Consider the following 72089-nt stretch of genomic DNA (forward strand, 5'->3'; position numbering starts at 1 on the left):
CGCTACAGTCTGGAACCGCGCGACCGCTACGGTCGCAGGTTCGAATCCTGCCTCGGGCATGGATGTGTGTGATGTAGTTAGGTTTAAGTAGTTCTAAGTTCTAGGGGACTGATGACCTCAGCAGTTAAGCCCCATAGTGCTCAGAGCCATTTGAACCATTCAACTGTGCATGTCAGTATGATAGCAGGTGAGGATCGAAGGCATTTTTCCTACACGTAAAATGATAAATGCCATGATTAAGGGATAAATGGGTTTTATTCCCAAAAACTACCACTAAGGGGTACAATGATCGTGGAACCTGGCTACAGCCGCGGAGTGAACCGCACATGATATACGGAGAGTGCATTACGCCCGCAATAGGAAGGACTGGCGGACGCGTCCAGAGTGTAAGGAAGCTGGCAGGCAAGAGAGCGACCCGCTGTCGCGGCCACTACCGCGACGACCCTCTGGCGTACCTTACCTGACGGAAAAGTTGGCACCTCTCACTCAGTAATACCGTGGTGGCGTCCCTATCTCAGCGTAATAGTGTGGGAGCCAGCTGCAAGTACTGTGTGATAGTTTTGGAAACTGCTTACACCCCTACCTGAGGGTAAGTTAAAATGACGGAAGTAGAATACAACAACAAAAATTTACCATTGTTACCCGTTACTATGTACACATCAACATCTGTGTAATGTGTGTCACGAGCTGCTGCGCACAGCTTCATTGACTTGCTGATATTTTCACCGTGGTGCCCAACATTTGGCAGCACTTGCGCATTATGAAAAGACTGAACATTCACAAACATGTACCTCAGGTTTCCACTGAAAAAAAAAATACTTCTGTTGCACTGAAGAGCCGCGCGGGATTAGCCGAGCGGTCTCAGACGCTGCAGTCATGAACCGTGCGGGTGGTCCCGGCGGAGGTTCGAGTTCTCCCTCGGGCATGGGTGTGTGTGTTTGTCCTTATGATAATTTAGGTTAAGTAGTGTGTAATCTTAGGGACTGATGACCTTATCAGTTAAGTCCCATAAGATTTCACACACATTTGAACATTTTTTGCACTGAAGATAGAGTGAAAGTTGATATACAAAACTGTAGCCAGAGTGTCTGAAATGGTTAATTAGGTCCTGTTGGACTATGCTTGGCGAAACATTGTCACATTGAAACCAAGGTCCGTGAGCGCACTCTTCACTTTTACTACCCTCGTTCTTGAACACGTCACCACAGTGCTAACTTTTCTCGTATCTCACTCTGTTATCAAACGAGGTCACGAAAACTGACACCGTTTCTGGGACACTTAATCTCCTTGGAAAGACGACGACCGTGACACCTAGCTGATTTCTATAATCTAGCGCACAACTAACCTGTAGTTACGAGTTCCACTCAGCACTTTTCTGTAAAATTTTCGGGGTGAGGACATCGCAAAACGGCTGCCGGTCGCGTGTAATCTCCAGACGCCCTTCACCGTTTCCACCGATAAAAATCCTAATAAAAGGAGCACAGTGCGCACAGCGGAGCCACACCTCGGCAGGCACTCGCAACAGCCGCAGCAATGAAGCACGCCGTCGCCGTACTGGTCGCCGGGACGTTCCTCCTGGGCTACTGTGCAGCGCCCGGCGGCGCGCAGCAACAGGCGGCCGGCGGCTTCTTCAACGCCATCTGCCCCGGCTGCGTGGACGCTATCGAGGGGGCGGCGAGCGCGGGCGAGGAGTCCGCCCACGACGCCTGGAACGCCGCTTTCGGCCACGAGTCCCCCATATACGAGTGGGCTGAGCACGTGGGTAAGCGGCGCTGCGGCCTTCTCGCCTCTCATCTGTTCCGTACCTGCTTATAGCAGCTGCTATCTGTGTCTGTCAGTTACGTGAGGCAGGGCGTCTCGGTCAGCAGCTGAAGCCCTGCCTTCATAAACACAAGAGCAGTCGCGATTTTACATTTACGCAGTGTCAGTCTTCCTAGAAAATTGAAGCGTCTAAATGAAGTGATAGTCATCTCGAGGTTGAAGCTCTTTTTATGTTGCTTGCCGGCCGGTGTAGCCGAGCGGTTCTAGGCGCTTCAGTCTGCAACTGCGCGATCGCTACGGTCGCAGGTTCGAATCCTGCCTCGCGCATGGATGTGTGTGATGTTCTTAGGTTAGTTAGGTTTAAGTACTTCTTAGTTCTAGGAGACTGATGACCTCAGATGTTAAGTCCCATAGTGCTCAGAGCCATTTGAACCACTTTTTTTTTTGCGTCGTATATACAGGGTGTCACAAAAGGCATTCTCAACATTTGGGCATATGAAAGGAATGATCATTCTAAGCAAAAACCTTTCGTAAACATGGGCTCTAAAACACAGACACTGAGGTGACAAAACTCGTGGGATAGTGAGATGCACGCATCCAGATGGCGGTAGTATTGCGTGCGCAAGGTACAAAAGGGCAGTGCATTGCCAGAACAGCCATCCGTTCTTAGCTGACCGTTGTCAAAAGGTTTCCGACGTGATTGTGGCGGCACGGTGAATGCGGAATTGTTGTTGGAGCTAGACATACGGGACATTCCATTTCGGAAATATTTTCAATATTCCGACATGCACAGTGCTAAGAGTCTGGCAAGAATACCAAATTTCAGGCATTACAACTCACTACCGACAACGCAGTGGCCGACGGGTTTCACTTAGAGTTGTCAGTGCTAACAGACCAGTAACACTGCGTGAAGTAACTGCAGAAATCAGCGTGGGCCGTACGACGAACGTATTCGTTAGGACAGTGTGGCCAAATTTTGGCGTTAGATTCCGGTAGGTAAGAGCTAGTGGTAGGGTTCGAATGTAGCGCAGGCCCCACGAAGCCATGGACTCACGATTGTCAACAAGGCACTGTGCAAACTTGTGGTGGCACCATAATTGTGTGGACTGTGTTTACACGGAGTGCACTGGTTCCTCTCGTCCAGCTGCTACTTGGACACCTTTTGCAGCCTTACATGGACTTCGTGTTTCCAAAGAACGATGGAATTTTTTTTACGGATGACAATCTGCCACATCACTGGGCCATATCTGTTTGCAGTTGGTTTTAGGAACATTCTGGACAATTCTAGCGGATGATTTGGCCTGCCAGATCGCCCGACACGAGTTCCATCGAACAGTTATGGGACATAATCGAGAGGTCCTGCACCGGCAATGCTTCCGCAGCTATGGTCGGCTATAGAGGCAGCACGGCAGAACATTTCTGCAGGGGACTTCCAACGACTTGTTGAGTCCGTGCTGCACTGCGTTGGGAGGTAGGACGACCGATACGGTATCAGAAGCTATTCCATGACTTTTGTCTAAGAGCTATAAGCAGTCTTCGATACGTGAAACAAATCTGTTCTACTGCAAGCTCTTCATTTTCCATATTTTCAGAGGAGGTTCTACGCACCAGAACAAGAAAAATTACTTAGTGAAACGACTCTAAAGTGCGTAGCTTAAGAATTATGAACATTTGTTTAGTATAAGAGGTGGTTTCGCAGTAGAAAAGATGAACAAGTCGTCATACCTCTTAAGATATGCATTGTTTACCATACAAGTACCTTTTTTTTTTTTTTTTTTTTTTGTAGTATAACACATCTGATGCACAATACCAAGACGAAGAACTACTCATACACTAAAGAGTCAAAGAGACTAGTACACCTCCCTAATACCGTGTAGGGCCCCCAAGAGCACGCAGAAGTGACGCAACACTCGTGAACTCGACTAACGTCTGAAGTAGTGCTGGAGGTAATTGACAACATGAATCCTGCAGGGCTGTCCGTAAATCCGTAAGAGTACGAGGATGTGGAGATCTCTTCTGAACAGTAGGTTTAAAAGGCATCCCAGATATGCTCAATAATGTTCATGTCTGGGGAGTTTGGTGACCAGCGGAAGTATTTAAACTCAGAAGACTGTTTCTGGAGCCACTCTGTAGTAATTCCGGACGTCTGGGGTGAATGCATGCAGGTGATTAGACAGGATGCTTCCGTACGTGTCACCTGTCAGACTCGTATGTAGACGTATGAGGGGTGCGATATCGCTCCAACTGCACACTCCCCACAACATTACACAGCCTCCACCAGCTTGAACAGTTCCCTTCTGACATGCAGGATTCATGGATTCACGAGATTGTCTCCATACCCGCACAAATCCAAGCGCGCGGCACAATTTGATACGAGACTTGTCCGACCAGGCAACATGTTTCCAGTCATCAACAATTTAATGTAGTGTTGACGAGCTCAGGCGGGGCGTAAAGCTTTGTGTTGTGCAGTCATCAAGGGTACTCGAGTGGGCCTTCGGCTCCGAAAGCCCATATTGATGATGTTCCGTTGAATGGTTCGCACGCAGGCACTTCTTAATGACCCAGGACTGAAATCTGCAGTACTCTGCGGAAGGATTGAGCTTCTGTCACGTTGAACGATTCTCTTCAGTTGTCTTCGGTCCCGTCCTCGCAGGATCTTTTTCAGGCCGCAGCGATGTCGGAGATGTGATGTTGCACTGGATTCGTGATATTCACGGTATACTCGTGAAATGGTCGCACGGGAAATTCCCTACTTCATCGCTACCTCGGAGGTGCTGTGTCCCATCGCTCGTGCGCCGACTATAACACCATCTTCAAACTCACATCTTGATAACCTGCCATTGTAGCAAGAGAAACCGATGTAACAATTGCGTTGCCGACCGCAGCGCCGTATTCTGCCTGTTTATATATGTGTGCATTTGAAAACGCATGCCTATACCGGAGTCTTTGGCGCTGCAGTGTATCTCTTAATGTAAGTAGTTTATAGCGCATATTTAATAGACGTTGCCGCTTCGAATTATTGTTTCTGTCGTATCCATATACTACCCGTTCCTCCTGAGACACCCTGTATATTTACGGAAACGCTGAAACTTCCTGGCAGATTAAAACTGTGTGCCGGACCGAGACTCGAACTCGGGACCTTTGCCTTTCGCGGGCAAACGGAAACGCTGTTCTCCCTTGAACAAATTCCTCTTGTTTAACACCCAAACACATTTCGGTGAAGTTTCACAATCTTGAGTGGCTTTATTTGCTGTCCACCAAATAGCAAATAAAGAAATTTCGCGTTAAGAGATTTGGAGGTTATGGCATTCACATTTATAACAATATCAAGGGAAAAAATTATGCCTTAGTGTCACATGATAACTTTTATGTGGCGCTATCACATTTGCATTACAGGTAACATTTTGCTCCAGTTTGTCATGTAGAATTAATCAGGATTTTTCTCTATTATGTTGTCTATATTCATTAAATGTTAAGTCTAAAATGAAATTATTGCAGGAAATGTTCAAAATGTTCTCCGTTAGCGAGGATACATGCATCCACCCTCCATCGCATGGAATCCCTGATGCGCTGATGCAGCCCTGGAGAATGGCGTATTGTATCACAGCCGTCCACAATACGAGCACGAAGAGTCTCTACATTTGGTACCGGGGTTGCGTAGACAAGAGCTTTCAAATGCTCCCATAAATGAAAGTCAAGAGGATTGAGGTCAGGAGAGCGTGAGGCCATGGAATTGGTCCGCCTCTACCAATCCATCGGTCACCGAATCTGTTGTTGAGAAGCGTACGAACTCTTCGACTGAAATGTGCAGGAGCTCCATCGTGCATGAACCACATGTTGTGTCGTACTTGTAAAGGCACATGTTCTAGCAGCACAGGTGGAGTATCCCGTATGAAATTATGATAACGTGCTCCATTGAGATTGGTGGAAGAACATGGGGCCCAATCAAGACATCACCAACAATGCCTGCGCAAACGTCCACAGAAAATCTGTGTTGATGACGTGACTGCACAATTGCGTGTGGATTCTCGTCAGCCCACACATGTTGACTGTGAAAATTTACAATTTGATCACGTTGGAATGAAGCCTCATCCGTAAAGAGAACATTTGCACTGAAATGAGGATTGACACATTGTTAGATGAAACATTCGCAGAAGTGTACCCGTAGGGGCCAATCAGCTGCTGGTAGTGCTTGCACACGCTGTACATGGTACGGAAACAACTGGTTCTCCCGTAGCACTCTCCATACAGTGACGTGGTCAGCGTTACCTTGTACAGCAGCAACTTCTCTGACACTGACATTAGGGTTATCGTCAACTGCACGAAGAATTGCCTCGTCCATTTCAGGTATCCTCGACGTTCTAGGTCTTCCCCAGTCGCGAGTCATAGGCTGGAATGTTCCGTGCTCCCTAAGACGCCGATCAATTGCTTCGAACGACTTCCTGTCGGGACACCTTCGTTCTGGAAATCTGTCTCGATACAAACGTACCGCGCCACGGCTATTGCCCCGTGCTAATCCATACATGAAATGGGCATCTGCCAACTCCGCATTTGTAAACATTGCACTGACTGCAAAACCACGTTCGTGATGAACACTAATCTGTTGATGCCACGTACTGATGTGCTTGATGCTAGTACTGTAGAGCAATGAGTCGCATGTCAACACAAGCACCGAAGTCAACATTACCTTCCTTCAATTGGGCCATCTGGCGGTGAATCGAGGAAGTACAGTACATACTGACGAAACTAAAATGAGCTCTAACATGGAAATTAAGCGTTTCCGGACACATGTCCACATAACATCTTTTCTTTATTTCTGTGTGAGGAATGTTTCCTGAATGTTTGGCCGTACCTTTTTGTAACACCCTGTAGAACTTTATTATATCTGGTTTCTTTTTTGCATGAGTTTCATCAATGTTTCTGTCGTGATGCATTGTGCTTATGAGAACTACAGACTTTTTCTTTTTGGGAACATAACGCACCATTGTAATGTCACCTCTAAATGCAAACAAAGACGAATGACTCGTTCTTGAGGCAGATGGTTTCATCTCATTAGGACTTTCTGGTTTATTTTGTTTGATTGTTCCCACCACTGTAATTTGCTTCTGAAGCATCTCTTCTGCCAGCTGCACACTAGTAAAGAAGTTGTCAACAGTGATATCTTTTGATGATCGTTCAATGCTTTTAGCAAGATCTTTCACCACATTCAATCCAAGATTTTTCTGAATAGGTTCATGGGGCTTCCTTCCCGTGTAAACAATTCCGTCAAAAGCATATGCAGATGTAGCATCGCATAACCAAAATATTTTTATGCCATACTTGGCTGGTTTAGAGGGCATAGAGGGCATATACTGGGTGAAGCTGCATCTTCCACGGAATGGGACTAGCTGTTCGTCAACTGTGAGCGAATCATTGGGAATCATTCTATTTCTACACTTGTCAAGAAATAGTTCCCATACATAGCGAACAGCTGCAAGTTTGTCATCTGCAGATCGAGCTTCACGGGTACACCTGTCATCAAATCTTATCATTCTCCTTATATCCTCGAATCTGTTTACTGACATGGTGGCTTTATATGTAGAATTTGCCTTTTCGTCCAAGAATAATTCTCTAATAGGGACATCCCAACTCTTCTCAACACCGGAAAGCAGTAAGAGACCAAGAAAACCCTCCATTTCAGCAAGCGAAACGTTTTTCCACGTAAAGCAGCCACTCTTCTGCCTTCAATATTCGTGCAGTTGATGATTTCCTCTAGTGTTTCCTTGGAGATGAAATAGTCTCAGGCATCCTTAGGTTTACAGGTTTTCAAACCACAGGCTGGACCATGTGCCTTCTTTACGATATCATGGACAGGCATACGAAAATTTGCAGAAGGATCTAATTTTCAAATCGTTCCATTCCGACTAATGTATGTATAGTCTTCTATACCTTTTAATGGCGGTTCATACTCTGATGAAGTAATATTATCGGAAGGACTGTCATCTGCCTCAATATTCACATCTGCAGGTTCATTGGCTAATTCTTCACTACTTGCATCTTCAAAAATATTTCCTTCCTCGCAAGAATCATATTCTTCAAACCACTGAGCCACAGCACTTTCAAAACTAGCTGCATTTGCACGTACTGACTCTCTTGCTTTGCGTGTCGAAGCCATAGCAAAAGGCGTGTCTCTCGAACAGCAGCTTCTGCAGCACTAAACAAATCTTACTCGTAACAATATGGGCCTTGCAGCAACAAACTACAGTAACAATAAGGCTGACAAGAGCAGCACAGGATAACAATACTATGCAATAATAAAACATTTTGATAGCAAAAAGATCAATAATACACCGACATCGCCAATATGTGAAAGTAGTGTGTATTATTTTTTAGTTATAATATTACTACTACAGCTACTGCTGCTGTTGGCACTCCTGTTGCTGGAAATACCACTACAGTTGCTGTTGAATCAATAACTGCTCCCAAACAAATGTTGAGGACTTCTGAAGCCCTGCTTATGCATTCACGATGTATGGGTAAACGTATTGAATTATACAAAAAACTTAAAAAGGTATCTCGTTCAGACTTGATAGGAGGAATGTCACAGTGTTAGTGAAAGAGTACTGGAAAGCAGTTTGAAATCAAACAAAAAATTACAGAATTTTTAAAAAAAATGAAGACATACAAAGGCCTTGGAAGCCCTGTATATGCATAATTGTCTGCGATTATCGAGTGAATCGTAGCTATCAACACCCCCCCCCCTTCCCCCAAGATGCGGTAGTATGACTGCATCCAGTCATCAGTCAGCGGTTTCAACAGTATATGGAGCATCGGAAGAAACTTGCGTTATGCAGTAATAGATTCTTGTCTGCTGAAGGTGCTTAACCTTCTGTTCGGTGTGTTTACATTAAGCTGTATATTTCTTTCACACTGCTAACGGAAAGAATATTATGAGGCTAATTTACCTGAAAACTGTCGGTCGAAGTAATGTGGAAGCGGGATACGTGCAGGAAAGGGTCGATGGTTGTCATGGTAACTTAAGCTAGGGATCTCCACCACGCGAGACCGTCCCTGCTGCACACTGCATCGCTGTCGGTTGGCGACATTCGCGACATCACCTGCTCCCCTAAGTCACCTACGCGAGTGTAATGGGCAGCGCGCACGATGAGTTACGTTCGTCGCCCTGAAGCCTCACTTCTCATCTTGCGGGAGAAAGAATCACAGCTGCCATTCACAGCGCAGCGGAGCAGCCAGCTGTCGTGCACGACAGTCGTGCTAAACGTTTCTCACACTCGTGCACTTACCGATCAAAATTATCCAGATGCGTATTTATGGACATTAGTGTGGGATGTGTCCACCCTTCCTCTTCGAGGTTCATTCAATTCCTGTAGGCTGAGTTCCATAATGGCTTCTTCTAGTTGTCTTCCACCGTCTTCAGTCAGGCGGCTGTGAGAGAATACTAACCTCAGATTTGCATCCATGGAGTACAGAAGAGGCTTAGTTCGTCCTAGGTGACTAATGTCCTTTAGTCTTAGTCACGTTGGACTCTGGAGGGAAGTCGATGCTTCGAGTCATCCCCGAGGTGCACATTTGGGTTCAAGTCAGGATTCTGGTAGACCAGTCCATTTCAGGAGCGTTACTGGCCACAATTCATTGCCTTACGAGCTACTTTATTGGATGGTGCACTGTGATGCTGATTCAAGCAGTCTTCGCGCCCAAACTGTTACTCTACTGTCACAGAGTACACAATGGTATCAAACGTGTTTATGTCCTTTCCCAAGTAGCATTTTCGTAAACGCAAAATGATGACTGCACCCAAACCACAAAGCAAAACAACCCTACTGTAACACGCCCTACTCTGTTCTCACCTGTCAGCACTACACATGGTGGCAGGTAACGTTCCACACACATCCGCCAGACAGAAACCATTCCATCCGAAGCCCAGAGAGTATAGCGTGATCTGCCAGACAGAAACCTTCCCATCAAAATTCCAGAGACTGTAGCATGATCCGATATACAGAAACCTTTCTATCCAAATCCCACAGAGTATAGCGGAGTCCGCCAGAAAGGACAACCCATCCAAATCCCAATGAGTATAGTATGATCCTCCAGACAGAAACCTTTCCACCCAAATCCCAGAGAGTATAATGTGATCTGCCAGAGAGAAACCATTCCATCCAAATTGCAGAGAGTATAGCGTGATCGTCCAGACAAAAACCTTTCCATCCAAATCCCAGAGAGTGTAGCATGATCCGCCAGACAAAAGTCATCCACCCAAATCCCAGAGAGTATAATGTGATCTGTCAGACAGAAACCATTCCATCCAAATCCCAGAGAGTATAGCGTGATCTGCCAGACAGAAACAATTCCATTCAAATTCCAAAGAGTATAGTGTGATCCACCAGACAGAAATCATTCCATCCAAATCCCAGAGAGTATAGAGTGATTCATCGTTCCAAATCACTGTCCTGTGGCGTTGCCCCTTACGCCACGTAAAGAGTCGCTTAGCGGTGACCACGATAATGTTATGTATACATGGCATTGGTCAGCCATTGCACGTTATTAACTCCCTATGCGCAGCAGTCACTGCGCTAGCTGGGTTGATGGTAGGCCTCTGGCGCTCACGAGCGTTTCCTTCCGCAGATTACATACGTGTTTTCGACTACCTTCCGGAATGTTCGGCGTCGCCTGTCCGTCGGCACATGAGGGCCACCTGGTCTTCGTCTAGCTCTGATTATTCGTTCGTATTTCCACATCACAGTCACAGTACTCGTTGTATCATCCAAATATTGCAGTACCGCACCAAATTCGGCAGTGCACATCTGTACCACATACGTCAGCGATATCTCGCTGCAGTCCACAAAGACGACTGGGAGAGGCTGCGGGAGACCTGCCTTGTCTCTCCGCACAGCACCGCCCTCGCACTATGGTAAATTTATAGTCGATCACGGAAAAGTTCTGCCCAGTGCATGTGACCTCAGCTGAAGTAGTCAACATCATCGAGAAGAGCTAAAGAGTTATGGAAGTCTCAGATGGAGAGGTACTTATGTAAATGAGGAACATTTTTCTTCAAGAAATGAGTTTGTTAATTGGTGCTTCAAGTGATGCTTTAATAGCCAGTAACAGTTGTAAATTGTCGAGCACTCCTGTGGGAAAGGATTGTATCAAATCTTTTTATCATTCATGTAATAAAATGAACTAATATTTCATATGTCATAGGACCAAAGCGCCTTCATCCGAGCAGTGAAAGAACCCGCATTTATGGCTGGCAGATTGTAGTTTCGTGAGGTCATGACATTACCAACCATCAATTTGGGCAACCCTGACGGATTGTTCACTTAGCTGACATCGAATGATTAGTCTACGTTCATAGTTCGTAATTACTGAGCCCTCTGCAGCTGCTGACTTTGTAAAGAAGATACAGCACTCCCCGCTTTCTTTCATATTGGCGGGTCCGCCTCGGGCATGGATGTGTGTTAGTTAGGTTTAAGTAGTTCTAAGTCTAGGGGACTGATGACCTCAGACGTTAAAAGTCCCATAGTGCTCAGGGTCATTTGAACCACTGTTTTTGATAAGCGAAAAATATCAAAGTGACTTAACAAATTGTTGTCTGGAAGCAAGCGGGTCAACAGTTACAAAGAGAGACGAGTTGAGAGACAAATTTCCAGTGGAATATTGTTGTTACTTGTAAGATGTAATCATTCTATTCGTTAGATGCATTCGGACAACATCCAAGCGAACATCCTAGGAATACGATGAATGAAACGTTAGTTCCGCGTTAAATGAGACTTTCGGAATGATTTTTATCAGATAACGTTCGGATCACAACAGGGGAGAAAGTAACCAGCTATTTGCTGTACTAGAAGTGTTGTGACCACGTTGTATTGCGATCGCGCGCTATATGTACACTTAGCACACTTCTACACTACTGGCCATTAAAATTGCTACACCACGAAGATGACGTGCTACAGACGCGAAATTTAACCGACAGGAAGAAGATGCTGTCATACGCAAATGATTAGCTTTTCAGAGCATTCACACAAGGTTGGCGCCGGTGGCGACACCTACAACGTGCCGACATGAGGAAAGTTTCCAACCGATTTCTCACACACAAACAGCAGTTGACCGGCGTTGGCTGGCGAAACGTTGTTGTGATGCCTCGTGTAAGGAGGAGAAATGCGTACCATCAAGTTTCCGACTTTGATAAAGGTCGGATTGTAGCCTATCACGATTGCGGTTTATCGTATCGCGACGCTCCTGCTCGCGTTGGTCGAGATCCAATGACTGTTAGCAGAATATGGAATTGGTGGGTTCAGGAAGGTAATACGGAACGCCGTGCTGGATCCCAATAGCCTCGTATCACCAGCAATCAAGATGACAGGTATCTTATCCGCATGGCTGTAACGGATCGTGCAGCCACGTCTCGATCCCTGAGTCAACAGATATGGACGTTTGCAAGACAACAACCATCTGCACGAACAGTTCGACGACATTTGCAGCAGCATGGACTATCAGGTCGGAGACCATGGCTGCGGTTACCCTTGACGCTGCATCACAGACAGGAGCGCCTGCGATGGTGTACTCAACGACCAACCTGTTTGCACGAATGGCAAAACGTAATTTTTTCGGATGAATCCAGGTTCTGTTTACAGCATCATGATGGTCACATCCGTGTTTGGCGACATCGCGTTGAACGCACATTGGAAGTGTGTATTCGTCATCGCCAATCTGGCGTATCACGCGGCGTGATGGTATGGGGTGCCAATGGTTACACGTCTCGGTCACCTCTTGCTCGCATTGACGGCACTTTGAACAATGGACGTTAAATTTCAGATGTGTTACGACCCGTGGCTCTACCCCTCATTCGATCCCTGCGAAACCCTACATTTCAGCAGGATTATGCACGACCGAATGTTGCAGGTCCCGTACGGGCCTTTGTGGGTACAGAAAATGTTCGACTGCTGCCCTTGCCAGCACATTCTCCAGATCTCTCACCAATAGAAAACGTGTGGTCAATGGTGGCCGAGCAACTGGCTCGTCACAATACGCCAGTCACTACTCTTGATGAACTGTGGTATGGTGTTGAAGCTGCATGGGCAGCTCTACCTGTACCCGCCATCGCAGCTCTGTTTGACTCAATGCCCAGGCGTATCAAGGCCGTTATTGCGGCCAGAGGTGGCTGTTCTGTGACTGATTTCTCAGGATCTATGCACCCAAATTGCATGAAAATGTAATCACATGTCAGTTTTGGTATAATATATTTGTCCAATGAATACCCGTTTATCATGTGCATTTGTTCTTGGTGTAGCAGTTTTAATGGCCAGTAGTGTAGCTTTGATCGCAAAGTGAGTGGATGCAGACGCTATCAGCAGCAAGTGGTGAGCTGGGCCCGCGGCCACGCTGGGCAGACAGACGCTGGACCGCCTCTCCTTGTGTTTGCAGGCTCGAATGCAGGCGGCAGCAGCGGTGGCGCGGCGGCCCGCCGCACCGGCGCAGTCGGCGCCGCGCACGCCAGGAAGGGCGGCGCCGCCCGCGCCGCCCACGCCACCCACGCCGCCCACGCCGCCCACGCCGCCTAAACATGCACCCGACCACGAGCCGTCCGACGCTGCCGAGCGGAGTCTCCTGCGTCGAACTGCTCATTAAAAGACTACGAAAACAAGTGTCTTTGTTCACTCATCTGTATATTTATAAAACTCATTGCACTTATTTATGTAAGTCTATTTGTTCCACTTGTCCTCCCCTTGGTCGATTTCATCCAAAGTAAGCTCACATGTCACTTATTATCTAGAGAGAAGCACTGCGTGGGTAATAACCATTTACCTTCCGTAAGACTCGGTAGTGGGGTTGACATAGAAGTGTAACTCAACAACGTGTGGAGCAAATTCGACCAAATTTTGTATATACATGAATCATTATTTGTTTTCTTGGCACAAAATTACAGTGGGCGTAATATACCGACATCACTCCTAGGCTTTGGGCCGGGGAGGAGACGTCGTGACCTGTAAAATTATTCTATACCGACCGATGTTGGTATAAAATCCATAGTTCTTTTGGTCGCTGGACTTCTTGGTGACAATCGCGATGACGTGTTAACCTAGGAGCACGCAGGACGCGGGGGGAGGGGAGGGGGGGTGATGGAATGGGAACAAACACAGGTGACGTATCAGCAGTACTGTCACGCTTGAAACAATTCCTACCAAACTTGGCACACGCCATTGTCACAGTCACAAGTCGTCGTACTTATTTCTGAGTGTCGCGATCTCGTGCACCAAGTGTCTCCATCCCGGACGGTTATCGGCTTATCCCAGAGCCTGCTGAAGATGTACACTGGAGTTGTTCATTTGATCCATCCACCTGCTCTCTGCTCTTCCCCTCGGTCTCGTTTCTTCGATTTTGTCTTCCACGACTATTTTTTCTAGATTTTCTCCATCTCTTCTCACAATATGGCCAACGAAAAGGATACTTATTTACGTGACGCTAAAACAAAGGCGCCTGGAGATACTGAGTTGCTCAACAACGAACGCATTTGTTCTTCCTTCGGTCTAATTTATGCCCAGCATCCTGCACCAGAACCAATGCTTAAATGCAGCAATACGCTACCTGTCGTTGGCCTTAAGATTTCGTGTCACGCATCTGTAAAAGAACGCGACTGTTCCAACAGGCCGGCCTTCCTGCGCGGAACGTTACCGCTCTGTTCTGCCACATCTTGGCGATCTTCTTCACACCACACGCCCTAGAGTGCTCCGTCCTCTCATCTTCACAGCTTCTCCTGTCTCAGACGGTGCAAGATAGATGACAGAATTCACGACTTCCAGTTCCTTTAATCAACCTATCAGTTGGACCTGCGCTCCCTGATCCGTTATCGTGGATCTGGACTTTCTGAGATTGATGTCTAATCCACATGATACACTAACGTCCTTTACATTTGTTAGTTGTTCAGCAAGTTCATCTTTTCTGCTGGTTGAAAGCATGGTGTCATCGGCAAACAGCAGTTAATTAACAGTTCTTTCATATGTCTTTAGACCAACCATCACTTGGTATATGCATGATCCGTTATTGGTATAAAAATACGGTGGGAGTAAGATGCTTCTGCTACCCACTAAGGACGGGGTATATATGACAATGGGCATGTTGTAACAATATTAGAAAACGGCCTGTTGGTATTTCTTTCCGCTATTAAATTGAATTAGTAGCGTGTAGAAGTATAAAGTGCAATCTGTCTCTTGTTTGTGTTGATGAATTTCTCAACCAGGTCGCGAGAATGAGCACTGGAGCAAGCCAACAATTTTGTCAGCGTATTTGGGGAACAGAGATAGTGCCACACGGTAGAATATCGCGCGTAGATTTAACACCGTCTCTCGAGTCGCATGGTCTAAAGTAGCGGAAAAACAGTTGCCAACAATAGTTATTTTTCTCGAAACAATGATCAGTTACTGTTGTCACTATGCCTTCACGCAATAACGAAACGGAAATCTGACATTCAGATTCAACGAAAAGGAGTGAAAGTGGAACTATTGCCGGAAAGTTGTACAGAATATAAACGACACTGTCGACTGTAGGCTATTTGGGGGAGTGTAACTGCAATGCAGGCTGGTGAATCTGAAGATCAACGTGAACCTGGCTTACGAGGGACGAGGAAACCAGACATCCCGCTACCGGGTCGTGTGTGTCACCTACAGGGAATTAGGTTGACGGTCACATATACGACAAAGCCGGCTGTCTTTTCCCTTTGTTAAACAAAATTTCGAAATTTTGACACATATCCTTCACGAGAGATGAAGAGCTGGATATAGATCACAGATGTACATCTGTAGCAAGATTAAAATGTCGTGTTGTACTGTTTGTAAGTTGAAATAAATGTTTGCTTTCAAAACTCCTCGATTTTTTATTTAAACCCAGAGCGTTTCGATAAAAAATATATTTATAGAAAGTAGAGATGTGAATGAATGTGAAGAAATGAGATGAAATACTTACTTATTAAAAATTTAAAAAATTTGATTTTTTGTCACCACAAAAAAGCTGTACCAGTGTCTGCGACTCTTTGCATATCTATTGCTCAGGCAGAATTACAACTTTCGTCGGGATTGAAAGGAAATAGTAGAGCGAAATTTATTACAGATACAGATGAAATGCGTGCGAAATATATGCGTAAGCGGAAGAAGTCGCTGGAAAAATCTAGTACCTTACGAAAGCCTAACGCAGCAATTCTGCAAGTAAGTGTGCTACGTCTCCACTTTTGTATATTTGCGCAGTCCAATGCTATATCACTGTTTGTTATATCTGTTCAAGTTCAAATGGCTTAACTTATTCATCTCCAATATATCCATATACAGACTCTTTTTGCGAGCGGTCCTTTCCATCTGCTGAATTGAAATGTAACTGCGAGGCGCTAGTTTGAAGTCCAGCAATGAAGGTAGGTTGTTTGGCACCTACAATAACGTCTACAGGAAACTTGAAATATAATTCTGGTAGTTTCAAATACAAAGCTTTGTGTTTCGGTACATAAAGACGAGGTAACTGTGACTGACTCTTTTGCCTATTATTTTGTAAAAAAAAATCCACTTGGGAGAACGTGATTTTATATCGATGTCTCCCATATAACATGTTACTTATACACTCCTGGAAATGGAAAAAAGAACACATTGACACCGGTGTGTCAGACCCACCATACTTGCTCCGGACACTGCAAGAGGGCTGTACAAGCAATGATCACACGCACGGCACAGCGGACACACCAGGAACCGCGGTGTTGGCCGTCGAATGGCGCTAGCTGCGCAGCATTTGTGCACCGCCGCCGTCAGTGTCAGCCAGTTTGCCGTGGCATACGGAGCTCCATCGCAGTCTTTAACACTGGTAGCATGCCGCGACAGCGTGGACGTGAACCGTATGTGCAGTTGACGGACTTTGAGCGAGGGCGTATAGTGGGCATGCGGGAGGCCGGGTGGACGTACCGCCGAATTGCTCAACACGTGGGGCGTGAGGTCTCCACAGTACATCGATGTTGTGGCCAGTGGTCGGCGGAAGGTGCACGTGCCCGTCGACCTGGGACCGGACCGCAGCGACGCACGGATGCACGCCAAGACCGTAGGATCCTACGCAGTGCCGTAGGGGACCGCACCGCCACTTCCCAGCAAATTAGGGACACTGTTGCTCCTGGGGTATCGGCGAGGACCATTCGCAACCGTCTCCATGAAGCTGGGCTACGGTCCCGCACACCGTTAGGCCGTCTTCCGCTCACGCCCCAACATCGTGCAGCCCGCCTCCAGTGGTGTCGCGACAGGCGTGAATGGAGGGACGAATGGAGACGTGTCGTCTTCAGCGATGAGAGTCGCTTCTGCCTTGGTGCCAATGATGGTCGTATGCGTGTTTGGCACCGTGCAGGTGAGCGCCACAATCAGGACTGCATACGACCGAGGCACACAGGGCCGACACCCGGCATCATGGTGTGGGGAGCGATCTCCTACACTGGCCGTACACCACTGGTGATCGTCGAGGGGACACTGAATAGTGCACGGTACATCCAAACCGTCATCGAACCCATCGTTCTACCATTCCTAGACCGGCAAGGGAACTTGCTGTTCCAACAGGACAATGCACGTCCGCATGTATCCCGTGCCACCCAACGTGCTCTAGAAGGTGTAAGTCAACTACCCTGGCCAGCAAGATCTCCGGATCTGTCCCCCATTGAGCATGTTTGGGACTGGATGAAGCGTCGTCTCACGCGGTCTGCACGTCCAGCACGAACGCTGGTCCAACTGAGGCGCCAGGTGGAAATGGCATGGTAAGCCGTTCCACAGGACTACATCCAGCATCTCTACGATCGTCTCCATGGGAGAATAGCAGCCTGCATTGCTGCGAAAGGTGGATATACACTGTACTAGTGCCGACATTGTGCATGCTCTGTTGCCTGTGTCTATGTGCCTGTGGTTCTGTCAGTGTGATCATGTGATGTATCTGACCCCAGGAATGTGTCAATAAAGTTTCCCCTTCCTGGGACAATGAATTCACGGTGTTCTTATTTCAATTTCCAGGAGTGTATTAGGTACGTTTAATAAACTATCTCCACAAGTTCACGTGAACGAAACTTACAAAATTTTTCCGTGGTGGTGATCCAGTCTTGCAGGGGTGATGGATAAGTGAAAAATATCAAAGTGACTTAAAAAATTGTGGTCTGGAAGCAAGCGAGTCAACAGTTACAAAGACAGACGAGTTGTGAGACAAATTTCCAGTGGAATATTGTTGTTGCTTGTAAGATGCGATCATTCTGTTTTTTAGATGCATTCGGACAACATCCAGGCGAACATCATAGGAATACGAGGAATGAAACTCTTTGAATGTGCAGCAAGTAGTATGAAGTGTGCTTTGTAGTGGACGGTCTAGAAGTGAAGACGTATGCCGGTGCAGTTTGTGTTCACAAAGTGATGAGCACAGTCTCCAGGTGTATGGAAATAGCATTGTAACCGGTTATGAATTAGTGGACATAGAAAACAGAAACTCTACTGTAGTATTTTAGCTTGCTAACCACATGGGTGGCTACGATGTCGAGTATCGGTGTGTGCAAGGAATGGGTAACGCTGCGTGCGAGGCGACAGTCAAGACAGAGAACAGTGTCTGGAGGTAAACAGCTTTTATTGGCAGCTCACTCTATACAGCAAAGCCGGCCAGAGAGCCCACTGAGGCAGCGGGATGACACAGCTGCAATGCTGGCGACGGCCGTGTGCACTGCTTTGCTGAGGAATGACAGGAATGAACGCTGTCGGCAGCCAGGAAAGTATCAAGCCGGGCCCATATCGAACCCAGGACCTCCGAAAACGACGTGGCGTGGTGCTAGGCGCTGGCGTGCCTTAACGGCGCAACTGTGAAGGACCCAGCTGACGCCCGAGATAAGCAGGGTAACGGACCTATGACCGCGTCACGTGGCAGGTGTTGACGAGGCGCTGGAACTGGAGCAGTGCCCTGTCACTGGAGGCAGAATCAAGACTGAAGGTGAAGTGCACCACGGTGCGTCAGAAACCCAGCCTGATATCAGGACAGGACTGATCTAACTTCGGGTTGAGGTAGCAGTATTACACTGCCCGGCACTGGAATTTCGTAACTGGAGGCCCTCTTATCGGACTGTTGTGGCCCGCTGGAGCCAATTCCGCAACACTCGCAAAGCTCAGAGGCTGTATCTGTCCAGGTGCCCATGTCGGGAATGAAGAATGGTCAAGATGGTGCTTGCTTTCGACGATGAGGTCGTCAGAGACGGAACACAAAGACAGATGGGGAAGGATAGTGAAGGTAATCGGCTGTGGCCCTTCAAAAGGGCCATCCTAGCATATACCTTAGCAACTGAAATCTCTTGGTGGCAGGACGAGGATTTGAACCAGCGTCCTCCAGAACTCGAGTGCAGTGTCTCGCTGTTGCGTCATCCACCTAGCCCAGAGGTACCCACACGGGATACTTCATTGGAAACATGCGACCGTGGAGAACGACCGGCTGTGTAGACTTGGAAGGAGTGATGCGCGTACAGTATACGATGAGGCCCCAGCTCAGTCTGCACTTTCTGCTCCCTTATTTTTTCCCTGAAAGGCAGGGAAAGTGCAGTTTCAAGGCCACTTCATTCACCTGACCTGACCCAACCAGACTCTTGTAGAGCTGTGTGAATATTCTAAAACTGAGGAGATCTGTAATGCCTCTTTATGTACCTAAACTTCATGACCCTCTCTTAAAAATATCGTCAGCAGTTATAAAGATATAGCTGGTTAATTTTCTAATGTAAAATTATCTAGCAAGCAGAAACTGGCGCCGCCCGGAATCAGCCGAGCGGTCTAAGGCGCTGCAGTCATGGACTGTGCGGCTGGTCCCGGCGGAGGTTCGAGTCCTCCCTCGGGCATGGGTGTGTGTGTGTGTTTGTTCTTAGGATAATTTAGGTTGTGTGTAAGCTTACGGACTGATGACCTTAGCAGTTACATCCCATAAGATTTGACACACATTTGAACATTTTGAACAGAAACTGGCAAATTATTTATTGGTAACCGAGCGAAGATCGAATCATGACGTTACTCGACAGCCCCCAAAGATCTCAGAATCACGCCGATCTGGCGCTCCTGCGGGGTGTTCAGAAATAGTCTGTAGAGTATGTTGTCGCCTGTCAGATATATCATGCCCCCTGCGTCTTTTCAAGCCTGTTGCGCCTGACCCTACTGTGACGCAGCAGCCCGTAATAGTAATTCTGGCCGCGTTGGTAATTTCGTGCCATGTACTCTCCTGTAGCATATTCCAATTCCTGTAATAACATTTAAAGTCGTCTTCTCACCAAAATAACGTGCCTAAGCTGTACTGGCAACTTCGTGATACAAATCCCAGTTACCGGAGTACATGGGCAGTAAAGAACTGTTTCTTTTGTACCACCTGTTTGAAAAAAAGTTACTGGATTCGAGTACCCTGACAGCTGACAGTTTTGCATCAGTGCGATATATTATGTGCGACTTTGCGTGGCCTCTGGCCGGTATGCTAAAAAAATGGCTGGTAGGACTCACTACGTGAGTGCACTCCTGCACAGTGGATTGCATTCTAAGGGCCGTTTCGCCCTCCATATAACCGCATATGAATTCTATTCTATAATCAATAGGCCATGTGGCTGGTAACAGCCCAACCCTGGGTAGATGCCATCGGGTGAGTTAAGGAATGTCTCGAATTTTCACACTGAAAAGGAGTGGCTTTAAACGAAACTTTCCATGTCACGTCATAGCGAATGTCCACGGAAATTTCTGTTACTATTCGTTCCCCATACGGTTCCAAAGTCTTTTGGTCCACTGTCCGACTCAGCTTCATGACCGGAGTCACACCTATTCTTAATAACATTCGAATCATTGCCTTAACTACATCCTCAAATAATTCCCTCGTGAAGAGAATGAAAAGTAGTAGGTGAATATGGAATGGGGGTAAGCAATGAAAGAGGAAGCCGCCTGGTAGAGTTTTGCACAGAGCATAACTTAATCATAGCTAATACTTGGTTCAAGAAGCACAAAAGAAGGTTGTATACATGGAAGAAGCCTGTGGTTCTGGAAGGTTTTAGATAGATTATATAATGGTAAGACAGAGATTTAGGAACCAGGTATTAAATTGTAAAACATTTCCAGGGGCAGATGTGGACTCTGACCACAATCAATTGGTTATAAACTGTACATAAAAACTGAAGAACCTGCAAAAAGTAGGAATTTAAGGAGATAGAACCTGGATAAACTGAAAGAACCAGTGGTTGTAGAGAGTTTCAGAGAGAGCATTAGGGAACGATTGACAAGAATGGGGGAAAGAAATACAGTAGAAAAAGAATGGGTAGCTTTGAGGGATGAAATAGTGAAGGCAGCAGAGGATAAAGTAGGTAACCAGACGAAGGCTAGTAAAAATCATTTGCTAACAGAACAGATACTGAATTTAATTGATGAAAGGAGAAAACAAAAAAACGCAGTAAATGAAGCAGGTGAAAAGGAATATAAACGTCTCCAAAATGTGATGGACAGGTAGTACAAAATGGCTAAGCAGGGATGGTTAGAGGACAAATGTAAGGATGTAGAGGCATATATCACTAGGGATGAGATAGATACTGTCTGTAGGAAAATTAAATAGACATTTGGAGAAAAGAGAACTACCTGTATGAACATCAAGAGCTGAGATGGAAAACCAGTTCTAAGCAAAGAAAGAAAAGCAGAAATATGGAAATAGAAGAGGACGTAGATGAAGATGAAATGGGAGATATGGTACTGCGTGAAGAATTTAACAGAGCATTGAATACCTAAGTTGAGGCAAGACCCCAGTAGTAGAAAACATTCCATTAGAGCTACTGATAGCCTTGAGAGAGCCAGCCATGACAAAACTCTACCATCCGGTGAGAAAGATGTATGAGACAGGCGAAATACCCTCATACTTCAAGAAAAATATAATAATTCCAATACCAAAGAAAGCACGTGTTTACTGGTGTAAAATGTTTGGAGTATGGATTAAAATCCATAGAGAAGAAATAAAAACTTTGAGGTTTGCCAATGACATTGTAATTCTGTCGGTCACAGCAAAGGACCTGGAAGAGCAGTTGGATGGAATGGACAGTATCTTCAAAGAGGATATAAGATGAACATCAACAAAAACAAAACGAGAATAATGGAATGTAGTCGGATTAAATCAGGTGATGCTGAAGGAATTAGATTAGGAAATGAGACACTTAATGTAATAGACGAGTTTTGCTATTTTGGCAGCAAAATAACTGATGATGGTCGATGTAGAGAGGATATAAAATTTAGGTTGGTAATGGCAAGGAAAGCTTTTCCGAAGATGAGAAGTTAATCAAAATAGAGTATAAATTTAAGTATCAGGAAGTCTTTTCTGAAAGTATTTGTGTGGAGTGTAGCCATGTGTGGAAACGAAACATGGACGTATCATATTGTATAATTGCAGGGTGTAGGTCGGATAAAAAATGATACTTGAATTAGGAAGACGATGTTGCGTTCACATACTCGTTCATACCGCAATAAATCGAAACAAACGCCACATTGCCAGTACCAGTATCATCATCAAACCCACTGCCTACTCAGGAGAGAAACATGTATCTACTCATTCTACTCTGCAGATTGACATAAATCCACCTATTAATAAGGAAATGCTACGAGCTTTACACGGAACAGCCGTGGCTGAGAATACCGAGACTCAAACAATGAAAAATCATCAGTTTCAGCAATTTGGAATATATTGCGAATAACACTTAACGTGCATACATTTAGTGAAACTAAGGAGAAATATACTCGAGTACCATCAATGTCCACGTGGCAATATGTCTACACAAAGCTACCGACTTTCAGCCTCTGGAAACGCGCTTCTCGCAATTACACTTTGTTAATTTGACCCACACATACAGAACAATTAAACTGTACTTCCTACATGGAAAAATAAGGTTTCTTTCTCCTACTCCACATGTGGAGCGTAACACATTCACACACACACGCACACACACACACACGGTATTCTCTGCCAAAACCTTAAGAATAACATTGAAAACCCAACAAACTTACTTCTATGATGACTAAGATGATTACCCGTGATTTCCAAAAGAAGTGAAATAAAAACGACTGAACTTCACAAACTAAATAATTCGAATAACTCCATCTGTTGACTGTCCTGAGACACGATCGAACCTGGCGAATCCCAGCAGAACAGTAAAGTGCTCACAGTAGCTTTCAACGCTTCCGCTAAACCTATGGTGGGGGTATCCACCAAGGATGGGTACAGTAGTCACTCGCCCACCCGACTCTCTATATCTGCTATGTACCAGCTCTGAAGAGCCAGCTAGTCCTCGCTGCCTTTCTGCTTACATTATAGCTACTGGAAAACTGCAACAGCAGACAACAACTACCGCCTTCTCTTACGAAAGGTCGCACTCAATCGTTTCAGTCAAGCACAACAGGTTAAATGACTGGATAAGAATGCGGGAATGAACCAGTTGGACAATATAATAAAGAAAATATAATAGAGAAAAGAAGTGACACAGCTCCTTTAAAAGAGATCGTAGCACAGAAAAGTAAAAGAAACAAGAAAATATGATTTACGAGATGGATCTGATGGATCCCTCTCAAGGTAAGTGCAGGATATATTAAGCCAAGCGGTTGCATCACACCATGAGAAAGGCCGCATCTACGACGTGACGACGTGGAGTGTGATAACCGGAAGACTGTGTCGTTGCGTGCTGCTAAACCATCGCCTTTTTTCTCATTATGTATGTCCTTTATTTAACCAGCAATGAAAGGGGCTAAACTCAAACTCATGTGCCCTTCGTGCTGTTCATTGTCGATGCAGCGACTGTTATGCAAGTGATTGCCTAAAATTTATTGTGGTTTATCTTCCCAATTTGAGTGCCATGGACATATTTTTCATTTTCTGTATTTTTTTAACGTTCTGTTAACGTACTGTTGTACACAGCTTAAGATTTCTTAGTGTGTTGAGCGCCATAGTACCTTACTAAAGGGAAAGCGGGCCTTGAACAACGTTTGACATTCGTTTTTGTACACACACACGTACAAACACACCCACCCACACACCCACCCACCCACCCACACACACACACACACACACACACACACACACACAGAGAGAGAGAGAGAGAGAGAGAGAGAGAGAGAGAGAGACATACTGGAGACGATTTTCTGCAGCACATGCGATATACTGGATGTTTCAAAATAAATAGCAAATATTTTAGGAGGTGGTAGTATAGATTATATCGAATAAAGCATCCCGCATGACACATGCTCAATCTTTACTGGTAATGGACGTAGAGCTCTCAGAACGTAACCCGACAAATACAGAAGATGTTAAGCAAACACAAATGATTAATTTGAAAACTAATTTTCATGAATTCCACTTCGACTCCAATATGCTTTGGAGTACATTTGACACTATCATTTGTAGCCCTTCTGAGTTCGTCTTGGCTTTCTTTTATTAGAGCAGCACTGCTCATAATCCGAACGAATAATCCGTCTCTCTTGTTTACTTTTTCTGTGTAAACTTCACCTTTCCGTCACTCCTATAGCAAAAATGTATATGCGAAAGGTCCGGAGACTTTGGTGGCCATTTCTGCCGATGCATCTTCCGTGGAATGCTCCGTTTAGGTGATGTGCCACTAGATCATTAGAATGTGCGATGCTGGAAAAACATACTGAACCTTGTAGCAATTGGAACCACTTCTGATTAGTCTGGGCGCTTGTTATCAAGAGAGTATAGATAACAGTGCGGTGACATAGTAGCCCCAATCAACTCTATCATACCAAATTCCTGGCAGATTAAAACTGTGTGACGGACCGAGACTCAAACTCGGGACTTTTGCCTTTCGCGGGCAAGTGCTCTACCAACTGAGCTACCCAAGCACGACTCACGCCCCGTCCTCACAACTTTACTTCTGCCAGTACCTCGTCTCCTACCTTCCAAACTTTACAGAAGCTCTCCTGCGAACTTTGCAGAACTAGCACTCCTGAAAGAAAGGACATTGCAGTGACATGGCTTAGCCACAGCCTAGGGGATGTTTCCAGAATGAGATTTTCACTCTACAGCGGAGTGTGCGCTGATTTGAAACTTCCTAGCAGTGCTCTAGAGCACTTGCCCGCGAAAGGCAAAGGTCCCGGGTTCGAGTCTCGGTCCGGCAAACAGTTTTAATCTGCCAGGAAGTTTCATATCAGCGCACACTCCGCTGTAGAGTGAAAATCTCATTCTGTATCTTACCACTTCACAAATATACAGAGGACGTTCTATAATAAGTGTTTCCACAAAGACATGTGGGTTTTGGACTCTCCGTCGATTTGATGTGCAGGAACGAGTGTTACTGATGCCGTAACGAGTGAAAGTGGGTTTTATCGTTTTACAAGGTACTGATGAGGCTACTCGGCGATTTGAGACTAACCAACGGCATGATATCAATCGTCTACCTTCATATCCTTCTCGAATGTGTTCAGTTACCCACGAGTAAGAACGATACAGCCCATAGGAATGCAATCTCCACAGTATTCTTGTATGCGATAGGCTTATACGTGTAGAAATTCTTCGAGTGCGTTCTGAAGGACAACGTTCAAAGATCTGAGCTATGTCTTCTATTTCATCCACGCAGTGTTCATTTTCACCTTCAGATGAATCACTGCCGGCCGTTATGGCCGAGCGGTTCTAAGCCCTTCAGTCTGAAACCGCGTCGCAGGTTCGAATCCTGCCACTGGCATGGGTGTGTGATGTCCTTAGGTTAGTTAGGTTTAAGTAGTTCTAAGTCTAGGGGACAGATGACCTCAGATGTTAAGTCCCATAGAGCTCAGAGCCATTTGAATTTAGAAGGAAGACTGCGCCAGTCTCAAGCAGGTTAGTGAAAACTGGAGGCGCTCTTGACTCTTGTACTCTGCGGTTAGGAAATCATCTGCTGTATTCTCTGCTAGCTGCAGCGTTCCTGTTGAAAAACCTACAGACAAACACACCGCAGGCGTACTAAACGGTTGTAAATACGAGGGGCTTTCAATAAGTAACGTAGCAGACTTTTTTCTCGACCAATTTCGGCTGAAAAAAAATGTGGAATTTGCTCTGGGACATCGTGGAACATTCCCGCTTCAGTCCCTGTAGTTTCATGAAGTTACAACTGATGGCGACACTGTGCGTGGCCTTCGAAATGGCGTCCGTAACGGAGGTACATTCCAACGCAGACATGTTACTTCGTGGCTCCAAGCAGAGACCTGTCACTGAGTAGGCGGAAACTCAGAGCATCGCAGATATTCATAGGCGTTTGCAGAATGTTTACGAGGACCTGGCAGTGAACAAAAAGCACGGTGAGTCTTTGGGCGAGGCGTCTGTCACCATCGCACCAAAGTCGAGCAAACCTGTCCGATTTCCCGCTTGCTGACCGGCCGCCCACATCTGTGACTCCGGTAGTGTCGGAACGTGCGAACACTCACATTAGAGGTGATCGACGGATCACAATGAAGCATCTCACTGTTCAAGTGGACGTCCCTAGTGGTAGCACTGACACACTCGTCTACCAGTTGGGCTACTCAAAGGAGTGTGACTGCTGTGTTCCTCACCGCCTAGCAGAACACCGTCTCTGTGGAATTGCTTGCACGCTACGATGCTGATCGTGACAATCTTTTGTCGAACGTCATCGCAGGCATAGAAAAAGTTTAAAGCCGGTAAAGTCATGAAGACGATCTTCTGGGACTCTGAAGTGGTTATTCTGTTTGCAGTCATCCCTCAGGTCTTCCGGAACTCTGAAGTCGTTATTCTTTTTCCAGTCAACCCTCAGGTCTTCTGGGACTGTGAAGTGGTTATTCTGTTTGCAGTCATCCCTCACGTCGTCTGGGACTCTGAAGTGGTTATTCTGTTTGGAGTCTTCCCTCAGGTCTTCTGGGACTCTGAAGTGGTTATATTGTTTTCAGTCATCCCTCACGTCTTCTGGGACTCTGACGTGGTTATTCCGTTTGGAGTCTTCCCTCAGGTCTTTTGGGACTCTGAAGTGGTTATTCAGTTTTCAGTCATCCCTCACGTCTTCTAAGACTCTGAAGTGGTTATTCTGTTCGCAGTCCTCCCACAGGTCTTCTGGAACTCTGAAGTCGTTATTCTGTTTGCAATCATCCCTCAGGTCTTTTGGGACTCTGAAGTGGTTATTCAGTTTTCAGTCATCCCTCACGTCTTCTAAGACTCTGAAGTGGTTATTCTGTTCGCAGTCCTCCCACAGGTCTTCTGGAACTCTGAAGTCGTTATTCTGTTTGCAATCATCCCTCTGGTCTTCTGGGACTATGAAGTGGTTATTCTGTTTTCAGTCATCCCTCACGTCTTCTGGGACTCTGAAGTGGTTATTCTGTTTGGAATCTTCCCTCTGGTCTTCTGGGACTCTGAAGTGGTTATTCTGTTTTCAGTCATCGCTCAGGTCTTCTGTAACTCTGAAGTCGTTATTCTGTTTGCAGTCATCCCTCCGGTCTTCTGGGACTCTGAAGTGGTTATTCTGTTTTCAGTCATCCCTCACGTCTTCTTGGACTCTGGTTATTCTGTTTGGAGTCTTCCCTCAGGTCTTCTGGGACTCTGAAGTGGTTATTCTCTTTGCAGTCATCCCTCACGTCTCCTGGGACTCTGAAGTGGTTATTCTGTTTGCAGTCATCGCTCACGTCTTCTGGGACCCTGAAGTGGTTATTGTGCTTGCAGGCGTCCCTCAGGGTGGAACGATCAACTTTGAAGTGTAGTGTGCTACCCTCCTCGGAAGTTGAAGAAACCATTTCAGCATGTTCGTCACTACAAAAATCGAAACGTACAAGAGAAGTTCATTTGCATTTTTGTGGCGAAACCACAAGGCATAACACAACTCTAAGCACTCGAGAGGAGCTCACAAGTCATCATGGCCTGTTTTTGCTCATCCACCCTAAAACCGGATCTGGCACTGTCAGACGTCCATACGTTCGGCCCAATGAGGGATGCACTCCACGGGAAGGTTACTGATACAGCAAGGCGTTGACTCTGACGTCGACCGGTAGAGTGGTACCGTGCGGGCATAGAGGTCCTCACATTAAGGGGGCGCAAGGCCGCCACATTGAACAGAGATTATGTTGTAGTCAAAATAGTGGGTTGGTTCAAATGGCTCTGAGCACTATGGGACTCAACTGCTGAGGTCATTAGTCCCCTAGAACTTAGAACTAGTTAAACCTAACTTACCTAAGGACATCACAAACATCCATGCCCGAGGCAGGATTCGAACCTGCGACCGTAGCGGTCTTGCGGTTCCAGACTGCAGCGCCTTTAACCGCACGGCCCAAAATAGTGGGGAATGTATTGAAATCCTGAATAAAACCAACCTGCTTCCAGAAAAAAATTGTGTTTCATTGCGTATTGAGCGCCGCTCGTATATGAGGCACCCTTATACGATACGACAGAATTGTCCAATAGAAAAATGACAATCGATAAATAAGTCCATAGCAACTGGAGTACTAACAGTGAGACGTGCGCGGCTCGTGTTCGTGCCGTTTATTGCTTGGCATCCTGTCTTTGCGGTACTGCTGTCCCGTTTCTTATTCGATTTAATGGTGTCGCTAAGTTGCTGGCTTGCCGTGCCATGAGTGGCAGCAGCAGCGCTTATCGATACGAGCAGTCGTACTATCTTTGGAACGAGCGCTAGTATTTCCGGGTCGTAGTGTGTCGTTAGTTCAGTGGGGACGGAGCAGCAGTGAGGTCTGGACAGCCATGACCCGCCCGACCGTTGCCGGCACACATGACTTCAGTGGGGACGACCTTGGTTGGTCGTTCGGTCTGTCGTCTCATCGGAACACGTGTATTTGGTCGCCCACCACTTCCGGGTTCTCTGTGTGTGTCGACTTGTGATTTAGCCTAGTTGTTCTACACTGACTGCTTTTAGTATTGTTCGAGTTGTTCGTGGAAGTGTTTTTGCGGAACCGTGTACGGCTTGTGTGGTTTTGACTGAGCAGTTTTTATAATGCTGTCTGTGTGCTGGATTGAGGTAGTCAGTCGGTTGGGATGGAGCAGCGAGGAAGTCTCCGTGGCCAGGCTGGGGCCACTGGCGGCGTGCACGCACTGTCGGATCGTGAGGCGCCAGCTGCGAGAGCGACGAAGTTCGTTGCCCACCGAACCTGGATGCTGTTGTGAAGTCTCAGCTATTGTGACATCTCTTCGTTCACTTGCGGGTTGTTGCTCCCCGGGCCGTTCGGGCTAGCAGCAACATATGATGTCTTGGGGTTGGCGAAATCTCGCAGCCGACTTCCTATATTGTGATTAATTATTATATTGACTGTTACTTGCCAGTGAAGTGCATCAGCGGTATTTGCTGTCCTGTGGCCGTTAAGGCCCCTGTTACCCGCCCTGGTCGATAGCGTACTTTTCCGGCAGTGTGCCTTTCCTCGTCGTGTTGATGCTGTCCGGCACGGTGTGTGGTTCGACAGCCTTAGAATTGTTTGGTTCATATTTGCTTAGAGTGCTTATTGTTCCCTTGGCTGTTTTTAAACGCCAATTTCTGAAGATGTAGTGCTGCACGTATCCTCGTCCTCGGCCGATATTTTCCATCGTTGTGCCGTTAGTCAGACGGAAGGGAATTGGTTAAATTGTTGGTTGGTCCTTGGGCCGTCCCTAGTTTGGGTTGCCATCCGATTACTGAACTTCAGCTCTTGGCTACCTGTCTCACCTCACCTTACGTTTGAGCTACCTTCTCAGGCCGACCCTTGGAACGCTTCTGATCACCGTTTGTTCTGTTTGTTTTAGATTCTGATTTTCATTTTAGTGTGAAGTATTGTGCGAGGCCTTCGGTCATGTATTAATTCAGTTTTTTTTTTTAAATTTTACATTAACGCCTTCAGCTGAGTTAAATTAAAATTTTGAAGGTTGATTTTATTTTTAAAAATTTTTTTCTTTAAAATTGGTTCTATCTGAAATTGTTTGTAATCCAGGCCGTAAGCCGTCAGTTGTTCGATGTATTATGTGCGGCATTCAGCCGAAGATTTACGTGAACGCCCTTTTAATAAGGCCTTCAGCCATGTGTATTCTCTAAAGGATTTTTTTTATATAAGAAGGAAGGGGTTTATTTTTGAATTGTTTGTCTGAGTTGTTGTTCAGGCCTTCAGCCGTTGTTTCAGATTTGTTTGTGGCCTTCAGCCATGTAATAAGTTAATATTTCTTTAATTAGGCTTTCGGGCATTCTGTTGTAAGTTAAAAGGAAATTTCTTGGTTAGAAAAATTGTTTATTAATGTGTTTTAATTATAGGTGTTCTTCAGACGTGTAGTGTAGGCCTTCAGCCGCTAATTGTGTCAACTGCATGTTTTTTTTTTTTTTTTTTTTAAAGGAAAATTTTTACCTTCTATGATTAATTGCTTTTGATTTCTAAGCCAGGCCTTCAGCCGTTCTTGTTTTTGGTGTGGCTTAAGGCCTTCAGCCCAGAAAGCATCTTAAGTTTTCTTTAACTAGGCCTTCAGCGGTATTGTTTAGTTGTGATCTCTTAAAGCAATGTGTATATAAGTGGTTTTTAGTAAAATAAAGTTGTGTGTTTGATTGTGCAGCTCACAATAACTGTTTACGGCCCGATCCACAACCGTAACCTTATCCTGTGCGCTCTCTGAGTACCTACCAACCTGCTTTCAAACACTTAAAATGAAAGCTTGTCCCTGTTGGCAGCAGTATCTCTGCAACGAAGAAGTATATCACACATGCTATATGGAGCATTTTATTCGAATTAGTGTGTACGAATACGATAACAAGTATTCGCAGTTGCTCCTGAAACACCCAGTCAATGTGTCTCAAATCTGGAATCCGTTAAAACATCAAATTTTCATATAAATTTCTTCATAACGTGCGTTTTTATATAAAATTTCGATTATTTTATTACTATGAACCCTTAAGAATACATTATTATTTGTTTCTGAGCGCAACGATAGGCCTTGTTTGGAGCACACCAACGCGAAGCGAAGGTTGTGTTGCAGTATGGGTATGATTTGTATTACGTGTAGGCATGCCAGTATATTAGTGGCACATGATCTTTAAAGAAATTAATAACTGTGAAGGTCAATACTTGATGCAAAAGAAGCGGAACCGTCAAAATTAACGTAATCTTTGTTCAATATTTTTTAACCTGCGGCCGTCACAGGTGTTGCATGAACTTGGCAAAACAGGAACCTACCATCAAGTATACACTGAAGCGCCAAAGAAAGTGGTACAGGCATACGTATTCAAATACAGAGATATGCAAACAGGGAGATATGTAAACTGGCAGAATACGGCAGTGCGGTCGGCAAGGTGTGTATAAGACAAGTGTCTGGCACAGTTGTTAGATCGTTTACTACTGCTACAATCGTAGAGTCGGCGGACGAGCGATGGAACACAAGATCTACGAGGTAGCGAAGAAGTCGGGTTTTTCCGTACAACCAATTCACGAGTGTACCGTGAATATAAGGAATCCAATAAAACATCAAATCGCCGATATCGCTACTGCCGGAAAAAGATCCTGCAAGAACGGGACAAACAACGACTGAAGAGAATCGTTGAACGTAACAAAAGTGCAACCGTTCCGCAAATTACTGCTGATTTCAATGCTGGGCCATCAACAAGTGTCAGCGTGCCAACCATTCAAAGAAACATCATCGATATGGACTCGGTGGATGTACTAGTTTCTTTGGCTCTTCAGTGTAACTCGCTATGCAAGCCATCCTTCAGGAGTGGAACTTTATCCACCAAGAACATTAAAGATGAGGCGTTTACAGGGGACGACGGTGTTAAAAACGCTTTTGTCAGCGGGGTATGTGAGAAATGACGGCGGACTGCTTTATTCAGAACTCTATAAACATGTGTGTTGATTATAACAACAGCGAGGTGTCGCTCATGGTGTCAGATACAGTTCACGACTGCCCCTTACGTGCTTTCGTCGGATTCCTGGTCGAAGTACACGCTAAAAAAATTGAGTGGTTTGAAAACTAGGACATTGATCTTATTACCACTTTTCTTTATTTGACGGTTTGATCATCAATTCTTTGTTTATAACTGGAGAGTGGAAAAGGCAAACGTTGTTCATACCATTTTTTCACAAAATACGTTTTCAGTGCTACTGTGTTCTTGATACCCTTTGCTTCGCCTTAGACTTTTTCCAAGTGCCATATCATGGAGAGAATGTTTAAATCTTTCATTAGTAGATGGCGCACGGTCCTCGTGCCAGGGAATGCTTTTCACTCACCCTCAGGTCACTCATGTTGGTGTGCAGCTCAGTTTTGGTGGCATATTCCCGAAGGCACTGAGCTCTTTAGACGTTCGTAATTTGTTGGAAACTAGGAGTTTCCTCCATTACTCAATCGCTTGATTGATTTTTGAAGTGCCAGCGATGTCTTCTAACTCTTTTTGAGTATAGAAAGGCGAAACGTTCTCGTAACTGCCCTCTTTCCTTTACCCTGTTACAAACACATTCTGACCACCAGCACGGTTTCTGCATCTAGCAGCAATACTTTTAGGACGAACTGAGTCAGGAGAACTGTTTACAAGAGCCCGCTTGTTTGACTGGGTGTTGCTACCTACCAGAGGCCCACCCTTTCCGCTGGGACGAGAAGGAGAGAATTTCGAGGGTTCCATCTCGGTCCCACGAGCAGCTAGGTAACTAAAAGTCCACATAGAGAGACACTGTGTGTCTGGGTAAGCCTTATACAACGAAGTTGCAGCAGGTTCCCCAGAAGTTACCCGCTAACGACTGTTGCACCTCAACAGCCGTGCGTCTCATTCGCGCGTAGCACTCTTTGAGACTAAGGGCCCTTTATAGAGATTTTTAGCGTCCAGTGTGGTCAAGCCAGGGTCCCAGTTCCCTGTGACACACAGTGTTTCGCCAATGCACCGCACGGCGGTCGCCGAGGCGAGCCAGAGGTGTTGATGACAGTGGACTGGCGGCGCTTACCAGTACTAGCTCAGCAACCCCGTGGTCGTCAAGCCCGTACCCACCAAACGACTGCTGCGACCTGACGGCGCTTCTCTGTGGAGGTCTAAGTGTGATGCTTCAGCGTTCCTGTGTGTCGTTGATGTACAGTTTGTGTGGTAAGCGAAATTCATGCAAGCTCTTTTTGGATCAGTAAAACATGTTCGTATTTGTAGAAGATAATTTGGGTTCCTAAAATAGTAAAAAAGGTGAAAAACAGTATCATCAAAGTGTCTTACACGCATTCAACTCCCAGTGACACAGAAGAATGGAAAGGATGACGGCTGATGTATGCCATTCCGTACTTCATCTAAAATACCAGTCATGTTTATCAGTTGCAAAACAAAATACCAAGAAGAACAGACATTACACCTTCGTATAACTTATTCGCTTTGACGGGCAATGAATATACAACCTTAACCGTGGACGCGCGTTTACGTTCGACCTCCAGCAGGAATCTAACGTTAACGAGCATGGAGGTCGTGCAGAGTGACTGCGGATAGGTGGTGCTAGGTGGGAATGTTAGAGGGCCAGGGATCGTGCCGAGACATTCCAGCATTTGCAGTAAACTCTGTGTCTGGGTGGGGCAGTGGTTAAAGCAAATGCTCAGTAAGCATGATATTCCAGATTTCAGTCCAGGTGGCACATAGTTTGACTCGTTGCCGCTGAATCCACACCAAGTCCTGACGCATCAGTTCCTTCATGTTGGTTTCCTTTCTCCCCCTACCCCTTCAATTTACGTAGTAAGAGAATTACGTGTAAACTAACAGATGAATTTACAAGTATATGAATAATTGAGTTAGCGTGTAAGAAATGAGCTTTGCAAAGACTGCGTTATCGATTCGATGTATCAACCACTGAAAACCATGTAAATTAGCTTCATGATAGTGAAAGAATAATTGGAATTATACAATGTTTAAGTATTGAGTCAAAATATACACGGTGAGTCAGGAGGAAAGATATTTGCTTTGACGCGTCATACTACTAGTGATTCTGAACAAAGAACTTCTAATAAACACGTGCCCTTTTCTTAACCGTTCCCGGGTAAACCAACGAAAACAGCCAGGAACGGGAAAGGTGCACGTGACGGTAAATTAAGATACTGTTATGTTATGGTTTGTTTAATTGTGTACGTTTCCTCACAGAAGATGTTCAAACAGTCCACCGTCACCATCAATACATGTTGCTGCTCTTGTAGACAGGGGTCGTGTCGCCGATCGGAGCTCAGTTTTGCATTCCTTTACCTGGGCACAAGCATGTAAAATACGAGCGAGAAGTTCCTCTCTTGTGTCCACTCTGCACTTGTAGGCGTCGCTCTTCAGCCACCCACACAAACAACAAATAATCCAATGGGGTAAGATCGGGTGACCTCGGTGGTCCAGCAATTACTCCACGGCGACCGATCCAACGACCACGATACGTTGTGCTGAGATACTGTGTCTCTGGCCATACGGAATGTGTAGGAGCTCCATCATGCTGAAAGTACATACGAGCTCGTGTTCCCAAAGGGATGTCCTCCACGTATTCTGGTAAGAGATTTTGAAGGAACTCGAGATACCGTGTCCCAGTAAGACGGTTATCTAAGACAACTGGACCTATGAGTTGGTCATCAATAATACCGCACCCCACGTTGACTAAGAAACGTCTTTGAAAATTCGTTTCCACAGTAGCGTGCACATTTTCATTTGCCTAGACATCAGAGTTGGGCGTGTTCTTGATTCCGTTGCGGGTAAATTTTGACTTATCGGCGAATAGAATACCTGGAATTAATCGCTCATTGGCACTGATTCATTGACAGAATTCTCGCCGGGCGGCAGCATCTCCTCCGTGCAGATGCTGTACACTCTGGCGATGAAAGCGATACAGACCGTTCTCGTCTACTGTGCGTATCACTCGTGTTCGTGGAATACCAAGTTGGGCAGGAATTCTTCTAAAGCTAGTAGCACCGTTGCGTTCCACTACTTGAAGAATGTTCTCAACTTCATTAAGAATTTGTTGTACGGGACGTTCAGAGACAAAATTTACGCTGGGAAGCCTACCGCGCTCACGCAATCCGTGAAACAACCTGCTGAACACCCTGCCATACGGCACTCTGCCATCCGGTAATTGTTGCTGGTATTCTCGCACAGCAACCCCGGAATTCCCATTGGACATACGATAGACAAACACCATGTCAGCATTCTCTGCACGTGTGAGGTTCCGTGGCTTTTTCACTACACAAACCTGTATTCGTTGTTCACCTAACAACACTGTAGTACGCTGCATTACGACAACCACTGTCGGACTGACTTGAGGTAAACAACTGCAGCATTCGCAAGTGAACTGCGTACTGACACGGTTAGTGAGCACGACGCTACACGTTTCCCGTTCCTAGTTGTTTTCGTTGGTTTACCCGGAAACGGTTAAGAAAAGGGCATATGATTATTAGGAGTTTTTTGTACAGAAGCGCCACTAGTATGTCCGCCCCCGGTAGCTGGGTGGTCAGCGCGACAGAATATCAATCCTAAGGGCCAGGGTTCGATTCCCGGCTGGGTCGGAGATTTTTCTCCGCTCAGGGACTGGGTGTTGTGTTGTCCTAATCATCATCATTTCATCCCTATCGACGCGCAAGTCGCCGAAGTGGCGTCAAATCGAAAGACTTGCACCAGGCGAACGGTCTACCCGACGGGAGGCCCTACTCAGACGACATCTACATTTACATCTAGTATCACGCCTCAAAGAATGTACCTTTCCTCCTGACTCACCCTGTATAACACCCCTGATGAGCGCTAAAAGTTCGACAATGTTGTACCCTGGCATCTCCCAGTAGCCCGAGCTGCCTGTGTCACTGACCAGCAGACTACTAGCGAGGGGGAAATGCTGAGCGAGTTGCGAGGAAAACTGGAAGTTATTGCAGCACGAGGGAACGATTAGGCACCAAAGTCTGCAAGTGAAGCATAATGTCATCTTCGTAGCCTAGAGATGCCATCATACTAGTGGCAAAGCAGAGTGTCGCAAGGAAGGTCTACGTACAACGCATCAATACGTACTCATATGGCGAACGAGCAGAAAACAGGCTCTGAAAGGTGAAGTTACTAAAGTGTGAAGCCACTAGGATAGCTGACGACGAGGGATAACCTGGACACATGGTGTCACTGCCATCCCCATCGCCGCAGATCACACGGGAAGCGCCACACAAATACCTCATCCATCTTAACAAATGTGACATTACTGACCGCTGAGTGATTCTTGCTGACTGTTCAGTGCGTAGTCTCAGCCCTTGTCTCTGTAACCACTGCTGATGCTCGTTCTGTTCCGTCTGCCACAGGAAGACGCCGAAGCTGCCGGCTGCTGTCCACTAATCAGGGACGGAGGGCTGAACCCTGCGCGGCAGCGAGTCCTCCAGTCCTCCAGGTCGACCTGCGGGTGTGTCTCCTGAGTGCAAAACTCGGCTGTGTGTGTGTGTGTGTGTGTGTGTGTTTGGAGTTAATGGGCGCACAACGGAGCCGTTATCAGGGTCCCTACAGGCACTACAACAAGCGAATGTGGCTAAAATCTCGAAAATCGTTCTACACTCATGCACAATCAATCTCGCATGCTCTAAATCAATAGAGAAAAAGTAAAAGTAGCTATGCACAGATCAAAGCAAAAGTAAAACGACAAGGGAGGTAAAAGAAAGGCACTGGTGACTGCTTGCAAAAAATATGGGTGAGCCAGTCACTCTACTAACACTTTAAAACCATCTCCCTAAAATCTTGGGAACAACGTTGGACGAATCAGAAAACTCTAACGTTCGAATTACATTCGTTTGAACGTTACTGAAAAGAGAGGGCACACCCACCGGCAAAACCGCCGCGGCTCACTGGTCGGAAAATAAAACACAGTCCAATAATACGTGGCGCACAGTGATCTGAAACCCTCAAGCACAACACATTTGAGGATAGTCTCGCCGGAGCAAGAAGCCATAGGGCTGTGCCCTAAGCGAAGACGAGTAAGAAGGACCTCGTCCCGTCGACGTGGCGACGTGGAGTGCAAATTAGAGTCCTGCATGACTGACTAAGCGAGGTGGGGCGGGCACACCCTAACTGGAAAGGCTGTCCGCTCTAGTTCTAGTGACCAAGCATAGAAGCCGTGACCGAATACGTAGCACGTAACGTCAAACACATTACACGTGTCATTATCCGTGTGAGACTGCAGCCAGTGCGGGCTTCTCATTTGTGATGTGTCTCTCTACATCTACATCTATATTCCGCAAGCCACCTGACGGTGCGTGGCGGAGGGTACCTTGACTACCTCTATCGGTTCACCCTTCTATTCCAGTCTCGTATTGTTCGTGGAAAGAAGGATTGTCGGTATGCCTCTGTGTGGGCTCTAATCTCTCTGATTTTATCCTCATGGTCTCTTTGCGAGATATACGTAGGAGGGAGCAATATACTGCTTGACTCTTCGGTGAAGGTTTGTTCTCGAAACTTAAACAAAAGCCCGTACCGAGATACCGAGCGTCTCTCCTGCAGAGTCTTCCACTGGAGTTTATCTATCATCTCCGTAACGCTTTCGCGAGTACTATATGATCCTGTAACGAAGCGCGCTGCTCTCCGTTGGATCTTCTCTATCTCTTCTATCAACCCTATCTGGTACGGATCCCACACTGCTGAGCAGTATTCAAGCAGTGGGCGAACAAGCGTACTGTAACCTACTTCCTTTGTTTTCGGATTGCATTTCCTTAGGATTCTTCCAATGAATCTGAGTCTGGCATCTGCTTTACCGACGATCAACTTTATATGATCATTCCATTTTAAATCACTCCTAATAGGTACTCCCAGACAATTTATGGAATTAACTGCTTCCAGTTGCTGACCTGCTATTTTGTAGCTAAATGATAAGGGGTCTATCTTTCTATGTATTCGCAGCACATTACACTTGTCTACATTGAGATTCAATTGCCATTCCCTGCACCATGCGTCAATTCGCTGCAGATCCTCCTGCATTTCAGTACAATTTTGCATTGTTACAACCTCTCTATACACCACAGCATCATCTGCTTGTGAATAGCAACGGTCCTATGACACTCCCCTGAGGCACACCTGAAATCACTCTTACTTCGGAAGACTTCTCTCCATTGAGAATGACATGCTGCGTTCTATTATCTAGGAACTCCTCAATCCAATCACACAATTGGTCTGATAGTCCATGTGCTCTTACTTTGTTCATTAAACGACTGTGGGGAACTGTATCGAACGCCTTGCGGAAGTCAAGAAACACGGCATCTACCTGTGAACCTGTGTTTATGGCCCTCTGAGTCTCGTGGACGAATAGCGCGAGCTGGGTTTCACATGACCGTCTTTTTCGAAACCCATGCTGATTCCTACAGAGTAGATTTCTAGTCTCCAGAAAAGTCATTATATTCGAACATAATCATGCAGCGCAAGGAAGCCAGTGCATTAAGACCTAAGCTTGAAGCCAATATTTACACTTTGAAGAAACGGGAAGTTCTAAAAAGCCAAGTGTGGAGTACATTTCTGTTGGCTGTGGACGAAAACAGTGCGTCTACTGGGTACGTATAGTGCATAAACTGCTCCACATTATCGTGTTTCCAGTCGGGAACCACTCATTTACAGAAATACAGTTGCAAGAAATCTCACAAAGAGACAGCTCGTTCAGGGATACCGGCAGTAATAAAAAAATAGTATTACAGCCAAGTGTGTTGCAATGTGTGCTAAAGATATGAGGCCTTTTAATGCTGTTTCCGGTGAAGGTATCAGAGAACTAGGCCAATAAATAATACATCTAGGTGCGTATTATGGAGAAGTTAACGTGGCAGATATCATGCCACATCCCTCTACTATAAGCAGACATGTCAAAGAACAAGTTCATGCAATGCGAAACAACATAATGCCTTCTGTTATTGCGGAAGTTATTAATAAAACATGTTCTGCGACAATTGATATGCGGACTGATTCGCATCATCCGGTGCACTATTTGACGCTTACAACACATTACACTAACACAGATTGGTCTCTTGTGAACAGTGTGTTATTTACAACAAAATTTCCGGACGTTAAGAAGACGGGAGTAAATATTATGAAAGAAATTGAAGAGAGGTTGGCTGATTGGGACATTTCGGCGGACATGTTGCACAGTTTTGTTTTTGTCTCCGACCAGGGTGCCAATGTAATAAAGGCTTTGCAAAATCACGAAAGGATTCCTTGTGCTGCTCATTGTATAAACACAGAACTTAGCCATACTTTCGATGAAGATAACTTCTTGTTATATCATTCCCCGAACATCGCATCAATAATAAGTACTGCAAAATGTATTGTAAGGTACATTAAGAAAAGTGGCCTCTGCTCGTCTTTAAAATCATCGTTGAAACAAGAGGTCTGCACACTCTGGAACAGCTTTGTACACTATGCTGGAATCCTTACACACTCAGTTTAACGAAGTTGCTGCTTTGCTGACAGAAAAGGACTCCGCTTACAGATTGCAAGGATATGATAATGAGCTTGCAGGGAAAACTGTGCATTTTCTGAGACCATTTAAAGAGGCCACAGGTGAATTAGAAGGCGAAAAAGAACCGACAGTCCAGTTAGTTCTTCTTTGGTTTCACAAACTGCAACAAATTTGCAGTGTCAATGACACTAACTGTCAGGTGAGTAATTACTGCAGTTAAAGGCACTGTTTCATTATGATACGCGGTAGATTTATAATTAGCTAGCGTAATTGATGCGTACTAACAGATGTGTATTTTTTAACAGGAGGTACAAAGGATTAAAAATGGTTCAAATGGCTCTGAGTACTATGGGACTTAACTTCTGTCGTCATCAGTCGCCTAGAACTTAGAACTACTTAAACCTAACTAACCTAAGGACATCACACACATCCATGTCCAAGGCAGGATTCGAACTTGCGACCGTCGCGGTCGCGCGGTTCCAGACTGTAACGACTAGAACCACTCGGCCACACCGGCCGGCAAAGGATTAAAAATCGAGCCTTGACTTTCGTTTGTGAGAATACTGTGATCACTTCCAGACATAAAATTGCTACGTTTCTTAATATGCTTGAAATAAATGAAAAGCAGGAAATTCTAAGCAATGTGCGACAAATGTGTGCTACTTACGCAGGTATAACATGTAATCATTAACATAATCGTTTTTGCATTGTTAGTGGATAGTGTATTATAGAGAAACGGGAATGTTATAATGCGTACAATATTTCATTAACGTAAAACACCTCGTTTTTACGGGAACGTTTCGATGATTTCCACATCAGTTCTGTATTACTTGTCTCTCATGTTTATTATCATAGACCCTTCAAGTACTGTGTCATCACCACCTAGAAAGAGTGATCGTTTCAAGGAATGGAGGAACAACATATCATCCGCAGCAGATGAAGTAGATCTTTACATTTTAATTCACCCCGGAGATGATGATGACATCTTAAAGTGGTGGAGCAGATATGAAACAAATCTGCCAGGCCTGGCTGCAGTTGCAAGACGTATTTTATGTATCCTAGCAACAAGCGCACCTAGTGAAAGATGCTTTAGTAAAACCGGCTTGTTACTAACAAATCGCCGCAGCCAATTAAATCCGGAATGCGTTAGTGATTTACTACTGGTCAACAATAACTATAATTTTGTTTCTGTTGTAAACAAGCGAAAAGTGTGACAAGTTACGCCTGTAAATGTTTAATGTTCTTTGTATGCTTTATTCTACATTAAACGGACAGCACTTATTTAATTTTTCCTATTAATGAAAGGAAAAATATATCTTCTGTTTGGAAATGAGACTCGACTTCTATCCGCGATTGTATTGAATTATCATTTTACTTTCCAAGTGATTTATGAATTTAGCTGTGTCACGTACCCGTTCTTCGAAACGTTGCTTTTGTATTAAAAGAGAGAGAGAGAGAGAGAGAGAGAGACAAATACATTGTGTGTGTGTGTGTGTGTGTGTGTGTGTGTGTGTGTGTGTGAGAGAGAGAGAGAGAGAGAGAGATAGGCGTTGGATTTGTACAGCACAGTGCGGCGAGCCGGGGCGAGGCGAGGTGAGACGTCAGCGGTGGCCGGTCATGCTCGGTTATCCGCGTGTCCGGTGTCTGGTGATCAGTTTACGTCAAACGGGAGTTAAAACTAGTCCTTTCGAAGATTAACACTATCGTCGTCGTCAGAAGACGATTGCATAGAGCGTAATCTTCTGTAAGCAGCGTTCCACCTGGTCATCCGCTGGGTGACGTCGCTTAGAACACTAACGTCAATTGTCGATGACGTCACGTGGTGGGCGCGATTCACCTGCGCAAATACAGCATATCAGTAATGTGATGGTTTGATGCCATTTCACCAAAACAAGTTTTGGTGTCAAGCACGAACAATCTGTGTTTGCTCAAGGCAGAACGGCATTTCCATAATTATATGCAACGATGGAAAAAAAAACTCAACACCATGAAGTTGTGGGAGATAAACGAAAGTTGGTAGGCGTATTTCTACATCTGAAAGACCACGTCCATTCAAATTTCGCATCAGTCGCATAAGACTGACGCTTATAGCACCACTGTTATGACGCAAATGAGGTTTGCTGTAAATACACGCTGTAACGGTCGTGACCGTCAGTTACCTGATGTTAGAAAACAACGCCTGAAAAAGACGACGGAGATCCCACCATTATCAGCAGCTCACCGACTTTGAACGTGGTCGTGTAATAAGGCTACGAGAAGTTGGATGTTCCTTCCGAGGTACTGCAGGAAAACGTGACAGGCATGTATCCACTGTACATGATTGTTGGCAGCAGTGTGCACGGGAAGGTACGGTTGCTGGAAGACTGGGCTCCAGACAGCTACGTGGCATTACCGAGAGAAAAGACCATTGTGTCGGCGTATGACTGCGGCGCGTCGTACTGCATCCCCAGCAACAGCTTGAGCTGCACTTGGCACCGCACTGACACAACGAACTGTTACAGATCGGTTATTTCGAGGACAACCGAGCGAGGTGGCGCAGTGGTTAGCACACTGGACTCCCGTTCGGGAGGTCGATGGTTCAAACCCGCGTCCGGCCCTACTCGTTCAGATTTTCCGTGATTTCCCTAAATTGCTTCAGGCAAGTGCCTTAGAGAGGGAACGGCCGACCTCGTTCTCAACCTTCCCCAATCCGATGGGACTCATGACCTATCTGTTTGGTGCCCTCCCCCAAATCAAGCAACCAACCAACTTCAAGGACAGCTCCGAGCCAATTGCCCTGTAGCGTGCAATCCACTGACCCCAAACGACCGCCATTTGCGACGCCAGTGTTGTCAAGCGAGAGCTCATTGGAGGATGGGATAGAGGTCTGTTGTGTTTTCTGGTAAAAGCTGCCTATCCCTCGGAACCAGTGATGGCCGTGTGTTGGTAAGAAGGAGGCCGGTTGAGGAGGGCCTGGAACCGTCTGCTTGCTAGACACACCGAACATTCACTTGCAGTTATGGTCTGCAGTGCGATTTCGTATGGCAACAGGAACATTGACGTGGTTACCCAGGCCACACTGACTGCAGATTTGTACGTCAGTCTGGTGAATCGATTAGTCCTGCTGCCATTCATGAACACCATGCCAGGGGGTGTTTTCCAACAGGATAACGCTCGCCCACATGCCGCTGCTGTAACGCAACGTGCTCTACAGAGCATCGATATGATATGAATGCGTGGTGTCTGTTATTTCGGATATCTCCGAAAGAACAGACACCACGTGAAATCTGCAGCTGTTATACATTAGATGTAAATTCAAAATGGAGGGGGGACAAAGGAAAGGAAAGGAAAGGGGATTGTTAATGTCAGATGCATCAGGATATTACGCGGAATTAGTGAACGCCGCGTTAACAACTGCTCCACGTGAGATTCACGGACCATCACGGCACGTCTCTCCGCCGACCCACACTCCCATCTAGCGCCACCTCTCGCCAGCCCTACCCGAGTCCTCGGAGATGACTGCAGGAGGTCGGACGTATTTGTGCATGCGCACTGAAGAATGTGGATTTGTTGCCCATCGACGCGAATCAGTTATATGAATGCGTCATGTCTTTTCTTACTAACATGTCTGACAGAACAGATGGTTCAAATGGCTCTGAGCACTATGAGACTTAACTTCTGAGGTCATCAGTCCCCTACTTAAACCTATCCTAAGGACATCACACACATCCATGCCCGAGGCAGGATTCGAACCTGAGATCGAAGCGGTCGCGCGGTTCCAGACTGTAGCGCCAAGAACCGCTCGGCCACCCCGGCCGGCTTGACAGAACAGAGACCACGTGGAATCCGCAGCCGTGATACATTATATATAATCTGAATGTTGAAGGGGAAAACGAAAGGAAAGGGAAGGGAGTAAGCAGAAAATCCCAGGTTCGAATCCCTGTCTGGCACACATTTTCACTCGTCACTGCTGATTCTGTGTAATGTCACAAGATCTGTCTCCAATACAGCACATACGAGACGTCATCGAACAACAACTTTAACCGTCCCTGTATTGAGCGTCCAAGTGCTACAGCCATAGTACTCCAACCCACCAACCGACATCCGGCACCTGCACAACACAGTGCGTGCCCGTCTGCATGCTTGCATTCAACATTCTGGCGGCTACAGCTGTTATTAACGTACCGCTATTTCACATTTGTAATGGCTTTTCCAACGCTTTCATTAACCTGTCATCTTGTAACGTTACTTAGACAAATGTGTTCCAGAAATTTCATTATTCAGCACTAATTACGTTTTGGTATTGGGATGGTTTTTCGTCAGTGTATGTCACGTGAGTGTGGCGCAGTATATTCGCAACGTTATAATTTGCTTGTGTACATGTATCAATATATATTCTTAACAAAGAACTGACGGATTGCGTATTGTACGTACTTCGTTCTGGCAGTGCAATGCATACCCGTGATATTGCAAGTTCTGATTTCAGACCACGGTTTCAGCTTACCATCTCTCGCTTCCCGCTACCATACTGACATTTCCAGCACACAAGTATTGTCCAACTCAGCATTCCAACACAGAAACAGTCGTGCGGGCTAGTTGGGAGCCTGAAACGGATTTACGTACAGAAAGCGTTTCTGAATTGCGAACCCAGCTAACGACACCCATCGTCAGCAGTCACCCAACACAACGAGCATAACTGCCTTCGAAAGGACGCCCTTTCATGCTCTGGGGGTGTTTTTCGTACTTCGACCTACTCGTTTAGGTTATCGTTAACGCCGGACGGGATCTTTATTTCAGTTCTCTCGGTGATCAAGTGTTGCCCTGCATTCTATATACTCATATTCGCGATGAGTATATTCTTGACGCTCCCACGTTCCAAGATGATAACATCCCTGTTTGTCACATGGCTGCAGGCATACATTCCTGATTTCAGTTACACTGGGGCATTCTTCCACACCTCATCTGGCCCGCTAATTTACCCGCTCTTACTCTCTTAAGAAAATCTGCGATTAGCGGTTGAAACGTAGCAGTCGCTACCCCTCCGAGGGTGGTAGCACTACTTCATCCAGTGGCTTCAGGTGAACATGGGACACCGGAAGGAACTTGCAGACTCCCTTCCTCGCAGAACTCAACCCATCATGAAGGCTACACAGGGTGTTACAGGGTAGCTAGAGTCATATCCCCTGGCGGTGATTAATCCGCTGTTCGTTGTGCTTGTATTACGCTGTATCTTTGTCTTCTGCTATAACAGCCGGCCGAAGTGGCCGTGCGGTTAAAGGCGCTGCAGTCTGGAACCGCAGGACCGCTACGGTCGCAGGTTCGAATCCTGCCTCGGGCATGGATGTTTGTGATGTCCTTAGGTTTAACTAGTTCTAAGTTCTAGGGGACTAATGACCTCAGAAGTTGAGTCCCATAGTGCTCAGAGCCATTTGAACCATTTTGCTATAACAGGAATACTGTTACAATGATGTATCCGAAAACTGTTGTTCGAGGAGGAGCAGAATAGAAATCGTGTAACGGAGTTTTCCCCAGAACTCACGAGCGTCCTCGCAGCGCCCTTCGCCGTCGTCGTCCCTTGTCGCCACTCACAACATTATCTCCTCTCCAGCGGCGTCCACTAGTATAAATTAAACAGATGTCAAAGGTGAATTCCGTTCGTCGGTACGGTAATGTCTGCTCCAGTCTGAATTGTCAGCCAGTGGGAGAAAGAATCGCACCTGTCGTTCTCGGCGACCCGCAAGAGCCGGCCGGTGCACGCGAAAGTCACGCCAAACATTTTTCCCAGACTCACAGTATCTGCTCAAAAGTATCAGGACACTCCCACGTACTGCGGAACTGCTCAGTAGACGTTGCATCAGACTGACACAGCAGTATAAAAGGAGGCTAGGACAACCATATTTCGAGCAGAGCGGCGGTAACGCTACAATGGTCCGATCAGGCGACCTCACTGACTTCGAACGTGGACTAATCGTTGGCTGTCACTTCAGTAACAGATCTTTCAGGGACATGCCAGCCCTTCTGATCCCTCCCAAGTCGACTTTCAGTGGCGTGACTGTGAAGTGGGAATGCGAAGCAAAAGCAACAGCTAAACCAGCACCTGGCAGAGGGTATCTGTAAAAAGTCACGTGAATCACTCCTCAGCTCTATCAGGAGTCCAGGTAGCAGACCGGCTGTTGGTAGGGAGTTAAAAATAACGCGCTTCAATGGCCGACAGCTCCTCCTGCGGAAACGAGCGAGTCATCTGGAGTGAGCCGTACACTGTGACAGTCCGACGGAAGGATTTGGCTTTGACAGATTCCTGGAGAAAGTTAACTGCCGAATGTGAGGTACGGAGGACTACTTGTTACGCCATGTGGGAGTCTTCCTTGGTTAGGGTGTGGTCCCCTTGCTGCGCATTAGAAAACGCTAATTATGGGTTGATATGAACGCACTTGACAGACTTGTGTACTGTATACTCTAGAGGAACACTTCGCAGACGATTACTGTTCGCATCAGCACGACTGTGTACTCTGTCGTGAAGGACCGTCTCAGGGGCGATGTTCAGTGGACAGTAACATTCCTGAAACGGACTGACCAAACATATCACCTTGGGGATGAGTTGGAACTTCGAGTTCGCTCCAGATCCCAGCGCCAAACTTCTCCAGTTCCTCTGGTTCGCCGGCGGCTGTGGCCGAGCGGTTCTAGGCGCTTCAGTCCGGAACTGCGCTGCTGCTAGGGTCGCAGGTTCGAATCCTGCCTCGGGCATGGATGCGTGTGATGTTCTTAGATTAGTTAGGTTTAGATAGTTCTATGTCTAGGGGACTGATGACCTCAGATGTTGAGTCCCATAGTGCTTAGAGCCATTTGAATCATTTTTTCTCTGGTTTTGGCTCTTGGGACTAAATGGGCTACCATTCCTCCATAGCCACTCAGACACGTCACTGAATGTGTCCGTAGCAGACCTCGTCATAAGAGAGAAAACCGCCACACCCCATATTAATGCCTACTTATACATCGTGACTTTTTCCACAGTGTACAAGCTCTAGGGATTGATCGATGAGAGAATCCGGAACAAGAAAGGACTAACCAACTTACGTCCGTAAATGCACGGTTTCCATGCTAGAGACCATTTATTCAGTCACACATTTTATAGAGACTGCGGTCTAATACGCGCTGTACCATTCAGTCACAGTTACAGTATATGATGAAAATGGTTTCCATGTGCCTCAACGCATGCTTGTACGCCCCGTAGTATGTTCTGTCTCGCACGTTCACATCCGCCAGGCTGCATCCGAAAGGTACCAAAGGCACCACGAAACGCTGCTCTACTGCCTCGACATATGGAATCGGCTCTGCATACACGACACTTTTGAGATGGCCCCGTAACCAGAGATCACACGGATTGAGATCAGGTGAACGAGGAAGTCATGCAACTGGACGCCCTTGTCCAATCTATCCACCACGGAAGAGTCTATTGAGATTCGCCCTGACGTTAACGGCGACGTGGGCTGAAGCACCATCATGTAGCAGCCACATAACCCTTCGAATCATCAGTGGCATTTCTTCCAGCAGGGGAGGCAAAGACACCCGCAAGAAACCCCGATAGTTCCAGCATGTTAGGTGCCGTGGAAGGAAGACTGGTCCCAACATACGGTCGTCAATTATCCCGAACTGTACATTCCGGCTGCACCGATACTGAATATTTGCCGTCACCAAACGATGGGGCCTCTGCATCCTATCCCATGACCGTTATGAAAGCTGAAGGTACCATCCGCATAAACATGATGGCCTCCGTCTATGAGTGTGATGGACGATACAAATCCCAGAATCGTGGTTGCCTGGTGAAGAAACTACTAACAAATCTGCTCCCGATGTGGAAAGTCTGTCGTTAGTAAGGCCTGTACAGGCTGTAAGTGAGAAGGGTAGTAACTAACAATTGTCATGGGGAATGCTCCACACGGTTGTCTGGCTTATCGTGAACTGGCGGGCAAACTGCCTAGTATTGACATGCCTGTCTCCTTCCACAGTGTTAACCGCATTTTCCTCCAAGTCTGGTGTCCGAACATTTCGGGTACGTCCTTCATGATTTCCTGCTTCCTGAACCGACCCTGCCTCAGACACTGTTGAAAACGTTGATTGCTGTGGTTGTTGTGGTTGGGGATAGGTCTCCTGATACAACTTTGCTACCCGTTGCCATTTGCCTTTCCGTAAGTAAACACCATGTCGGCAAGCTCTCGATTCGAATACGGAGCTATTGTGTACAACACTGTATGACATCCGCTACGAGGTGAGTCAGCAAGAGAAGTGAATTGGACACAATATTAGCAATTAACTATGGCAGGACAGGGCGCTAGGGAATCACGTAGGAGGAACATCATCACGCTATAGGAGGAAACCATACATATTCTAACTGTGGCTGCACGGTACAACGCGTATTAGACCGCAGTGTCTGTAACAAAATATGACCGAATAAATGGTCTCTAACATGGAAACCATGGGTTTCTGGACATAAGTTCATTAGATCTTTTTTGTTGCGTATCCTGTCATCGATCAGTTCCTAGAGTTTCTACGCAGTGGAAAAAATCACCCTATGTGTCCAGGTACTTATGTCTGTCTTACGCAGTGCGTAATGGACAATGTTTTGGCGGTGAGGGAAAATTACCTGTTTATCTCACGATACCAGACAATCGCAGTTAAATATTGCGAGTAGATTACAGTAGTGGTGAAATCAGAAGCAAACTAGCCAGTGGCGTCTAGGATTCGCCCACTGGGGGTTCCGTACAAACTTAGTTATGTGTACAGCACGTTTATGCATTCCAAGAATCGAGAATGTCGACACTAATACTAGCAAGATATCGGTCCCAGAGATTCCACGATTTTCGAGAATGTTTTAATTTCAATAACATAAATGTGACATAAAGTCAAGCAGGAGGGACGTGACCAATATTATGATAATTAGTAATTTTTATCCAATCTGACTGCGTCGCAGTGATGGAAGTCGAACATCAGGCAAGGAACGACTTCATCGCTCATATTACGCGTTTCTCCATTTACACATTATCAGATATCCAGGCGTTTCAAGTTGTATGTGAAACGAGTATTCCCAGACCCTGGATACCTGATAATGGATAAATTTTGAAACGCGTCATATGAGCAATGAAGTGGTTCCTTGCCTGATGTTTCACTTTTGCAGTTGCGACCAAGTCTGCCTGAATGCAGAAAAAGTGACTGTTTTAATTTTAAATTTGATGTCGGATAACAAATTGTTAAGGATATATTTGTTTCGTGTAGTAAGATTACAAATTAACAATTCTGCAACTTCTTGCTTTACTTGTACTGTGAAACCACGCTTCTTGCAAAATTTCATTATTCCATGTCAACGGGATGCACCCCGTCACTTCTGATGAGTGAGTTTTTGGGTATCAACATATGTGACGTAAATGGCCGCATCTTCTTACTGAATTGACTTAGCAGCTTAACCCTTTGAGACTCTCTGGCTGCAGTTGTGTACATTAACTTTTACTGTGTCTTAGCTTCAAGAGATTTATTTTTTCTCAATAGAAACTGAAGGTGCACTTTTGTGAATGTTCAAGCTTTGCATCATGTTCAACTGCTGCCAACTGTTGGGCATCACTATGAAAATATCTACAAGTCAATGTAGCGGTAAGTAGCAGCTCGTGACCACTAGATCACACAGATGTGGTTGCTTGGCTATATTCCATTGTATAATTGAATACTGTTGTTGTTATTTTGAATGGTAATTATTGAATGATCATTTTACTATTTATTACAGTAAAAAATATTTCATAATTTGTTATTTTAGTCCACAAAATGAAGCCAAGTGTACAAAGTATGTTTCGAAGAGAGAACATATTTCTATAAATTTTGCATCCAAAATCATTGAAATAAAACGCATGAACACTACCACGTAAATAAAAAAATTTTCTTCCTCCAGAAGAAATTCAGGTCTGTGAGGGTTAAAATTTTTTCACTGTCACTGGTCTATAGGTCTTAACGTGTGACGTAAATTTGAACTTAGTATGTCTAACCATTCCTAACAAAACGTTTGTTAACAGACAGATAGACGGACAAGAAATCGGTGCTATAAGGGCTACATTTTTACGGACAAAGGCACGGAATTCCAAACACAAAGATATCTGCAGCCTCAATCGTATGAATACAGTAACTCATCAGTTGCCAAGATTGCGCAGTTAATGTATGTCTTCGATCACGACAGGAAAAATAGTGCGACAGCTACTGTCTGTGAAAGCAGGATTATGGCCCACTTCCGTGTCGACCCCGTGTAAGCTGTACGGTTTGGACATTTCTGGCTTTGAACGCAAGTTTGGCGCTGGCAGGCGCCGCCAGCAGGTGGTCGGTCGTGCTCGCGACGCGCCTTGCCGGGCCAGGCTGTTACGAGACCCTCAGCCTCGTGATGACTGGGTGTTGTGTCATGTCCTAAGGTTAGTTAGGTTTAAGTAGTTCTAAGTTCTAAGGGACTGATGGCCATAGATGTTTAGTCCCATACTGCTCAGCGGAATTTGAACAATTTTGTTGCGAGACCAGACCGCCTGCCTCTGTTACAGGAGGTTGGACTCAACCAATGGCGAGCGTGGGCCACGGCGCAGGTACAGAAGCCGGGCCGCACGCGTGGGGGCGACGTCGCCCACGCCGCCCACACAGTCTGAACGCCATCTCAGTGCCAGGGCCGTCCGTCGCTGCTGCGGCCGTCCTGTTGCGAACCTGGGGAGTTAAAAGCCGACTGTCTTCATTCATATGTATATTTACAAAAATTATTGTATGTACATACGTATGATCCACATTTTTAGTTAATTAGTACGTACCTCACTGTAATTTTCCTAATAAACCATTCCCTTTCACCACATCGAATGGATTTTGGTTTAGAACCAATTAATGAGACACGTTATCTTCTGAGCGGCTAGTAGAAACCCTTGGGTAACAGAAGAAATGTGGAATTTAAATGATGAAAGGAGAAAATATAAAAATGCAGTAAATGAAGCAGGCAAAAAGGAATACAAACGTTTCAAAAATGAGATCGACAGGAAGTGTAAAATGGCTAAGCAGGGATGGCTAGAGGACAAATGTAAGGATGTAGAGGCTTATCTCACTAGGGGTAAGATAGATACTGCCTACAGGAAAATTAAAGAGACCTTTGGAGAAAAGATAACCACTTGTATAAATATCAAGAGCTCAGATAGAAACCCAGTTCTATGCAAAGAAGGGAAAGCAGAAAGGTGGAAGGAGTATATAGAGAGTCTATACAAGGGCGATGTACTTGAGGACAATATTATGGAAATGGAAGAGGATGTAGATGAAGATAAAATGGGAGATATGATACTGCGTGAAGAGTTTGACAGAGCACTGAAAGACCTGAGTCGAAACAAGGCCCCCGGAGTAGACAACATTCCATTAGAACTACCGAAGTCCTGACAAAACTCTACCATCTGGTGAGCAAGATGTATGAGACAGGCGAAATACCCTCAGGCTTCAAGAAGAATATAATAATTCCAATCCCAAAGAAAGCAGGTGTTGACAGATGTGAAAATTACTGAACATTCAGTTTAATAAGTCACGGTTGCAAAATACTAACACGAATTCTTTACAGACGAATGAAAAAAGTGGTAGAAACCGACCTCGGGGAAGATCAGTTTGGATTCCGTAGAAATATTGGAACACGTGAGGCAATGCTGGCCCTACGACTTATCTTAGAAGCTAGAAGCGGAGTAGGCATTAAAATCCATGGAGAAGAAATAAAAACTTTGAGGTTCGCCGATGGCATTGTAATTCTGTCAGAGACAGCAAAGGACTTGGAAGAGCAGTTGAATGGAATGGACAGTGTCTTGAAAGAAGGATATAAGATGAACATCAACAAAAGCCAAACGAGGATAATGGAATGTAGTCGAATTAAGTCGGGTGATGCTCAGGGAATTAGATTAGGAAATGAGACACTTAAAGTAATAAAGGAGTTTTGCTATTTGGGGAGCAAAATAACTGATGGTCGAAGTAGAGAGGATATAAAATGTAGACTGGCAATGGCAAGGAAAGCGTTTCTGAAGAAGAGAAATTTGTTAACATCGTGTATAGATTTAAGTGTCAGGAAGTCGTTTCTGAAAGTATTTGTATGGAGTGTAGCCATGTATGGAAGTGAAACAGGGACGATAAATAGTGTGGAAAAGAAGAGAATAGAAGCTTCGAAATGTGGTGCTACAGAAGAATGCTGAAGATTAGATGGGTAGATCATATAACTAATGAGGAGCTATTGAATAGGATTGGAGAGAAGAGAAATTTGTGGCACAACTTGACTAGAAGAAGGGATCGGTTAGTAGGACATGTTCTGAGGCATCAAGGGATCACCAATTTAGTATTGGAAGGAAGCGTGGAGGGTAAAAATTGGAGAGGGAGACCAAGAGATGAAGACACTAAAAATATTCAGAAGGATGTAGGTTGCAGTAGGTACTGGGAGATGAAGAAGCTTGCACAGGATAGAGTAGCATGGAGAGCTGCATCAAACCAGTCTCTGGACTGAAGATCACAACAACAACAATCTTCTGAGCATGGAGGATGACAACTAATTCAGATCTATGTATCTATCCTATGTGCAAGGGTTCTTACGGATCAGAGGTAAGTTAAGCCCTAGCATCTGAATGTAATTCAGCAAAACAAAAACGCAGTGGAAATGCAAGATCTGATCAAACGCCGGCTGCGTTGGCGGAGAGGTTCTAGTCGCTTCACTGTGGAACCGTGCTACTGCTACACAGAAACAGCACCTCGGGCATGGATGTGTGTGATGTCCGTAGGTTAGTTAGGTTTAAGTAGTTCCAAGTTCTAGGGGCTGATGACCTCAGATGTTAAGTTTCATAGTGCTCAGAGCCATTTGAAGATCTTGCTTGTGTTTATCTTCTCGCGGCGCGTGTTGTATTTGTTCCAAGTTCAGTGCGACGATGGCACACACATGGCGCCACGATACGATCAAAATTACTTTCCAACCAGATCACGCGCGTCCTCGAGCCTATTAAATAGAACAGTTCATACGCGACGATCTACGTTTAGATCCGGCGACTGTCGTCGGAATACATTTTTCTATAACGGCGAGCGTGGTTTATGTTAAAATGACCAGTGCAGAGGTCTGCGCGACAGTGGTGCCTAAATACTCGAACTCTCTCAGATTCAAACATTCTGACGGGCATATCTGTCAACACCTGCTTTCTTTGGGATTGGAATTATTATATTCTTCTTGAAGCCTGAGGGTATTTCGCCTGTCTCATACATCTTGCTCACCAGATGGTAGAGTTTTGTCAGGACTTCGGTAGTTCTAATGGAATGTTGTCTACTCCGGGGGCATTGTTTCGACTCAGGTCTTTCAGTGCTCTGTCAAACTCTTCACGCAGTATCATATCTCCCATTTTATCTTCATCTACATCCTCTTCCATTTCCATAATATTGTCCTCAAGTACATCGCCCTTGTATAGACTCTCTGTATACTCCTTCCACCTTTCTGCTTTCCCTTCTTTGCATAGAACTGGGTTTCTATCTGAGCTCTTGATATTTATACAAGTGGTTATCTTTTCTCCAAAGGTCTCTTTAATTTTCCTGTAGGCAGTATCTATCTTACCCCTAGTGAGATAAGCCTCTACATCCTTACATTTGTCCTCTAGCCATCCCTGCTTAGCCATTTTACACTTCCTGTCGATCTCATTTTTGAAACGTTTGTATTCCTTTTTGCCTGCTTCATTTACTGCATTTTTATATTTTCTCCTTTCATCATTTAAATTCCACATTTCTTCTGTTACCCAAGGGTTTCTACTAGCCGCTCAGAAGATAACGTGTCTCATTAATTGGTTCTAAACCAAAATCCATTCGATGTGGTGAAAGGGAATGGTTTATTAGGAAAATTACAGTGAGGTACGTACTAATTAACTAAAAATGTGGATCATACGTATGTACATACAATAATTTTTGTAAATATACATATGAATGAAGACAGTCGGCTTTTAACTCCCCAGGTTCGCAACAGGACGGCCGCAGCAGCGACGGACGGCCCTGGCACTGAGATGGCGTTCAGACTGTGTGGGCGGCGTGGGCGACGTCGCCCCCACGCGTGCGGCCCGGCTTCTGTACCTGCGCCGTGGCCCACGCTCGCCATTGGTTGAGTCCAACCTCCTGTAACAGAGGCAGGCGGTCTGGTCTCGCAACAAAATTGTTCAAATTCCGCTGAGCAGTATGGGACTAAACATCTATGGCCATCAGTCCCTTAGAACTTAGAACTACTTAAACCTAACTAACCTTAGGACATGACACAACACCCAGTCATCACGAGGCTGAGGGTCTCGTAACAGCCTGGCCCGGCAAGGCGCGTCGCGAGCACGACCGACCACCTGCTGGCGGCGCCTGCCAGCGCCAAACTTGCGTTCAAAGCCAGAAATGTCCAAACCGTACAGCTTACACGGGGTCGACACGGAAGTGGGCCATAATCCTGCTTTCACAGACAGTAGCTGTCGCACTATTTTTCCTGTCGTGATCGAAGACATACATTAACTGCGCAATCTTGGCAACTGATGAGTTACTGTATTCATACGATTGAGGCTGCAGATATCTTTGTGTTTGGAATTCCGTGCCTTTGTCCGTAAAAATGTAGCCCTTATAGCACCGATTTCTTGTCCGTCTATCTGTCTGTTAACAAACGTTTTGTTAGGAATGGTTAGACATACTAAGTTCAAATTTACGTCACACGTTAAGACCTATAGACCAGTGACAGTGAAAAAATTTTAACCCTCACAGACCTGAATTTCTTCTGGAGGAAGAAAATTTTTTTATTTACGTGGTAGTGTTCATGCGTTTTATTTCAATGATTTTGGATGCAAAATTTATAGAAATATGTTCTCTCTTCGAAACATACTTTGTACACTTGGCTTCATTTTGTGGACTAAAATAACAAATTATGAAATATTTTTTACTGTAATAAATAGTAAAATGATCATTCAATAATTACCATTCAAAATAACAACAACAGTATTCAATTATACAATGGAATATAGCCAAGCAACCACATCTGTGTGATCTAGTGGTCACGAGCTGCTACTTACCGCTACATTGACTTGTAGATATTTTCATAGTGATGCCCAACAGTTGGCAGCAGTTGAACATGATGCAAAGCTTGAACATTCACAAAAGTGCACCTTCAGTTTCTATTGAGAAAAAATAAATCTCTTGAAGCTAAGACACAGTAAAAGTTAATGTACACAACTGCAGCCAGAGAGTCTCAAAGGGTTAAGCTGCTAAGTCAATTCAGTAAGAAGATGCGGCCATTTACGTCACATATGTTGATACCCAAAAACTCACTCATCAGAAGTGACGGGGTGCATCCCGTTGACATGGAATAATGAAATTTTGCAAGAAGCGTGGTTTCACAGTACAAGTAAAGCAAGAAGTTGCAGAATTGTTAATTTGTAATCTTACTACACGAAACAAATATATCCTTAACAATTTGTTATCCGACATCAAATTTAAAATTAAAACAGTCACTTTTTCTGCATTCAGGCAGACTTGGTCGCAACTGCAAAAGTGAAACATCAGGCAAGGAACCACTTCATTGCTCATATGACGCGTTTCAAAATTTATCCATTATCAGGTATCCAGGGTCTGGGAATACTCGTTTCACATACAACTTGAAACGCCTGGATATCTGATAATGTGTAAATGGAGAAACGCGTAATATGAGCGATGAAGTCGTTCCTTGCCTGATGTTCGACTTCCATCACTGCGACGCAGTCAGATTGGATAAAAATTACTAATTATCATAATATTGGTCACGTCCCTCCTGCTTGACTTTATGTCACATTTATGTTATTGAAATTAAAACATTCTCGAAAATCGTGGAATCTCTGGGACCGATATCTTGCTAGTATTAGTGTCGACATTCTCGATTCTTGGAATGCATAAACGTGCTGTACACATAACTAAGTTTGTACGGAACCCCCAGTGGGCGAATCCTAGACGCCACTGGCCAGTTTGCTTCTGATTTCACCACTACTGTAATCTACTCGCAATATTTAACTGCGATTGTCTGGTATCGTGAGATAAACAGGTAATTTTCCCTCACCGCCAAAACATTGTCCATTACGCACTGCGTAAGACAGACATAAGTACCTGGACACATAGGGTGATTTTTTCCACTGCGTAGAAACTCTAGGAACTGATCGATGACAGGATACGCAACAAAAAAGATCTAATGAACTTATGTCCAGAAACCCATGGTTACACTTTGTCTTATCAGCATACTTCAGATAAACATGTATACCTACAAATAACTTGCAAACAGATGTTGTTCATGTGCTATATGACATACTTCAATATTTCAAACATCTCATACTCCATACTCTTCATTACACATAACTTAACACCAACTTCAACTGCAAATACATATATATCTTCAACCTATATCAATCCTCCATATACTTCAACACTTCAAACCTCTCATACTCAATATACATCATTACACATAACTCCCTCAACTTAACAGCAACTTAAACTGCATATATATCTTCAACCTACATCAACTCTCCATATTCGCTGCAATAACCACATAAAAATACTACTTCAGGCTCCTTAGCCTCTCCATTCATCATATTTCACATCATTTATCCGAACAACTATCTCCTTGTGTATTTGTTTCTTTATATGTTCATCTACTTACAAGCTGATACATTACTTCAATTTTCTTACAACAGTTTGACCTTCTCGTGCCTCATAAAACAACTCTATAAGATTACCCAAATTCTTGTTTAACCAATTAGCTTACCACGACATTATGTAAACGTTCGCTTTCTGATATGGTTCTCATTTTATTCCTTCTGGCATTATTAATTTTGGTTATTTACTCACAGTAAACTGAGCTTTTTTTTAAGTTATTGATTCTGTGACATCTCACACTCTACATCAACAGCAACTACTACAAATTTACTACATGGTTCCTGACTGAATTACTTGGATGACCACTATCTATTCTGACTACTACACTAATTTTCTTAACCTAAGGATAGAGAAAGATGGTAGAGGAGTGACACTTGAAATTAGAAGTAAAGTCTCACCCAGCTGGGAGCGTACCAGTCGCCACTTGGTATACCAGCAAAAGAGTTGCTAGCTCCCTACACCTTAACTACTTCTCCAATATATGAGTGAACTATAAATTTGCTACAAGATTCCTAACTATCATTTGTACAACCACTACCTATTCTAACTACTACACACTAACTTTCTTAACCTAAGGATAGAGAAAGATGGTAGAGGAGTGAAACTTGAAATTAGAAGTAAAGTCTCACCCAGCTGGGAGTGTACCAGTCGCCACTTGGTATACCAGCAAAAGAGTTGCTAGCTCCCTACACCTTTCTCCTTTATCAAGTCTACCAACATCGACCACTTATCTGCATCCTCTGAAACTGACTTATTTCTCATCGTTTGTTCCGTTGTTTTGGGATAACTAGTTGAATGTGGTAATGGGCTATCTAATGAAACTCCATAGCCACTGATTCCCGAATCATCTCTGTCTTCCTGTCCTATCCCTTTCCTTTCAACTACTGCCTCACAAACCTGCTTATCTTCAGTAGACATGTTTGTTTATTTTTAATGCATAGGTAAGTAATATAGAATAACCTCTAGTAACGCAAAAAACACTCCTAATTACCATGAAACTAATCAAACAGTACCTGAAGTATTTTTCAATTAATCCCTAAATTGATACAATATGCAGGAGCATCGAACATAACAACTCTCAAAACCTAATCACTTCAAATATCAATTTCCATATACACAGGTTATGTAAAATGTTTTAAATAAGATAAATCATACTATTCATAAAATCTATACATATAAAATCCCCCAAAAACAATAAGCATATCTGTATAATTATCATTTAGACAGCGCAGTATGCATAAATAAGTATGCTCAATTTCAGAGTATCTTTCGCAAACTTTTCGGAAATTACTGCAATTGGGCACTTTTCCTAACACGCAATTCAGTTTACAAACGTTTATTTACCGCAAAAACTGCACATTGCAATTTAATGTTATGTCAACCAGTCGTCTCCACTCACCAACCAACGTTACCACGAGTCGCGATGTTTTGACGTTTGAAGTGGGCGTGGCGCTGTACTGCCGCCGGAACCGCGTGAGGTCTCGCTGTGGTGGGACGTCGTAGTTCTCAGCCGGCTGCTCCGTGGCGCTGCAGGCGGGCATAGTTTGTAGTTCGGCTGCTAGATGTCGGGACGGCGCTCGGTGTCTCGAAGTCGCGCGGCTTGCTGTGGCGGGCGTGTGAAATCACCTCGCAGATCGAAACTCTTTGGCACAACTGCTACATGGGTCTGTGTGACGTCACTCAACAATTGCGTCGCCACACGAATTGTCGTCCACATAACAGTTTATGGGTTCACAAGAAGCTGTCTGAATTTCACTATTCAAAAAAACAATTTCAGTCACAATATTACTATTAACCACTTCTTTAAATCTTTCGTGACGAATTCTTGGCTCGTTTTGCTATAGTAATGTTCACACGTGTCTTTCTTTAATGTTCACTTTTCACAGTTTTTCGTGCGGATTTACGCGTTTGCACATTACGACACAGTTTATCGACACTGTTATTCTCATCTAATATGGCAGGAAAAAAAAGTTTAGTCACAATCGTAAGGTGCTATTACTTCGTATTGTTCACAATGCACTGTTTCTTGTCGCGATTATAAAGTTTATGCTTTGTCCCGATTCAACATTGAAAAAATATTTTCCTTGCGTTAAGCAAGATAAAATTACCTATTGTTCTTTATGATTCGTCCGAAAATTGCACTTGTCCTTTCACGGTAAGCCAAGGGTGTAACACTCCGGTTTAATCTACTGACTTATCCCGCTCGATCGGGATCTGATAGCAGCCCAAATAGATAATAATTAATGTGACCGTGTACCTAATGGGGCTGGCAATCGGATTGGACTGCTACGGAGTTGTTACATTCCATCTTTGTCCTTCTCAAATACTGTAATAAAGAAATGTCTGGTGCCAAGAAGAACGACAACACAGCTTCATTAATCAATGACCTATATTCATCACCAAAAACACAAAGTAAAGAGACAGCCACTGCCTTCGTCGTACAGAATTAATAACGGCTAATCTCAGCACAGGCCCTTTAGTTATTCATTATCGTCACACGCAATTTCAATCATTGTAATTCAACACTGCAATCCAACACTGCAATCCAAATAATGCCAGCGCGGTAGACGCGAAAATACAAATATCGGCACTGAAATATCACAGAATCACACTAGTAATTGTACTTGTTCACCTTCCCGTATATTTCTAACACAAAAGGGGTTAAACCGCGGCGATGGCCACCCCCTTTGTCGGTACGGCCTTGCATTGCGGCCACCGGCCGCCCCACGGCCCGGCCCGCAGCCTGGGTCCCACTCTACTGTCTCAACACTCGCTCTCGCTCTCGAAATCCGACACACACTATCGATTGTTTGTCCTGTCGACCTGTGCTGTCGCAAAACTTATAGTAAGGGCCTACGGACCCCTTACAGCTGGGAAGCCTAACTACGAAGTGGTAGCTTTCTTTTCCAGTTATTTATGTTTACTATCTTCGATGGTGCCTTCATTCTGTTTTAGTTTTCCAGGCTCGATTAACTATGACTGTTCGCACATTGGTATCTACATATAAAAAATATAAAAAAATAAATAAAATAAAATAAAAATAAATAAATATATATATATAATAAATACACAAGAACAAAATAAGCAATAAATAAAATATAATAAAGTATTATACCCTTTCCTTTCTCCTTTTATTTTTTTATAAAATGTTCAGGGGCATATTTAATTTTTGTTCGTGGGCGGAACCTGAAGTGGTGGCGAACGGCCGTCCTAGTTAGCTTTAGGATGAAAGTGGCGGTGGCACTACCTTTGTTTTTGTTTTTAGGCTAGATAGGTTTTTGGAGGTAGTATGGGTGATCGGGGCCCACGCCTGAAGTGGAAGAGGTAATTTTCTTTCTTTTCTTTTAAGAAAAAAGAAGTCGGTAAAAAACAAAGGTGTTTAGGGCGCGGACTCTTACGCCAAAGGACTCGGGTTCGATTCCTCCTCCGTCACGTTTTTTTCCTTCTGTTTCATTTTCTTTTGTTATTCCACCAATTATTCAGAAAGTTTCCCTAACCTACATTATCTTTAACAAATTAGTTACAGTATTGAATAAAAATTATTTTCTTTTTGTCCAACAACACAATTCATGGGAGTGGGTTTTCCATTTTTCATTGTAAAGTGTATGAGGACAATCATTGGGTTTTTAATCAGAATAACAAAGTCGATTGGGAAACACTCACTTTTTATACATATGATAATGCTAAACAAGAACCGCAGTAGTAAAAAAAAGCCGAAAAAAAACAAAAAAAGGGCTGGAACACGAGTCCTGCAAAGTCAACCTCTGTCCCTCGTTCAGAGCCGAGACCGAATATTTTTGAGGCGGATGTGACGAACGGTCTAGCATGCAATGAGGACGGCCAGAAAAGTCACTCGCTGTTTTAGCAGACAGGCCGACTGAGGAGGATTGGCTAGTGGTTCGCTACGGCTCATTCAGGGAGACTTTCTTGCGGCACCGAAAGACACAGAAAAGCCAGATATTAAGGTTTTGTGCTACTATTTCGGAGAGTCAGTAAAAGGACTTCTTTGGCTTCTACGAAACATTCGAAGCACTCTCTCATGCTTTCAAGCTAAACGTTCAAGACGGGAAAGAAAACCATTATGTCTACAGGAGACAGACTGATGAATTTGAGGAAAAATAAAACTAAATATCATCGTCCCATCCTCCAGCAAGTATCAGGGTGACTTTGGCATAGAAAATAAAAAACATCAAGAACACCTCAAGAATAAAAATAATAAAAAAATGCGAAGAAAAAAAATGGTTCAAATGCCTCTGAGCACTATGGGACTTAACATCTACGGTCATCAGTCCCCTAGAACTTAGAACTACTTAAACCTAACTAACCTAAGGACATCACACAACACCGAGTCATCACGAGAAATGAGAAGAGTGCGAGACAATACACGTCTCTCAAACACCTCGATCAGTTTCAGCGACATTTGGTATATAGATGATTCAATACTTTTATCAAAAACAGCGTGCGAATATGATACCCTTACTAACCCAGGTGTTGGTTTGGGTTGGATATTGAATGGTGTCACAAAAATGTTCTAAAACGATCTGTTTTTATTCCTTTACTGTAATCAACTGGAATACTGTATGAAGTCCAATCTGTCCCTTATTTGCATTGCTTAATGGATTAACAAAAAAAAAGGTTCAAATGGCTCTTAGCACTATGGAACTTAACGTCTGAGGTCATCAATCCCCTAGACTTAGAACTACTTAAACCGAACTAACCTAAGGACATCACACACATCCATCCCGAGGCAGGGTTCGAACCTGCGACCGTAGCAGCAGCGCGGTTCCGGACTGAAGCGCCTAGAACCGCTCGGCCACAGCGGCCGGCTGGCGAAAATGAGAATTACAGGGAGTCAATAATGTCGTCAATCTATTTTGGGACCAAAGATTATGCCACACACCTGAATAACGCATATACATTTAAAATCGACTCCGGAGTCGCATTTTGCAAGGCAATGGGGGATCAGACTATTGGAAGCGACATTCCTTTTCTCGAAACGACAGTCAGTTGTCAGTATGTATCAAGGACCTCAGTCGAAATGGAAGTCTGTTGGTTAGATTTAACAGAAAGGAATGAAAGCGAAACTGTCATGAGGAAATTAAATGCTTGATCAAAAATACTATCTACTTTAGCTATGGCCGAACATGTCATTGAAATGTGGGCTGGTGGACGTGAAGATAAAGTAAACGTCGCTCACACAGGAACGGGGGAACGAGCCAGCTCCTCGTGGGCTGGTGGCTCTGAGGCACGTTACCTGATCTCCGCCTACAACGAACGAAGTTGAGGGTCAAATACGGAACCGGGAGGGTTCTCTTCTCCGCCTGCCGGTGAAAATGTAAAATGTTTACAAATGTACTTCATGAGAGATAAACGATTGGAGATAGATCAAAGACGTAGTTCTGTAGCAAAAGTAAAGCACAATGTGGTGCTGAACATTCAAAAAATGTTGCACGAACATAATGAGCTGATTCGTTTCTGGAGTATTATTTCTAAGTCGAAATAAATCTTGCTTTCAAAACTCCTCGACTTTTGTTTCAAACACAGAGCCTTGAGATAAACAAAATTTTTAAAAATCAGGGCCGGCCGTTATGACAGAGCGATTCTAGGCGCTTCAGTCCGGAACCGCGCTGCTGCTACGGTCGCAGGTTCGAATCCGGCCTCGGGCATTGATGTGTGTGATGTCCTTAGGTTAGTTCGGTTTAAGTAGTTCTAAGGCAAGGGACTGATGACCTCAGAAGTTAAGTTCCATAGTGCTCAGAGTCATTTGAACCATTTTAAAAACCAGGAATGGAAGAGGCCGTGAAGAAATGAGATGAAATGCTTAGCTTACTGTCAATGTAAAACATATTTGTTTCATTTTCACCCCAGAAAGTTGAAGCATTGTCCATGATGTTTTGGTTACTTGCTTTCCAGGTTCCTCGAGATTCAAAGTAAAGCGTAGAGCGAAATTTGCGACAGATACAAACATGTATGAAATATGTTGACTATGTCTGAAGCATATACAGGTTGAGGCAGCTAAGACAGGCCATCCAGAATGAATAAATATTTCGAGTTGCTGTTTTCACCAAGTTGTAGCGGATAGTATGGCGAATTTCCTGGCTTTCGCAAGTAATTTTTATCGTTCATAATCGCCGAATTACGACACTGACTTTGTCTTCTTCTAATGGAACTATACTCCTCTGTGACATTTGAAAGAAGTAGAACTTCAACGATATTACTTGATCAAATAGTATCCAGAAAACAGCACCGCAAACCACTGTCAGGACAAGAGGTTCCAGAAACGTGTAGCCTATTTACCAAATGTGTGCTGTTGTGGACTGGCAAGACAGCCAATCCACAGTGACGGGTAGCCGAAAGGCACGCGTTTAAGCTCACGCAGGCTGGCGTGAGGTCTGGAACAGTTAAAGGAGTTAAGTCTAGTAAAATAAGTACGTAGCTTCGGGAATACTTAACTTTAATCCATAATTGGTGAACATCGGTCTGACGGTACATGCATCACAAGATTAATAGCAAATGATAATGGCGCCTTGCTAGGTCGTAGCAAATGACGTAGCTGAAGGCTATGCTAACTATCGTCTCGGCAAATGAGAGCGTAATTTGTCAGTGAACCATCGCTAGCAAAGTCGGCTGTACAACTGGGGCGAGTGCTAGGAAGACTCTCTAGACCTGCCGTGTGGCGGCGCTCGGTCTGCAATCACTGACAGTGGCGACACGCGGGTCCGACGTATACTAACGGACCGGGCCGATTTAAAGGCTACCACCTAGCAAGTGTGGTGTCTGGCGGTGACACCACATGTGCAACTCAGGTATATTTCTTATGTTTATCAGTACGGTTGAAGCCCATCAGTGTGGGCTCTGTTGGCGCAGCAATCAGATAACTTGCTCGTAAATCTATTGAAACATTCACAATGTACATGACAAACGAAAAAGTGAATATCGTTTATGGCGAATGTCACCAAACTATTACAGGAGCGGCGGGGTTGTGAGCTGAAAAGTATCCAGATCGTGCGAAGCACTCAGCATCTGTCTTTGCAAACATTATAAAAAAGAAACCACATATAGAAAAAAGTGTAAAGAATGAGAAACGCCAACGAAAATAAAGAGCAACTAATGAAAGAAATGAAACTATCAGCAGTAACACACAATGCAAATGTCACTAAGAGGCAGTTCGGAAATACGAAAGGGATCAACAAAACGAGTGTTCTGCGAGAGATACATTCCACCACCTCTCATCCCATTCAAATTTCGCTGCATCTACATATTTATGGCAATGACCTCCAAGTTGGTTATAGTTCTCCGAATGTTATCTACGAAAAGTGCAACGTGGGCCGTTATATGTATACAAAATTTTCTTTAAGGAAGAAGCATCGTTTACTAACCATGGAGATGCCTACCTTCGCATTATGAAGTAATCACCAGCTGAAAATCCACGCTGGCTCAAAGAAGTGAATTAAAACAACGCCCTTGGTGGTTGTTTTTCAAGAGCCGCATATTGGCCCTTCTTGAATTGGTGGTAATCTAAGCACATTCAGGTATCTCGAGTTCTTAATATACGCTGCCGCCGCAACTATTGGAATACATCCTCCCGGACATGAGGCAGTCAGTGTGGTACCAACATGACATTCCGCACAAGTCATAACAGACCCTCTTAAAAGAACATATATTATAGAGAGCTCTGGAACGATGGTTCAGGAAACGCAAAATAGTCTGCACAGTCAGCGGACTTAATACTTGCATATTTCCATCCGTGGCGGAAATGAAAACAAGTGATCTATTAGGACACACAGACGACCCCCGAAGCCATACGATGAATTACAACACGTGTAGTTTGAGCATTTGGTATGACAGGCACGATAATAAAAACACGAACAATGCCTTAGTTATGGGTTTGTTCATATTTGGTAGAACAGGAGAGACATTAGTGCAACCTCTTCTTCTGGCCGCGGGACCGTGATCTGCGAAGTTGTTATTTTGATAATATTTGATAAAGCCCCATACAGATTATGTCGTTGAAATTTTTTATTTGCTTCTTTCTGTTGCCCCAGATCAAAGTGTATATATCGATTATAAAAAAAAAAGCATTGTAGGTGTCGTAATTTGACGGCTATGAACGATAAAAATTACTTACGAACGACAGGAAATACTCATTATTATCCAATAAAACTTAGCGAAACGTGCACCTCGTTATATTTATCCATTCTGGATATATCTGTTGTGGCCTGTCGAAACTGCCACACACTGTACATGTGTGAAATATACTTTATATACTCGTATGCGTACGTGGGCTAAGCTGCGGGAAGAATGGCAGCACAGCAATTGTGCTACGAGGGTTGGAACTGTTTATTTACAGGTCGTACAAAATAGCTACGTGTTTTAAAGTTTTACTGACCTTCAAAGTAGTCACCCGCATTGTGTATAATCCGTTGCCAGCGATGTGGAAGTCGTAGGATACTCTTAGCAGTGCCAGTTGTGTTGACAGTTCGAGCGGCACGGTCTATTTCCCGACGAATTTGTAGCAGTTCTGAAGCGAATGTCGTGAAGTGTTTCCTTCAGTTTAGAAATCCAGTTGAACTCGTGAGGGCTTAAGTCAGGGCAGTGCAGTGGGTGCTATAGTTAGCAGCCCCATCAGTCAAACAAATCAGTAACAGCTTACACTGTACATGCTTAAGCATTGGCCTGCAAAATGATGGTCAGGTCCTGCAGAAAATGTCATCACTTGTAAGCTGGTCGTAGGTTCTTTTCCAAAAATGAAAATATTCGGCTGACTGCACATTTCGCGCCTTTATTTAGCAGAGGTAAGATCGATTGTGGGGTGTGCATCTAGCGTGTGGAAGATACGTTTGCTGGTTCTCCAGACATGAGAAATACTTTAGTTGACCTTGTAAATTATAGCCGGCCGGTGTGGCCGTGCGGTTAAAGGCGCTTCAGTCTGGAACCGCGTGACCGCTACGGTCGCAGGTTCGAATCCTGCCTCGGGCATGGATGTGTGTGATGTCCTTAGGTTAGTTAGGTTTAATTAGTTCTAAGTTCTAGGCGACTGATGACCTCAGAAGTTAAGTCGCATAGTGCTCAGAGCCATTTGAACCTTGTAAATTATAGGGATTTGGAATCTACTACATCACCGACATCGGTATTAGAGAGTGGAAGTATCAGTTTCCTCTACTTGTTTCGAGTTGCCGAGTAAATGTCTTCGCAGACGTGACAAGTTTCTAGTTATTCAGTGGTTTACAGCACGCCACGACTAGCTAAAAGTTTCGGGTTTGTAGAGAAATCTTGGGAATTACGTTGCGCAAGCGATCGGTAGGATGTTGCCTAGAGCTTGATATCGAGAAGTACCGCGAAAATGGTATAATATTATGGCGAACCATGCGAAAATACATGCGTTCCTGTAACCCCCGAGTCTGGAGATGTGTGTAGAAAGCGAGCAAGCAAGGAAGCAGGTTCGGAGCAGGAACAGTAACGTGTTTGTGCTGAGAGCGACTTTGGTCCGCTGAGGGTGCTCTGGTCGCGCCTTGGGGGTGGATGGCTTGTGATCATCGGCTGCAGGAAAATATCTGGTGCTGTGAGTAGTATATACGGTACTGTCGAATGCTGTAAATGGGATGATTTTGTTTGGCGCAGGATAGGAATTGTATGTTTACTACATCGACACAGCATGCGGTGATATAGTGCTGCACTGGAGATCGGTTTTGCACACTAATACTCAAGCTCCTGTCCTCGGTGGGAGAGCAGTGTAAATGAGTAAGATTCTTTCCGTATTTGACGATATTTTGGTAGTTTATAAGATTTAATTGCCAGTGCAATTTGACAATCTGTGTAAAATAAGCGCTGAAAGTCTCGTCTGCAGATGGAAAAAAGGCGGACGGTGCTTCGATACTGGCGGCAACATTAATTCGGCTGGTAAAATCGACAAGAGCCAATCATAATGCTTGATTCATTCATATCCTTTGTGCTGGGATATAGGAGCCTCTACATAGCGGAGGGAACGTTTGTGTGTGTTGAAAGCAGGAAGGGTAACACGCGATGGACTGGGTAGCACGTTAGGTCCGCGAGCGAGACTGCATTCGACGTTATTCTGCGCTATTTTCGTAAACAGGTTCTATTAGGACAAGAATTTTCGTGCATACAAGCTGAGATATCAAGAAATTGAGCGTTAAATATTTCTGGGACTCTACACAATTTCCACGAGGTCGACTCGGTTCTTATTTTTTACATAGTCGTGTGACATCAGTATAAGATTGAGAACCTTGTTAGATGCACTTTGTTGCTACATGCGCACACTTCGCAGTGATGCATCTGTCATGCTGGGCAGTTAAGCAGGGTTAGATGGGTCACTCATGTCGCGCTAGGAACAATGCACCCTGTGCAACTCTGTCACCATTGGTAAAGACACATGCTGCCCAGAGGCGTCTCGCATATGAGACCGGAGTGAGTGTGCCTTTGAGTTCAGTGACGTCAGCATAACACTGACTGTATATTCGAAAATAGAAATAACTTTCACCTGCGTCTAATGGCTGCTCGTGGCTGTGATGGCTTGCGCGCCCCTGGAGCATCTGCGCGTCCACGCGGTCGCGTCAGTAATGGTGCTTAGGTGAACACGTATTTAAAGAGGAATTTCTCAGGTGTCAACTATGAAAGGGATGCCGCCGTCTCATGTGTGCTTGACCCTAACTGGCGTCTATGTGTAGTTTGACAGCCGCTAACTTCCTGTGTGTTCCAGTAGACAGGGTGTGGGGGGCAGAGCTCAGGTGCATTGACTGTGTGTCTGTTTCATTATTTTGTAGGTTGTGCTATGTGTTATTTGGACAGTTTATGATTTCGTGCCTGCACATCAGTGTACTGCATTATTAAGAGCAATTTGCATGTCTGTGCTAAAATTATTTCAGTAAATTAGGCGTTGTTTGCGTGTCTGGAGAGCATTATTTAGACGTAGTTTACAGGTCTGCAGATTGTGTGGCTGGCCGGAGTGGCTGAGTGGTTCTAGGCGCTACAGTCTGGAGCCACGCGACCGCTACGGTCGCAGGTTCGAATCCTGCCTCGGGCATGGATGTATGTCATGTCCTTAGGTTAGTAAGGTTTAAGTAGTTCTAAGTTCTAGGGGACTGATGACCTCAGAAGTTAAGTCCCATAGTGCTCAGAGCCATTTTTTTTTGCAGATTGTGTATTGTGACACCAAGCACACCAAATGGTTCAACTGGCTCTAAGCACTATGAAAACATCTGAGGTCATCAGTACCCTAGACCTAACTAACCTAACGACATCACACATATCCATGCCAAAGGCAGGATTCGAACCTGCGATTGTAACAGCAGCACGGTTCTGGACTGAAGTCACATTGGCCAGCCCCCAAGCATATCAGTGTTTTGTGTCAGTGTAATAAATATACTCCATCCATAAATAAAATGTTCCAAAATAAATAGAGTTCACTCCTTCCTCACTCTCCTCAGCAGCCCAGCACATGCAGAGTCCTTTTCCCACCATTTTCCCCCACCTCAAATGGTTCAAATGGCTCTGAGCCCTATGGGACTTAACTTCTAAGGTCATCAGTCCCCTAGAACTTAGAACTACTTAAACCTAACTAACCTAAGGACATCACACACATCCATGCTCGAGGCAGGATTCGAGCCTGCGACCATAGCAGTTGCGTGGTTCCAGACTGTAGCGCCTAGAACCGCTCGGCCACTCCGGCCGGCCCCCCCACCACAGACCACCATCTTGGATTATGTCACAGGAGGGATAACAGCACCCTCTGGTGACAGTATCATGTACTAGGTCAGCTGGACTCTAGATCTCGTGGTGGAGACACTGCCTGCAAAATAAAAACTCGTGTCCAGCACAGGAAGAATCGGTTTCCCGTCATTTCCCCCACCATCTTGGATTACATCATGGAACAAACGAGAGCACTCTCTGTGTACAAGGTCCCAAACTCGTGGTGAACACACTGTTTGCAGCCATCTTGGATAATGGCACTTGCATCATCATCTGACGTCATGGCCGCCATCTTGGATTACGTCACAGAATGGATGACAGCGCTCTCTGGTGGTGGTACTGTGTACTAGGTCAGTTGGGCTCTGGACCTTGTGGCGGACACACATGCTGGATGGCAGTAGTGGCTCAAAACGTTTAAATAAAGATTGGTGTATGATTTCGACAGTTGACGATTAGCAAGCATGTTTGCAGAGTCTTTTAGTGGTTTGCATGTCTGTAGGCTGTGTGGTGTGACCCCAAGCTTGTCAGACCATGTGTTTTGTATCAGTGTGATAAATATACTCTATTTCTAAATAAATTGTTTCAAAATAAATAAAGTACACTCCTTCCTCTCTCCACCAGCCCAGTGCAGGCTGAGTCCTTTTCTCACCAATCCCTAGGAAATGGTAGCAGACAGGTGACTTAAGTTAGTGGAGGTAGTCCAAGTGTCCCTTCTTTCGCACCATTTCCTTACCTTAGTAAAGAAACCCCAAGTGACCTTTCTTTACCACCCAAATTCAAACTTGGCGCCAATTCCCAGGGGGGTGTGGCGGTCGGATTACTTAGGTTAGTGGAGGTAGCCCAGGTGACCTATCTTCCGGCGATTTTCTTAGGTTATTAGAGATAACCGTGGTGTGATGCATTATCCTGCTGGAATTTGAACTTTGCACCATATTTCTGGGGGAGGGGGGGGGGGGTCATGTTAGTGGAGGTAGCCCAATTGTCCTATCTTCCAGCCAAAATTCAACCTTCCCACTAAAAACCGCCATCTTTGATGACGTCATGGCCACCATCTTGGATGACGGTACGTTGGGCCAGAATGTAGGTTATCCCAATACTCTTGATGGGTTCTGTGAGATCACAAAAATCTCCCTATGCCTCAACTGAACCTCTTTAGATGGGTTTGAGTTGGGTTGGGTTGATTTGGTGGTAGAGACCAAACAGCGGGGTCATTGGACTCATTCAATCAGGGAAGGATGGGAAAGGAAGTCGGCCATGCCCTTTCAAGGGAACCATCCTGGCATTTGCCTTGTGCGATTTAGGCAAATCACAGTAAACCTAAATCTGGATGGTTGGACACGGGATTGAACCTCAGTCCTTCTGAACGTTTTTAGATGTTCGAGTAAGTCGCGTCAGTCTGATGCAACTGAACATCTAATGTTTAACAGTGGCCATCATACCATCACCACCTCTTCTCGAAATCCTGATAAACAATTTAGGTAATACATACTGTACTAGCCGTCGTATCCTGTGACCTGTTTTTCAGTAACTGGGGCCCAGATCGCTATAACCACGAGTATATAAATATATATACGAAATTAGCCTAACAAACAAATTCAACGTCATGGAAAATGAATATGATACAGGCACAAACGACAAGTTTTGTAACGACGATATTCAGACATACAGCAGCGGATGTTATATGCATTGCATCAGGATACATTTACTGATGAAAGGTCAATTGATATTTTTTAAGCCACAGACACACCTTCGTAGAATGAATGTTCCATTGTGTGTGAATTCCTAAGGGACCAAACTGCAGAGGTCATCGGTCCCTAAACTCACAAATGGCTCTGAGCACTATGGGACTTAACATCAGAGGTCATCAGTCCCCTAGAACTTAGAACTACTTAAACCTAACTAACCTAAGGACATCACACACATCCATGCCCGAGGCAGGATTCGAACCTGCGACCGTAGCAGTCGCGCGGTTCCGGACTGAGCGCGTAGAACCGCTAGACCACCGCGGCTGGCCTAGACTTACACATTACTTGAGATACGTTACGCTAACAACAACACACACACCCATGCCCGAGTGAAGACTCAAACCTTGGCGGGAGGGGCCGCGCAGTCCGAAAAACATAAAACAACATGGGCCACAGGCATTAAGAAAGGGAAATATATCCCCACAGATGACACTCTGTGAACCAGAAAAAGCAAACTGCACAAAGCAGACAAGTAAAACCTTTCATATTGTAATGGATCTGGGAGATGCTATTTTTTTTACCGTATTTGTCGATACCGAATTGTAAATGTTTTCTTATATTTTTGTCAGAATTTATTATAATTTGTCTTATTATATGTTAATTTACTTCTGTTTTTGAGAGTAAAAGCATATTGATTACTATTAGAAAATGTATCGAAGAATAGCAAAGAGACTGATTACAAGTGGAAACTTGTGAATTGTGTAAAATATCTTTGACGTTGGAGTCGTCTTTGACTATAGTCAGTCGGCAGCTAACTCTTGGTGTGTCTTGACGGAAGAACAATGTGAAGGTCGCAGTCATAAATAATTTTGAATTATGTTACTATAATTTTTGTATATAACTAATGAGGAAGTATTGAATAGGATTGGGGAGAAGAGAAATTTGTGGCACAACTTGACCAGAAGAAGGGATCGGTTGGTAGGACATGTTCTGAGGCATCAAGGGATCACCAATTTAGTATTGGAGGGCAGCGTGGAGGGTAAAAATCGTAGAGGGAGACCAAGAGATGAATACACTAAGCAGATTCAGAAGGATGTAGGTTGCAGTAGGTACTGGGAGATGAAAAAGCTTGCACAGGATAGAGTAGCATGGAGAGCTGCATCAAACCAGTCTCAGGACTGAAGACCACAACAAAACAAACAACAATTTTTGTATTAACTAAAAAGAAGAAACTACATTTGAAGAAACTGTATTTGAAACACCAAAATGAGAGAAAGACGTTGAACCACGTCATTTCTGCAGCCGACAACGATGCATTGTGGAATCATACTTAGACAACTGAAGCCAAGACTAATATCGCCTTGCAAACGTCTAATGGAAAAGGTACTGTCACGAAATACGGCAAATTTAAGTAAATAAAAAATAGTGACCATATTTTCAACTTGTGTCTTAGCCGGGAAGCCATATTTCAATATGCACACAGACATTCATGACAAGACATACAGTAGTATTATACTACATATGTACGTAATACACTGAATTATATTATATTATAATCACCCTCCAAATTATGATTCCTGCGTCCTAACTCCTTCGCCATCAACCTAACGTTTCAGTTGTTTGTTGTTTTTATTAAAATAACTGAATTACGAGAGGGAGAATAATTAAAATTAGCTGATGGAAGACTTGCAAGGTGACGTTTTTAACCATCGTCTGAAATATGAAATATGGCAAATGATCTCACAGCGAAAATTAATTCAATATTAAAGTTTCATGGTCTATTATAGATTTGTTCTGGGGCTACAGACTCAACTTGGCGTCATGTCAAGCAATAAGACATTACAGATAAGTGTCAGCAGCTGATAATGTCGTTGACTTTGCTCTGCTAACAACGACAAGACAGCAGACACGTATATTCAAAGTTCTCGGCAACCTCCTCTCTGAATATGCTAGCCTGTTCCACGGGGAATCTTGAAGAAGACGCCCTGCAGCTAGGTGATATGCCCACACGTGCAGGTTTTGCTAGTAACGCGCTGGAAACAATCGATGCAGACAATAACATCTTTAAAAAAGTTGTTTTCCGGATGGAGAGAATTTTCACGTTTCCGGAAAAGTAAGCAGAAAGTGAATATGTGGTGTGGTTTCATATACAATACAAGCAATTGACCGATCTTTATCACAGGGTCTTCCATTACAGTTAACCTAGTCCTGTAGGTTGAACCTCATTTACAGCAATTTTGATACTGGGTAGTGTTAAAAAAAGCCAGTGGCTCGATGAAAGTTTTCGGGACAGACAGATCAGTGGAGATAGTGTAACGACACGACCACCACGTTCACCGGACATGGCCCATCTTCATTTCTTTTTGAGGGCTACGTTAACGATAAAGTGTTCAGTTCACCGTTTCCTGATGTGCAGGCTCTTAGACGCGAGATGCTGTAGAGGCGGTCAGGGAAGAGATGCTGGCATAGACAGGGACGCTCTGTGGGAGAAAAACGGAGCACATGTAGTGCTGCAGCCATAAAAAGCTTTATGACACACGTTACCGTTTGCAACAATTACATAGGTGTATCTAACACAGCCCCATATAAACGCTTTCTTGTAGTCAGAGAAAGACTGTACGCTCACTGTGTACAAACTAATATGACGATAGCTCCTTTCGAATTCACGGAAATTAATTATATATTCGTAGTTAATTTCCTTACAATTCTTCAAGGCTGTAGACCGCTTCATGCAGAATGATGTACCAAAAGTTCGACCAGTTGTAATAGTAGACCAACTAATGGTAGGTTATTTTACAAAATAAACCAATCTACAATAATGTGTTATGTCTTACACGCCCCGATAAAGGCCATATGAGTCAGTGGTACGTCGTTTTACATCGTGACGCGGTCTATACTCTAGAATAATTTTATTCAAATTAACATCTTTAAC

The 72089-nt window shown here is 44.7% G+C and overlaps 1 protein-coding gene across 1 annotated transcript; it reads left to right on the forward strand.

Moving 5' to 3' along the window:
* The first annotated feature begins 1517 nt into the window (after positions 1–1517).
* Positions 1518–49741, forward strand: LOC124622770. Its single transcript, XM_047148561.1, has 3 exons — positions 1518–1762; positions 13183–13274; positions 49640–49741. The coding sequence occupies exons 1-3, from the start codon at positions 1534–1536 to the stop codon at positions 49739–49741; spliced, it is 423 nt and encodes a 140-aa protein (XP_047004517.1). The 5' UTR covers positions 1518–1533.
* Positions 49742–72089: the final 22348 nt, after the last annotated feature.

This window comes from Schistocerca americana, chromosome 7, assembly GCF_021461395.2.
Source record: "Schistocerca americana isolate TAMUIC-IGC-003095 chromosome 7, iqSchAmer2.1, whole genome shotgun sequence".
NCBI lineage: Eukaryota > Metazoa > Arthropoda > Insecta > Orthoptera > Acrididae > Schistocerca > Schistocerca americana.

Excerpts from the sequence above, each read along its gene's own strand:
- LOC124622770 (XM_047148561.1), top strand. The coding sequence starts at position 1,534 with ATGAAGCACGCCGTCGCCGTACTGGTCGCCGGGACGTTCCTCCTGGGC. Across the intron at positions 1,763-13,182 it reads CGAGTGGGCTGAGCACGTGG|GCTCGAATGCAGGCGGCAGC; the intron begins GTAAGCGGCGCT and ends TTGTGTTTGCAG. Across the intron at positions 13,275-49,639 it reads GGAAGGGCGGCGCCGCCCGC|GAGGTTGGACTCAACCAATG; the intron begins GCCGCCCACGCC and ends CCTCTGTTACAG.